This window comes from Barbus barbus (genome assembly GCF_936440315.1).
Source record: "Barbus barbus genome assembly, chromosome: 3".
Classification (NCBI taxonomy): Eukaryota; Metazoa; Chordata; class Actinopteri; order Cypriniformes; family Cyprinidae; genus Barbus; species Barbus barbus.
Window position 1 is genome coordinate 25671700 of NC_136731.1, and position 55418 is coordinate 25727117.

Sequence of the window (55418 nt, forward strand, 5' to 3'; positions counted from 1 at the left end):
GCTATGTTTGATATTATATTGCAACTACTGCTTTTTGTTCATTGTGAAATAGTGCTTTCATAAGACCTCTCCAATAACCTTAGTAACATTTGGACTACAATTGTAAAAAAAAAAAAACAACTTTGGCCGCCAGGCTTCTTCAGAGTGTGTCAGCTTATCTTATGAATTCTTAATTTTGGCATGTTGTATGCAAATAACTGGGCAATATTTAAATCATTTACTTTATTTTTTCCAACAAATTACATCATTTTGGCTTTTAAAGAAAACAAGTTTGGAATACAATTAAGTAAAATAGTAGGCCTATAAAATAGAAAAGGATCGAACAATCTTGTTGTATACAGTACAAGGTCTAAATTTATGGCTTCATTTACAAGCATAACATACATGGCATGATACATGACCACTAACATAGCTTATTACAACTCACAATCATTCACATAATGACAACAGGTTTAAAGTTTAAAGATAACTATCTAAATACAAGCAATAAATGTGATCTAATTACTTCTTATTTAGACCTGTCACTGAAGTGGAGAACAAGTTATCTCACAGATCCTCTTCACTTTCCTCAAGCAAGAGACATCTCCCCATTTTTCTCCTTTTAAGATAACACAGTCTTCACCATGCAAAGGATTTTCAACCTTCCAGTCATCTGGAGGAGACGCCCATCTAAAATAACCATTCAATTATCAGTTACATATGTGAGGTCAAGAACAGATTAATGGGGAACAACAACTGTGTTGGAAGAAGCTTAATTTGTTTGTTATTTGTCACTAATCAATACAAAGGTGGTAAAATGATACTTGCAAGAGGCTGTTGTTTAAGGGGTTGTTGTCCACCCAAAGCCACACACCCTCCGTCTGGCTGTCGGTCAGGCCAATCCAGTGGAAGTCATATACACCATTTACTCTTTTAGACAGAAATTCCTACAACACAGAAATAAGTGCGTTTGTCTTTGTCTTATATAATGAAACCCAGAAGCTATTAGTTTTAACATGTAGACTAGAGTGTCTCTTTAACTCATCGTCACACTGCTCCTAATCTGTACCTGTTCATCTTTATTGTTGATGATGACCAGATCTCCTCCCAGATCCTGGCAGCGTTGTCTGCTGCTGTTCCAGTCCATGATATCAGTGGAGAATACATAGAATCTGCCCTGTGCTCTGATCCACTTCTCTTGTAAATCTGCATAGACAGTTTAAGTTTAGCTTAATAAAGATGTACAGGAAGTGCCCTCAAAAAAAAAAAAAAAAAAAAAAACCTGAGTATGTGGTTAAGCTGAATATTGAAACCGGATAGGTGAGAAAAAATGTAATATTTACAAGTGCATAACTGTACTAATCTTGTGTACTTCTGCCTTATTTAATAAACGGTGTTACTAATCAAATTCTGAACTAAGAAATATAGAAATGACAAGTATACAATGAAACAGATATCAAAAACACTGTGTGTAACTGAACTAGTTGTGATGTCAGGTCAACTACATTTGTGATACTCCTGCCGCTCTGTCCATTTTTTACAATAGACAGTATGGAGATGCTTTTTCCTATTTATGAATTCATAATGACTTTACTGTACCTGAACAGTAGTTTGGTAGACTATTTTTAATGTTCATGGAATTTATTTTCATGTTTGGTTGAGCATCTAAAGGCAATCCTGTGGAAAGAGTCAAATTGGTAAGACTATCAAGTTAATGTGCCTGTACAGCTTTGTATGAGGAGAAATTATTTACCTGAATTTAAGCAGTTTCTTCTTGGTTCACAATACAGAATTGCATTTTTGGTGATATCTGTAAATCATTGTGGTGCAGTGAAAAAAAAAGACCTGAAAAGACCCCACTAAAAAAAATTGGGACATTTTCAAAACCTTATTTAAACTTGGAAATAAATGGAAAGATATGATGCAAAATTGTAGGTCTCTAATCAAATCAAATCAAATTAGTAAAACATAAAATACTCACACAGGTATGCCAACACCCCATTTGCCAACAGAGACAGGAAGAAGAGAACGGAGAATTTCCTCAGCATTGGTTCACAACAGTGCCCTGCATAAGCAAACATAAGCACTATTATACAAATAATATAATTAATAATATATATTTTATTCAGAACAGTTTTGGATTTCATATTACGTCCTATTTTTTCATCTGTTGTGTTTCTCATTGTCATCCACTTGTAACAAAATGTGCAAAGAGAATTTTAGTCGTGACGTATTGTCAAGTATGGTGACCCATACTCGAAATGGTGCTCTGCGTTTAACCCATCCAAGTGCACACACACAGCAGTGAGTAGTGAACACACACACACACACACACACACACACCGTGAACACACACCCGGAGCAGTGGGCAGCCATTTATGCTGCGGCGCCCGGGGAGCAGTTGGGGGTTCGGTGTCTTGCTCAAGGGCACCTCAATCGTGGTATTGAGGGTGGAGAGAGCGCTGGACATTCACTCCCCCCACCTACAATCCCTGCCGGCCCGAGACTCGAACCCACAACCTTTCGATAACGAGTCCGACTCTCTAACCATTAGGCCACGACTTCCCCAATGTGCATGTAAAACATTTTAGTCAGAACCTTAATGTGACTGCGTAACAAATAATTGACAAAGGAGAATTAGAGGTACTGATACGCGGTACAAATGCAGGAGAAAGGAAGGAATATCAAAACAAACATTAAACACTGACAACTTAAGTATTATATTAAGAAATTATAAATTATATTAAGTCAAAATTCTATAAAGTCAGTTAATAAGGGCAAGAAACACACTTACTCTCATCTTTATCCGCTGATGTCAGTTTGGGGTCTGATAAATAGTTAGAATAAACATTTTCAGACATCTTTTGTCTGAAGAGAGATTGTTATATCGCAGTGACAAGAGAGAACTGAAGCACTCTGGTCTCGTGTGACAAAATACTCATGAAGAAAGACAGGTTTCTGAGGGTTTCATTTAACCACATCGACCAAATAACGGTATTTGCAAACATTTCCAGTTTGCAGCTTATTAGTGGTGTTGGTTATGTATTAACAACTATGTTGTGATACTTAACATGCCTTTTAAGTTGGTCTTATTTTTCTAAGTTGTTGTTTTTTTGTTCGTATTTGGTAATGATTTATTGTTAATAGCTTAAGTTTATTTCTTAGGATAAAGCCCTTTAGATGAAAACTACAACAAAGTAAGATGAACACACATAAAATTACAACTAATAATAAGACAAAAAAGTTGATGTATTCAAAATATATACTATCTAGAAAAGAACATTTTAGCAATACCTTTCTTGCTGTGGAAGTTAGACTAAGGAGGATTTGCAGTGCACAGATATGTATAACAGCATGATATAAAGACAGGTTGTTAAAGTAAATGCTTTATGTAGTTAATTATCATTAAAAATATAAAAAGGGAAATCTGTAATTATTCACTTGACTTACTATGTGTTCATAAACGGTTCTGCAAAGACATTCATACATGTTAAAGTATCCAAATGCATTTTTAGCCTATTGAAGATGCCATATCTGAATAGCTGACGACTCTCATTCCGCTGCTAAATCTTTTATCTACAAAACGCATTAACACACAGAACAAAATACACAATATAGCAATGTATGAGTTACAGATTGTCATTAGAACTTCATAGTTCTTAACACTTTTTAAAACTACAATAATATGAAAAACTATGAGAAGTATGATATACATTCCCATATCAAATATGGCACAGTAGTACGGAAATGTGAAAACAAGTTAACAAGAAAGAATATCAAATGTATCAATGAGTGCACTGTGAAATAAAACAAAAAGACAACCATAACAAATAAGCATCTACTGTAGGTCTATTGAAGGCATGGGATCTCACAAATGCTCCTCTCCTCTCTTGAGCAAGAAATAATTTCTTGTGTATTTCCTTTAAGTACAGCACAGGTGTGTTGTTTGGAGTCCAGATTTGGCCCGTTTCCATCCTTGTTCCCAGCCCAGTAGAGATCAGATTCACCAATAACACATAGGGTCTGAGCAAGAAATTCCTGCGTCACATGATATATGATATATTACATTTATATGATATATTACATTTATTCTCTTCTATATTTATTCATAATATTCAATAAAAATCCTTATTATAAGATGATTTATGCATAGTTTTACCAATGAAAACGCGTATTATAAGACTATGTGATGTGACTATTTTACACTTGCCTCAATGTTATATTTGTGAACACACACTGTGGGTTTTCACACCTGGAACCACTTCTCTCACATTTCTTCCTCTTTTAAAACCATGCAGAACACAAAGTTATCTACCTTCTCCTCTGTGTTGCTGATAATGGCCAGATCTCCACCCAGACTCTTACAATACTCTCTGCTGGAGCTCCAGGTCTTGTTGTAACTGGAGAAAACGTAAAATCTGCCGTTGCCCTTATACCACTGCTCTGGCAAATCTACAGAGACAGTTTTCTATGTTTATCAAGAGGAAGCATACTTGTGTGTCTGCGTTTCAGGCTTGTGGTTTAGCTAGAAACACATGTAGAGGTTGGAAAAAAAGCTGAAACCCTGCTGAACTGCACCTTTACATGCATAAATGTGTTTCTACGGTATTTTGGAATGACTCATCGTTAAAAACACAAGAACAGACATACGGCAAGGCTGAGACAGAACATGTGCAGAAGCACATATTCATACTGATATTTTACCGATGAGAAAAAAGCAAATGTTTGGTTGGCCAAGGTGCTTAAAGGGATATTTACCCAAAATGAAAATTCTGTCATTAATTACTCACCCTCATGTCATTCCAAACCCGTAAGACCTTCGTTCATCTTTGGAACACAAATTAAGATACTTTACTGTAATAACATAAGTTACTGTCTTCCGCCATTTTGGAGAGTACCCCAGAACGTAATCAATGTACTGAACGTAAACAGCGCTGATTATGTTGTTTACGTATGTGATACTCTCCAAAATGGCAGAAGACGGTAACTCGGGGAGAAGAATTGTTGAATAAATTATGTTATTATTTTTTTCTTTGCGCACAAAAAGTATTCTCGTAGCTTGAACTCCTGATGTCACATGGACTATTTTATCCAAGTCCTTGCTACATTTCTGGACTTGGGAACTTTGCAGTTGCGTTGCTGTCTACAGAGGGTCAGAGAGCTCTCAGATTTCATAAAAAATATGAAAAGACATTAGGGTGAGTAATTAAAGACAGAATTTTCATTTTTGGGTGAACTATCCCTTTAAGGCGATTAGTTGCAAATAATAAACCAGTTCTTGTGTATGTTGAAAAACTAAACATAGTTTTACCTGGGCAGTAGTTAAATGAGCTCCAGTCCGCATCATCAGTGCAGCCTGGACTACCTTGTTCATGGTCTGAACAGGGGTGCGAGAAATTAAGAAAAACAGTTAATTAGCATATAAAATTTGAGCAGATAGAGATGAATGATTTACCTGAAGTTGAGCAGTTTGTTACTGGCTCACAATGCAACAGCATGTTGTATTTAGTGACACCTGCAAAATACAGTGAAATTAAACAAAAAGTGTAAAAGGTAGTGTAAATATACCACTGTATGCAGTTGGTTAGTGGTTCCTAGCTAAAACATCCAAGGATATACTCACACAAGTATGCCAGCACCCCATTAACCAGTAGAGACAGGATGAGAAGAACTACGAGAACCTTGGCACAAATAGGACTACATCGCTTGTCTTTGGCAGATTTCCTAACTACAAAATAAAATACACATTTTAAACTCTTTTTACTTTAATTCTTTAGAATAAAGTGTCACACGTCCTTTGCATCAGCAATGAATCGTTTAAAAAATATTTGTCCAAAAATAGCTAAAGTTAATAACTTGCATGTCTAAAAATAAAATTTTAAGCATATGTTTCAACAACATTGCCATGGTGGAAATGAATTTATCATGACAAAGAAGTCTTAAAATGACTTAATGAGAGGCCTAGCTATTAAACAAAACGATATATCTAACGTTATCTGTGATTGTGTAAATTAATGACTGCAGATTTACCGTCTGACACAAATCAGACAACTGTTGCTACCATTTGTGTGGGTGTAAGACGGTCAATTTTTTAACGTTGATAAAACGTTAGCCTATAAATACTTCATAGGCTATATATTGAAACCAATACACATTTAAGCAGCCCCTGTCTTTGCCTACTTTTATCTTTAACCTCATTTGTAGATCAAGAATGTGCTACGCTTGTAAACACTTTTAAAGCTTAATGTGTGATTATTCTCAAGGAGAAAAAGAATCAAGCACTTACTTCCAAATTAATCCTTTTTCATCCAGTTGATGTTGCCATAAATATGGTCAGACATGTCATGTTTGCCCATTACTGTCAATCAGAGAAGTGTGCAGCAGAAATGTGGTGAAGTGCTCTGATCTGTGGGTGTCAGTGAAGACACACTAAACAGACATGCTAATGCAAACCAAATGTCATTTCCTGTCAACATTATTATTATGATTCCCCAGATATAATGTTATATTGACAATTTTGGACTATTGTGTAGACATATTTAGTCAAAACTCAAAATAAAGTCCATTGATGCTGTGGTCACAAGAATTAAGTCTACTCTTATGTTAGTGTTTCTAAATAATGATAAAAATGTGGAAAAGAAAAATATAGCTTATCTAAAGCTAAATGAGCGACGAAGAAGTTGTAACAATGAAAGCTCTACATGCTATAACAGATCATAACTGTCTACATAACAGGTCTAAATATAGGTAAGTGTTTTGTTTGTCAAGTTAATTTGTCCTCACTGATAAATTCAGTCAAAACCTCAAGACACACCTTATTAAGATTCATCTGCTTACTTTAGTTCAAACAATCCCTTGTGAAAAAGAAGTGTACTTAATTGCAGTAAAAGTGTACTTTGTGTGTACTTCAGTTATTAAAAGTATACTTTTTTAAAAATGCACTTGCAGATAATATAATCTAAATTAAAGGCCACTTAAGTGTACTTAAAGAGAGTACACTTTAACGACAATAGGTCTTAACATACTTAAGTGCACTTTAAAATAATGTCTAATTAAGTATTACTTAAACATGCATTTTACATAATTATGATTTTATTGTGTTTTAAATAAGTATACTCATTTTTATATATTTATCAATATACTAAAGCACATGTAAAATAATTGATTTTAATTTCAACTTAAGTGTTCTTCAAAATTACATTGTTAATGTATTTTAAATGTATTTAGTCTATGTGCATTAATGCACTTGAAATGTATTTTTCTTCTAAACTTAAATACATATTCTTATACAGTATACGCCAATAAAACTTGTTGAAATTTTCATCACCAGCTCTTGCGCTATGAACTCTATGAAGTTTAATTTTCTACATATTTAACAAACAGTGTCATTTATGAGAGTACTGTATTTGTTTGTAATATTGCTGTACTTTACATCTGTGTACAGAATGCTTTCAATATCATTTACATTTACAGCAAAATAAGAGTACAAGCCGTTTTAGCTTAGAATTAAAAAGACATACTAAAATAAAAATATATATATTTATTTATGAATCATGCTGAAAAACAGCCTAATTGAAAAATATCGTTATCTGATGCTAAGCTGAGCTCTAACATGACATCTTTTTTTTTTTTTTTTAACAGTTAAAGGTGACAGTATTTTAAATTGTTCTCTGATATCTACACAGAAGGTATGTGGCTTAGGTAAGGGCAAAAAAACTCCAGAAACGATTTTACATGTCCATTTACAACCCTAGGATTTCTCAATGAAACGGTCTGTTATTGACTTATTTGGCAGGGTCATGAATAATAATGATCTCTGCTCTGATTGGCTGTTTCACAGTACTGCTCAATGTTGAGCTCTGCTCTGATTGGCTGTTTCACAGTACTGCTCAATGTTGAGCTCTGCTCTGATTGGCTGTTTCACAGTACTGCTCAATGTTGAGCTCTGCTCTGATTGGCTGTTTCACAGTACTGCTCAATGTTGAGCTCTGCTCTGATTGGCTGTTTCACAGTACTGCTCAATGTTGAGCTCTGCTCTGATTGGTGCAGCTCATTTCAGTAACTTGCAGCAAGAAGGAAACACAGGGAGGAAAATATATATTTAAAATATATATTTAAATACTTTCGCAGTTATATCGTTGGGTAATTATACTGTACTAGAACAAGGGCGGGTTTATGCAAATGTTGGGGGCGTAGTGATCCTGTTTTTCAGTGGTCTTTTTTAATCACGAGATATATATAAGGAGGAGGAAACTATGGTGTTTGAGGCTCACTGTATGTCATTTCCATGTACAGAACTGTTATTATTCAACTATGCCAAGGTATAAACAGTTTTTCATTCTATGGCACCTTTAAAAGGAATCACTAAATAAAAAATAAAAAAAATGTAAGATTGGGTTAATATAATTATTAACAAAAGCAAATTTTAGCATACAAATACTGCACCAACTCAGTTCCTGAATTTAAATTGAGCCATCAAAGATGCAGAATTGCAAATCGAATTTGAATAGTTTACTTTGAATAAAGTAAAATTAAGTGAAATCCTTTTTTTAGGAAGAACATTTTTAAAGTAGAAAATCAATAGTTGTTTTCAGGTGAGTTTAGCCCCTAAAATCACACAAATAATGCACACAAGTGTTTTTGATACTTTTTGATTTCCTGTACTTGTAATTGACACGCTACTGTTGAAGTTAAAAAATGTTCTGATCTTTCATGGTAAACATTGATAAAAAATGTTGTTCCATTTTGGAAAAAATACACTTTATTTTAATTAAAATAATAAAAAAAAATTCCAGTTATTTTAAAGGAACACTCCACTTTTTTTGGAAATAGGCTCATTTTATAACTCCCCAAGTTAAACAGTTGAGTTTTACCGTGTTTGAATCCATTCAGCCGATCTCCGGGTCTGGGAGGAGCCTCTCACTGCAGCCCACAAGGTCCAGGGGGCGTGGTTGGATCCAGATCCAACTCCTCCCACCTTACATTTACCTAAACCTACCCATCTCCACGCCCTGATCCCTAAACCCACCCCATCTCCACCCCTAAACCTACCAATATGATTTCACACTTGGATGTGGGCGGGGTTGGATGTCCACCGCAAGATGCAGTGAGCCCTACTTGGGGTCTGGTGGTAGTCCCCAGCTACATCATAGGCTACCTATGGTACGGCAGTAAAGTTCTTAGTAAAGTGATTATTACGCCGGAATGAGAGTATAGTTCCTAGCCATATCTGCCCAGAAAATCGCAACTTTTCATTTTCCGTCGGTCTTAGTACACAATGTAAAAGCAGAAGAGTCAAGCTTTAAATAGGAAAATTATCGAAACTCTTTGGTCATTTTTGAGCGAGATGCTAATGGTCTAATCCGATTCAATGATCTATGCTATGCTAAGCTAAAAGTACAAAAAACGGTAAAAACTCAACTGTTTAACTCTTGGGGAGTTGTAAAATGAGCCTATTTCCAAAAAAAGTGGAGTGTTCCTTTAAGGATGATTTGGCATCCAAACATGAGTGAGTGATTCTGTGTATTACTGTGATCAAAGCTGAGTTGCCTTCAGTGTCACACGATCCTTCAAAAATCATTTAATACACTGGTGTGCTGCTGAAGAAACATTTCTGATTATCAACAGTTGTGCTGCTTCATATATATTTTTTTCAGTATTCTTTGATGAATAGAAAGTTCAAATGAAAAGTGGTTATTTAAAACAGAAATCTTAACTCTAACTTTAAATTAACACATCCTTGATTAATAAAAACTCACTGACTGCGAACTTCTAAACAGTAGCTTACACTACCATTCAAGGTCTGGAGTCTATTTAACAATAAATCCTGAAAAAAGTTTACACAAAAATATATAATCAGCAGATGTGTTTTCAACATTGATAATAATCAGAAACGCAGCAAATCAGCATATTAGAATGATATTTGAACAAAGTTCTTATGGGTTTGGAACATGAGGGTGACAGAATTTTCAGTTTTGGGTGAACTATCGCTTTAAGAATAATGTGAATTCTTCACTCCAGTGATTCTCAGGGGGAAGCTCGAAAAAAAAAAAAAATCTAATATGTTTGGCTAACCTTAGACAATTCCTAATAGCAGATGTAAATGGCCAGTTTTTTTAACTGTCTGGACACGTGATCAATCATACCTCAGATATTTCATTTTTAATGTATGTGTATTAAAGTAAGAAAACAGAATATTGAGTAATTTGTTTCTGGCCCACATCCCATTAAATGATTTGTGCCATTGCTGTAATCTGTAAAATTAGTAATACAATCAAAATAATGCATAGTGTAAAATACCATGCCTGTGGTATGTGTGTATATGAAACTTGAGGATATTCACACAGGTATAACAAGACTATTATACAGCAGTGACAGGAAGAGGAGAACAGAAAGAAGAACCTGGACACTGATACAATCACTCCTCCTCCTGCTGCTGGATCGGTTATCTACAACATACACATTAAACATGGACAGAGAGACATGTGGAACACAAATCAGCACAACATACGAGCTTTTAGGAAGTAAATACGGTGTATAATTTTCATATTGGTATGAATAATCTTCTGCTTCAGATTAATTTACTAATTAACTGCAGAGGATCCATTGATGAGCAAGTAATGTAAGGCTAAATTTTTGTAAATCTGTTCTGAAGAAACAAACTCATCTACTTTTTGGATGGCTTGACGGCAAATTCTCAGAAAATTTCTCCTTTAAAATAATAATTAATAATTTGTTTTTATTTGTCACATACACAATTATACAGAGTATAACCAGCAGTTAAATGTGTGCTCTGCATTTAACCCATCCAAGTGTACACTCAGTAGTGAACATACACCCGGAGCAGTGGGCAGCCAACGCTGCGGCGCCCGGGGAGCAGTTGGGGGTTCGGTGCCTTGCTCAAGGGTCTCACCGCAGTCGTGGTATTGAGGGTGAAGAGAGTGTTGGTTATTCACTCCCCCCCACCTACAATCCCTGCCGGACCTGAGACTCGAACCCACGACCTTCGGGTTACAAGTCCAACTCTCTATCCATTAGGCCACGACTGCTTCTGTCAAACATAAGATGACAGAAGCCTAAAAATAACAATATCCTGAACAACACTGTACAAAGGACTTTTCATCCTTGAGCCTATGTTTTATACACACAACGTAACAGAGTGAAATTTTAGTCATATAGAAAAGAAAAAAAATCAAGAATCACTTACATCCATGTGTAGCCTCCAGCCTCTCTCTGGACAGCGGAGCAGTATTACTGTAAATATGATCATCAGAATTAAAGCAAAGATGGCAGGTGTTAGTGCTTTGATTTCAGATGCTGCACGGTCAATCACACACACACAAACTATGTGTTAATATGCATCACTTCCTGTTTGAAGCCAGACAGCAGATGACAGTGGGACTGTTTACAGCTTTTGTCAGAGGTTAGATGCAAATCGGTCAGGAAATTAACAATAGTTTAATATCAGCTATAAACATTTATGCACATCTAATTTCTCAAATGTGTCAATGTGATTCAGCTGAGACCTTACTAAGCTTTCAAGTATCAGCATTTCCTGCTCCAAATCTGAATTTGTAGGACAGAGTGCAAAACCCTTCAACAGTTACATACATAAGCTTCACCTGCAGAGAGATAGAGAGACTTTTTTCAAAACATTAGAAGCAGTTACACACTTTTAGGGCAGTTTCTACTGATTCGTCTGGTTCTAGGGTCTACAATAAACACATATACAAGACAAATGTTTCACGTTGCTGTAGTCATGGGCATTAAAAGAACATGTTGACCTCATTGAGGTTTGACTGACCTTGGTGGTGGATAAGCTTAAAATTTCCTACACCAAGAACTAAGAACGCATGCAGAGGAAATAGCAACATTAAAGAAAATTATTTGCATTTCTACCCTCTGTGAAAACCCAGCTAAAGTCATTTTTTGTGATATACCGATTTCTACATAAAATTCAAACATTCTGTGAAAATGTAACCTTTATATAGTTAAGATTGATTAAGGCTATGTCAAAGATTGAAATCATAGTGAAATTAATGGTTGAAATCAAACTTTGATGCTTATCTCATAATTCGATTTTGAGACTTTAGCCTGGATTTCACAGAGGGGGTCACAATACCATGTGTGAAACAACGCAAGACAAAACCAAAACCCAACCGTTCACAGCAGCTGCTACTTTTTATTTAGCACAAAAAAATTTTAATACATGTTGACGTCTTCACTCCATCATAAAAACCTAAAGACCCGTTTTCAGTTGCTTCCATTGTACTTTCCACAACCTGTTTCCTCCAATTACCCATACTAAGTTCAAGAAAACCACAACTTTAGATAGATACTCCGTTACTCATAAAACTGTACTGATTTGGTACGTCAATCAGCTTCCATTTGTTGGACCACGTGATAAATAAGAGTTACAATACAATCAGGATCTTCTCTAATCCTTATAGAGCTGTACAACTTTATGAGCAGGCAAAATCTACCGTCCACGACACAATTCATCACATTTCATTCTTAACTCCATGTTTCAGCTCCCCCACCCACCCCAATCAAAACAGTTTCCTCAAAAACACCATCGTTATTGCTAACTTATGATGATCCCCCTCCCTAATCTGCCAGGTATACATTAAAGTTCCCTCCATTGTCAACTTGTGGACCTTATATGGTATTTCTCGTTTCCTTGTTCCTGGAAAATATATGGTGCTTCTCTGTTGGCAATACAGTGAAAGGGGATCGCAGGCAGTTAGAGACAAATAAGCAATAAACTGATTAGAGGACAGATTAAAAGCAATGACAAAGCAAAACCAGGACAAAAACATCTTTCCGTGTACCACACCTGTCAGTTGGTCAACGTTTGTCAAAAGAAAGTAGAGACATGGCAACAAACAGTTTAAGATGTCCGATGGAGTGAATGACCACAGGAAAATCATTGACAGCAGCCCTTGTCATGTCCACTTGGGATTTTTATTATTTCATTGGCTGTTTTTTTTCTCTTGGAATTTCCATGTGTCTTTAGATTGTTGTCTGTTCTTTTCTAAAACACTGAGGAATAAACATTTTCATCCATGTTTTTGCAAAAAAGCACCTCTCATTGGCTAGAGAGAGTAAAATCATGTTATACTGAACGAGTTGAATCTACCGATGCGAATAACGCAACACTTATGCATCAGGGTTCATCATGAGCTTTTCTGGTGTTACCTATGAGCGTGTGTGTGTGTGTGTGTGTGTGTGTGTGTATGCACTGTTGTTAACAATCATAACAGATTAAGGTTCCTCATCTCTGATGATGGTAATTACAATGGCTTAAGGTCCATGCGCAGAGAGAGAATAAGAAGAAGAGTGAGGGAAAGAGAGAAAGAGAGAGAGAAATGAGAGAGAAAAGAGAAGAAAATATATCTTCTCTCAGTCTGGCAGCAGTAGTGCAGGTCCAAAAGGTCAAAGTTCAAACTTAAAAATGGTCGGTGAATCCTCCTTCCTGAAGCAGGAAGTCCATTGGTAGCATCTGTCAGGTGGTCAGTGCGTGATGCCATAAATTCGCCTTGCTGTCATGCGAGAGACAGATTATGGATGGTGAAATGGGTCACTGTAGAACCAAACCCACCTAAAAAATACATAAATAAATAATTATGGCAGCTCAGTAAGCTGTACATTAATGCTAAATAAAAAAAAATAAATGGAAAAAAATAATCAATGGAAAACCATACAAAGTGACACCTAAGTGCTTTGGGAGCCAGATGGGGAAGCACTATGGCCACCTAGTGAATTAACTTAGCAATGTCAATGCTAACTTGGTGTACAAGTCAATGAACTTAAAGGGATAGTTCACCCAAAAATGAAAATTCTGTCATCATTTACTTACCCTCAAGTAGTTCCAAACCTGTATGAATATTTTGAAGAAAGTTTGTAACCAGGCTGTTTTAAGGCACCATAGACTTCCATAGTAGGAAAAAAAAAAAACACTATGGAAGTCAATAGTGCCCCAGAACTGCTCTGTTTCCCACATTCTTCAAAATATCTTCCTTTGTGTTCAGCAGAACAAAGACATTCATACAGGTTTGGAACTACTTGAGGGTGAGTAAATGACAGTATTTTCATTTTTGGGTGAATTATCCCATTAACTTGACTCTGATTGACTAAAAAAAGACTGTCATGTCATGTCTATCACGTCTGAGAACCTGTACCTTTTCTGACCCCATGCTGGGACATTTCCAATTGTAGAGGTAATACTGCAGGTTTCCATCTCCAATGCCAAACTTGAGCTTCTCCAAAAATGTCTTATTCTCCATTAGGTCCAGTGCATTAAAGACATCAAATCCTTTCTGAAGGGGCAATGACACACTCAATGACACACAGTTACACACTTCAAACTGATGTTAGTCAGATGGTAGTCTAAATAAACGCAGGATTGCCTATGGTGCTTCACTGCTAGAACAACATTAATTCATTTATGAATAACTTTTCCAAATTAGGAAAACTGTAGCTCACTTCTCAAATTAAGGCTAATTACTAAAAATGGATCATGAAAATCAACAACGAACTTAGGGGTGGGCGATATACTGGTTGACACGATTAACCAGCAGAATTGTGTCAACCGGTAGAGATTACACGCTCACGTGATGTTGCTGTGAAAAAAAACTAAATTGTTTGCACGTGTTTTGAAGCACTGTGGTTTAAAAACAAGTGATTTTAAGCGGCTGAAATACAATCAGCAGCAACAGAGAAGTCATTCTCTGCCTTGAATGGTTAAATACAAACCCTTGTATGTGTCAGAATGTCCATCTTTGTCATATCCTTGTAAACGCAGTAATTTAGGTCTTAAGTGAAAGCAAACAGCTGAGAAAAAAAAAAAGACATGTAACAAGTATATTGGATCTGGGCAGCTCTTAAAATGACAGCAGTCTAATATTCCTGCTGTCTGTAAATCGTGTTAATCAAACAACAAAAGAGAGAAAATCTCTCACTGCTCTTGACTAAATCACTTTTGTAACTTTAATGAGAACAAATATTTATTTTATTTACACACAAGAATATGCAGTGTTTTTATTCATTTGATTACATTGTACTACATACATGTAGCATTTCTTATTTGTTACTGTAGTTTTTTGGTCCTATTGCTTGTAATTAGTTCCTTATTCTTATTTAATCGCTGACCGTTTACTTCAGTGAGCTTGAGTTTACTTTTTTAATTTAGGTTTTTTTTGTGATATTGATACTGGTAACATGAATTCTGAAATTTCTTATTCTGGAGCACCCCCTGCTGGTCTCACTAACACCTCTTCCAGCAGCAACCTAGCTTTCTCAGGAGGTGTCCCATCCAGGTACTAAGCAGGCTCAACCCAGTTAGCTTCAGTGAGCAACCAGTCTTGGGTTACAGGGTGATATGACTGCCGGCTATAGTGTGATATATATCGTTACCATGAAATAAAATTACTCGTATCGTGATATAAGATTTTGGTCATATCGCCCACCCCTAAACAAACGTATCAATTAATTGCACCTGCCCTGCACACAGGGAAAAAGATTTAGGTTTAGATTTAATGTTTAAATGTAATGTTTAGATTTTAACCCTTTTTTTGCACAATGTATATCACAGCCTTCATAGAAAATCACTGGCACATTGGTGGCACATTGTTTGGAAGACAACATTGGGCAGGATTTTATTTGATGACTTTTGGGAAATAAATGCAAATTTGTGAGTTTTAATTCGATTCATTGAACACAATTGATTATGAGGATAATCATTAGTTGCAGCCCCAACTCACGCGTGCACACACACACACACACTTTCACTGACTGACCGACTTGGCGAGGATGAGAGTGTCTCCCATCAGGTCCAGCAGAGTGGTGGTGGTGTGTACATTATAGAAGGAATACGCAGCCTTCAGACTGCGATGCACAGGATGGTTCATGATGGTGGACGGCAGAGTGTAGAAACTCAGCATGTCAGTCACCTTCCCGTCTGAATTCTACAATGATATAAAGGACAAGGTGTTCACTACAAATATATTTTGCAGATAACCTGATTGTCCACTCTTCATTAAAGCTTTCATGTTTGATATCACTAGGATGATACATGCAGTAGGGTTCAGTGAGTGCAATACCTCCACTACAAATGTGTCAATGATGTTCTCCTGAGGAAGCAGCCAATGTTGGACCTCCTCAGGGCTCATGACGGGAACCAGGTTAAACTGGCTCAGGTATTCCTTCAGCAGGCGGTGAACTGCTGGCACATCCTTTACAGTCATCGGCCTCAGGCCTGGAGTCTTAGGAGCCTACAGGAGAGAAGCATGAAATAAGAAAATAAGGAAAAAAGAAAACTACCCAGATATTACGCAGGGAAGCAGGCTGGCGCACACCTCTGGCAGTCGGTAGAGCTTCATGGTGCGTTGCATAGTCATGTTTCGACTCAGGTGAGAGAACTTCACCTCAATCAGCTTTCGTGGGTTCAAGGACCGGTGCCAGTATCTACCATAGATATAAGCAAGGCAATTAGTGTGAAACAGTGCCACGTGAGTCATTTGACAATTGTTACTTCTCTACACATCAGGCTGGATTAATAGGAGATATTAGTCATTACAGAACAAAGCTCAATAACAGTTTTATTGAGATTTGAATTTTTATGGGAACTTCGTCATATATGCTTCCTCTCAAAAGTTCAGGCTTGGTACAGGGGTTTTTTTGGTTTTCAAAAGAAGCCTTTTATGTTCACCAATAAAACAGTCAATTTGTCAAATTATTACTACAGTCTTAAAAGTAACTGGTATAGACATTCTTTTATTCCCACTACTGTAAGGCTTTTAAATTTGTAGGATGTTGTGTCTGCTGTTTGTTTTGTTTGTGCGTTTTGTATGATGTGTCAACAAACTTGATGCTGCACCAAAAATTGCCCTCTGGGCTTATAATAAACTTCGAACTTGAACTAGTGTCACATGATCCTTCAGAAATCAATGTGCTGTTATATTGAACAGACAGTTCAATATAACAGCACAAATCTAACATTACAAATGTCTTTACGGTTACTTTTAAATCACTTTAATGCATCCTTGCTGACCAAAAGTATTATTTCACTCCAAATTCACTAAAATCTATATTGTACACTTTTAGTAAAAAAAAAAAAAAGTGGCAGAATAAGGCATCTTTATGCACAAAGGTCATTTTGTGTCAGAAAGAGCGTGAAAATTGGACTAAATCTCCAATGACAACTTGTAGTGTTATCATCAAGGCTGAGAAAAGAACAACTCTTAAAAGAACAACAGGTAAATGCTGTTATCGCTGTCTTCCATGTTCATGGAGTAAATATTTTTACATGGATTTGCCATGCCGGGTAGCCGGTGTTTAGTATGTGTTTGGCCAATCAGCACATACTTCCATCACTGATCATACTTACAATCTAATGTTACCTTTCACTCTGCACAGATGCACCTGTACATATTAAAAGAGGTCAGATGTGCGTCTTACCTGCAGGTGCCCACTGGTTTGGGCAGCACCACACCTGCGGTGTACACAGCCTGAAAGATGCCCTCCAGGTTGACCCGTCTGGTGATCTCCCTGATGAGTACCGGAGCCACTCGTTTCGAGCGAAGTTTCTTATGCACACACAGGAAGTTGATCTCCACCATCTTCTTCTCTCTGGGAGGATGGAAGAACAGAGATGGGTCAACAAAGGAACTGAGTGATCAACGTAAGTACTCTCTGTGTAGACTAAATTAAATGCCTTGGATACACCACTGCATTCATGTGCAGGGCTCGCAAAATCGCTAGCCCGACATCCCGGGGCTATTGTGTTTTCCAGTCGGGCTACCAAAATGTATCACTGCCCTGCCCGACGGGCTACCTTAAATACAGGGCTCCAACGCAGTGTTCCCTCTAAGCTGAGCGCGACCGCACTCTTCTTCCACCGTGGCCGCGCAGAAGAAATAATGTGCCTCACGCACACAAAAATGATTTGGGAAGCCATTTGATTGAATGCCGCCAGTAAAAGGGAAAGAATAGCAATGCTCGGGCAAACCGCTATAGAGCTAATGTCACGACAGAGTTAGAGCCGGTGAATGCGGTTTACAGGTTTCATAGAAAGAGAACGATATGTCGCTGTAGAAACTCAATACTTCAATGGTTGCGGTGCGCTCAACACGAGAGACAACGCAAACGCAATGACATGTGAAATAAAACGTCCTCATGTATTAAAGAAGAGTGGCTTGATTAAGTGCTGGAAATAACGGAGGATGGGCAAAGAACGGTAACAAAACTCTGAAACATGTACAGTCACACACAAGAGTAAGCAGAGGGTAATGACTGCTTCACGACCAGTTTGAAAGTTCAGTGCTACTGCCACTAGAGGTGGCTGAGGTGTTTCTGGACTTCTGGATTCTGATTTATTGCATTTAACCAACATGTAGAAACACTTATGAATGCTTACATTTCATAGATGCGGATGTTGGCTGGAATGGCACTGATGAATCCAACTAGCTTCTGATTAGAATTCACTCTCACTCCACAATGCCACTGAGGCAACCAGCCTGGAGGACGCAGAGCCCTGGGAAAAAAACAGGAGCACAGCTAAACTGAGAGGTTAGGACACATATCAGTTCACTTTTAGACTAAAACAAATACACATATAAACAGATAGATCTTCAAAAACAAACACCATTTTACTCAAATTTGGGAAGACTTTTCAAGTCAAACTTTCTTACCAGAGCAGAAAATCAGGGGAGTAATCAAAACGAAACATGTTGTCATCATCCTCCACATAGTTCTCATTCAGGAGAGTGTACAGCTCTTTCAGCTTCAGAGAGAGGAAACAGAAAACAGCTTTAAAACAGACTTATTTACAGCTGCATGTTTGTATGTATTGAGGGGGAGATTTAGTGGTTCGTGTGCCGTACCACTGCAGGGTTTCCCAGGTCGAGGGTGTCCCAGGTGAAGCCCTGCGGGAGGCTGTAGGGCTCCTCTCTTATGCTGTCTTTATCTGGCTCAATGCAGCCATGTGACGTCACAGTCTCTCCTACAAACAAACAACAGAACCAGACTTCTGTCATCAGTCCACACTCTGCCACAAGTCTCAAGAAAACAGATGTTGTACTGCTGAAAATTTGCATTACTAAAAACAAATAAGAGATGTCAGATCAAGGAATAGTAATAAAAAAGTATATATAATATTGAAAGTAAATATTGAAGTAAAAAAAAAAATGCTGCAAGTATAATGGAACAAATGATCACTACCAAGTTTAGGAACCGGCTGAGTGTCCCAGAACTGATAACTGCGACGTGTGGCCTCCTCCATGGTTTTAGCCGGACCCTGTCCCACCGAAAACAGCTCAATGGCCTTCTGGATCTCCTGTAACTTATCTGCAGGAAGGGAGTTTACCTAAGGAAGAGATAAAGACAAGTGAAAATGGGTTTAAAAAAAAAACAAAATTAAACAGAAAAGTGCTTTGGCAGTGCCATGGTGCCATATTATCAGACAGTAATTAATACTTTAAAGAATACCATGGTATTCATAGTATTTCCTGCACTAAAATATAGATATATTAAAATATTTTGACTACACAAGTGGGCCACGAATTTGGGACAGCCCTATACTTACAGAAAAACTATACTTAAGAAGTCATGTACCAATATTACAGTTCAGGATGATACTGTTATACGCTGAAATACAAGAAGGCAAAGGTAATCTAGATGTAAACAATCTTGTGTCAAACACACAAAGCCATAAAAACATACTCACTTTGGCCAGCGGATCCTGTGCTGCATCTTTGCCTCCAGACTTGTCTTTGTTCTTTTTCTTCTGTTTCTTTTTCTTCTTCTTGGCACCTGTGTCGCCCTTCTCCCTGCGGGTCACATGAACTCAGTTGACATGGGCAGATATAATGAGAGGTTATGTCCACTCGTCAGCGCTAACACACAACATGTCAATGGAAACATCACTGTGCCTGATGCAATCAGCAGCATCACGACCCCTCACTAGTGTACACTGTACAACACATCTTATATGCTTCATTTTGTTTTTACATTTCTAGTAAATGAACAGGACTTTTCACAAAACAAAGAGTAAAAATAAAAAGATATTTTGATAGCTATTTAGAAGAACCACCTCTTAAACTCAGCTCAAATAGATTTTTGTATAGAGACATACATATATATGTATATATATATAGGCTACACACGGGTAATGACATTGTGAATGAAAAAGATGAAGCAGAATCTGAGCTTAAAAGGAAACAATTAAAAAAACCACACTAAACCTAACATACAGAAACATAACAATGTCCCTCCATCCCAGCATGCAATTCAACTCATGCTTGAACTACTCAGACACAAGAGCTGTGTGGTCGAACTGAAACGGGATGACATACAGAGAGACGCGCAGCTAATCCTATTAATGTCCACGAAGGGAGAGAGGTGACAGAGCTGAGCTACATTCGTTAATGGGGGACAGATGGACTGTCACGTGACCTGCAGAAAAAGCATGTTTTGTGTGTGCGAGGGGAGGTGGGATATATGACAAAGACTGGAGGATCAACAAGCACCCCTGTGACTATTGCTTTGACAGCCGTCCATCCCTGTTGGATGGGCTGAAGCCACCAGGGCTCCCCCTCTTTCTCTCTATATTGCTTCAATAAATATAAGATGAGATGGAGGATGTCCTCTTAACATAATGGACAATTGCATAATAGATTTGAATGATGCATGTTTAATTTGATTAAGACTAAACTACTATCCTAGCCTGGTCTGGCTAGTCAGTTGGCTGGTTTTGGAGGCCTTTTGGGGAGATGGTAAGGTTGAGAGATCTTTAAACCAGTTATGACCAGCTGAAAAGAGGTTGTTAGGTTGGTTTCATGTTTGTTTGTTTTTTCTTCTTCTTGCAAGGATAACACGCTGATATCGCATTCATATCAATAGCAATAGAGTCATAGTTTTATACAATTTAATTGTACATAACCTTTTGTTTTAACGCAAGGAGGGACAACGACAGCATTAGCTGAAATTTAGGTTGAAAGTAATATTGTATTTTAACTTTTTTTTTATTTTTTTTAATAAAGAGAGGGGATTTTGGACATCTCTTTTTATCACTCCATAAATCATAAAATATTGTTAACAACCTGAAAAAAACCCTAATTTTTATGAATAAAATATAATATAGGCTAATTGAAGCGATTGATATATGAACAAACAGCTGAGTAATTTAAAATGTTTAAAGTACAGATAAGAATAAAATCAGATGTAAGCATTAAAGAAGTGGGGATTTCTGGCTCAGTGTAAAAACAGCCTTTAAAGACATATGTGACCCTGGAGCACAAAACCAGTCTTAAGCCGCTGGGGTATATTTATAGCAATAGCCAAAAATACATTGTATGGGTCAAAATTATTGATTTTTCTTGTATGTGAAAAATCATTAGGATATTAAGTAAAGATCATGCTCCGTGAAGATATTTGGTAAATTTCTTACTGTAAATATATCAAAACTTAATTTTTGATTAGTAATATGCATTGCTAAGAACTTTATTTGGACAACTATAAAGGCAATTTTCTCAATATTTTGTTTTTTTTGCACCCTCAGATTCCAGATTTTCAAATAGTTGTATCTCGGCCAAATATTGTCCTATCCTAACAAACCACACATCAATGGAAAGCTTACTTATTCAACTTTAATGTATACATCTCAATTTAATAAAATTAACCCTTATGACTGGTTTTGTGGTCCAGGCTCACATATTGTAACTGAAATCTACAGATGCAGATAGATAAAGTGTAATAAAATAAACATTTACTAGTATATTTTGGATGTTTTCTTTACACTAGGCAACAAGGCGTGTTAAGGGATCAAGACGGTCCAAAATTTCATAATTGACCAGTTTATTAAAATAAATAATGCTTTTTAATGTAGTGTCTTAAGATTCTGTATTGCTTTCTGCTGCACTGTGATTGACCTCATGAGATTAATAAACTATAAATCTACCAAACATGCCACATGACTGTTACATACGAATAATTAAAACAAAAATATAATGAGATATTAACTGACACTTATCATAAAGCCAGAAAAACGACAATTATTACACGCGAGGTGAATCATGAGAAATAGGCGGTGTATATTCATGCTACCTGATATTGGGCACACTGCCATTACTACAAAATGATAATAAACGTAATATTTCACTCTCTGTTGCCTAATTTATTCTAGACAGTGCCTGTATATGACCTTGAGGGACATGTAGCTGGATGAGAAGCAGGTTAATGAGTCTCTTTCAGGAAACCAGGGACAGCATAAGGAAACTAGTGAAACACAGGAGCTCTTTGGTAATGAAAGTGAAACACAGGCAGCACCAGTGAACACGAGAGCAGGGGGATTAAAACATTAGCTATTACCAGCACTCAAGGTATAGTCAAAATATCGGTTAACCACAGGAAATCCATATTACTAACAACCTAACCTAGTTGTCATGAAGGCCTGCATACCAGGTTTGAAAGCGATGGTTATTTATTAATACTGGCCAGTGTATGAGTTGTTGAACAGAACATGGAATAGCGACTTTAAACGTAATAGCTTATTCGTTTTTTACCAAACCAAGAATTATAGTGAGGCTGTTAAACCTCTCACACAAATGCTAATGATCATATAGAACTGTCCATATGGAGCCGTCCTTTTGTTTGATTGACGGCGTCTGAGCCAATCGTTTTCGAGATCCGCCTGTCAATCAAGGCAGTGGACCAATAGCGTAAAACCAGGGGGCGGGCTGATGTGCTGTAAGCGTGCCACAGGCTTGCTGAACAAGGGCCCTGTCTTATCGGGCCTTGAGGACGAGTATTATATATCTACGAGCTAACAATAAAATGCATGCACGCTCACCCGTCATCAGAGTGGTGCTCTTCATTTTCACAATTGCTGCAGTGTCCGTGATCCACTTCTACTTCAGTGTCTTTCTCCGGCAGCGGTGCTGTCTCATTCTCATCCGCCATCTTTAACCAGGAAGTGAGGCTCTCACACCCCGCAAGACTATTGGTGGACTGCCGCAAAGCCCGACGGTCTCTGTAGTTCTGTCATTTTATGCAGGACAGTCTTATCACATTTTTTGTGAGGTTTATGCAATTATTTATTTAGGACAGTGAATATGCATAACTGTAAATGCACCAGAGGTAATAGTTAAAGGCTATTTTTTTTTAATCTGTAGTCCCTCTGGACAGAATGTCAGCCAGAGTCACCCAAAAAACAAAACTGAAATGGGAAAAATGGATAAAATGTAGCCTACGATAAAGTAGCACACATGCACATACAGGCAAACAGAAGTAATTAAAACACACAATAATTAAGTACAATTAGTTTAAGTTTATCAAATGTAGGCATGCTTTCAAAGGCACTACATCTTTCCACATATCAATAAAAACAATAAATGAGCACAACTGGACAGATTCACATATTTTCACTTTTTCAAAAATAGGCCAGACAAGCAAAAAACCTAATTAGCATCTGTGCTTAAATATGTGAAGATTTGCAATTGATGTCCAATCTTGATAATGTAAAACTAAATACTAGTTAATATTAATTTAATTCATTAATTACTGCTTATGTATTTCAATGCAACTTATAAAAAGAATGAATTATGCACATATACACAAACAGTACTGTATAAACAGGTAAGAGATTAAAATCAAGACATGTTCTGTTTCCTACTGCGAAAAAAAATCTACAATTAAAACATGTCTTTACAGAAGCAGCTGACATTATCTATATAATTAGCTATATAATATTACACCAAATTAATTATCATAGCCTAGTACAAAACACAGACCTTTATGAGTTCTCAATAACCATCATGATTCAACAAACTTGGATATGAAACGGAGTATCTAGTGGCAAGTGCTATTGTAACCTGCGTCTTCATTAAAGCAGCACTGATGAAGCTGTGTAATTTGACCAAATTTGAACATCCTACAACACTGAACATTTTCAGTGCTTGCTTTTAGCTTCGAAGATTAAATCTTCTGTTTCATACATTGTTAAACATAGATTTCATCATTAGTGGTAGCTGTTTAAAATATTTAATATTTATTATTTTTATTACATTAATTGTATTATTATTATTTTTCAGAAGTATCTTACTACTCTGATTACTTCATTACTGTTGGTGTTTGAATCACTTAAAACACACTTGCATAAAATAGTCATTACTCTTATTAAACCATCCATATACTTGCTATGCTTTCAGTATTCTTTCAAAAAAAAAAAAAAAACGCTTTCTTCACCTTGCTGTCAGTATTCAGCATATCAAAACCACCAACATAACTGCAATATTCAAACTATAAAAACATTAAAGACAGCTAATTTCTATCTACATGCACATATAATTCTTGTCCAGCATGTAAAGACTGGTTTAAGTTCACTTAAAATATCACATTTTCATAAAATGTGCTACATTTTCGGATTTCAAGGCTCACAGACTCAATAGAAATCAGTCTCAATGGAAACAGACTCTATAAACAACACTGACTTGTAACTTCGAACAATACTGACTTCATAACATATTTAGCTTCCACGATAACACTTCTATGACAGAGTCCCAGCACCTCGAGAGCCCGGCTCAGGGGCTTTTCCTTCAGTAAGGCACTTCCAGGAATAAACATTTCCAGGAATCACGACAGAAGCCTCAGGCCTTGCCTATCCGCTCAGAAACGGTTTTAATAGGAACTCCTTGCCGAACCACCTTGACATGGATGAAGAGGGTGGCAGGAGACAGATTGGAGCCGTCAGCTTTTAGCAGGTGAACATGACGATAACCTGGAGGACAACACAAACACTTGAATAAATACACGTGAACAATCTAGTTAAAACAAGTGTTGGAAGTTTCTGTCTCAGTGTTTTTCAATAAAACTTTATGAAAATCAGGATTAATTTAAATCATGTCCTTTAACTTCAGATACAGGCATTTGTTAACCATTATGTGCTCTGAACCACGGACCGAGAAGCAGATTTCCATCTCATTGATCTCTCAGAAAACTATTTTTCTTCAGAATGGTGCAAAATCCCACTGCACACAGTACTTGTACACAGTGTATAACTTGTACTTGTATAACAACATTCCAAAAAACTACTGGAGCTGTTTTGAAGGCAAAGGTTTATGTGACTCTTCATTATGTCTTTGATAAATAATTCTGTTACAGTAGATATTTCAAGCACGGTGTTCAAGCACTTTATGTAATAGTTTATTTAACATTGATTTATATTATTTATACTACCATTGAAAAGTTTGGGGTTGGTAAGTTTTTCTGAAATGTTTTTGAAAGAAGTCTCTTATGCTTATCAAGGCTGCATTTAAGTAATTGTGATATTCTGAAATACTCTCTAATATACCCTCTAATATATTTTAAAATGTAATTTATTCCTGTGATGGCACAGCTGACTTACTCCAATCTTCAGTGTCACGTGATCCTTCAGAAATTCTGATATGCTGCTCAAGAAACATTTCTTACTATTATAAATGCTGTAAACACTGTCATACACTTTTAACGATTCTTTAATGTATAGAAAGAGCAGCATTTATTTGAAATAGCAATCTTTTTTAACATTATAAATGCTTTCACTGTCACTTGATGTATTCATCAAAGATGCATCAAACATGCATACTGACCTCAAACTTTTTAATGCCAGTTACAGTTGTAAAATTTAAAATTCATACAGTACTTCCACCACAAATCATGTTTAATGTAGTATATGTTTTATAAAAACATCATAATGTGTGATCTGAACACACACACACACACACACACACACCTGTACGTAGGCTGGTGAATGGGAGAGTGAACTGGCCAATGAAATCATTTTTGGATTTGTAGTCGTGATCTTCCACCATAAAACGCACTAAGGCCAGTTCAGGCACCTGCATCTGAAAGCTCACAGTACAGTCCCAACGAGGGTTGAAACCTGCAGGGGGAGACAAACACACACACACACACACACACACTCACTCAATATTCTGTCCTGACAGGAACACCTCTCATTTTACTGCTAGAATATGTTTATCACACACAAAATAAATGCTCAAAACAACAAAATAAAAACAAATGAAACACTGCAATCAATATAATACCAACCAATAAAACATCACTAATGTTTCTATCACACACACACACACACAATTTTAATGGATTGATATTGATTAAACGATCATACAACATAACATAACTATGGATAACTGAATATCTCAGTGGCCTCACCATTGTTGTCAATGCGCTGGGTTTTTGCACGAGCCTTATCGATGGAAACTCCATGGATCTCCACCCAGACCTGTGGGTCCACAATGGAGTTGGGATTGTCTATGTTTATTTTAGGAAGTTGCTGGGCCGAAATCACCTGCGGGAGAAACAAAACAGCCCACAAGTACAGTAAAAGAGATTTATCACAATATTTACAGAGCACATGGGATCCTGAGCAATATTTCCTGTTAGTCCATCATGCCAAGCTAAAAGAGAAGAGAAGATGTTACTAACCCGTATGGTAAGCTGTGTGGGTATATGTCCTGGTCTTCCACCCGTGTTTTCAGGGTCAAAGTTGGACTTTGGGTGACACAGGAAGTCAGGTTTGAGCACATATCCGCAGCGGCCGTTGGGCAGAAAGCGGCCCTGGTTCAGGTCCATCTGCTCTCCCGGTGTCTGGAAGTTCAGAGCCACTGGAGAACAGAGAGAATGAAGTGTTTAAGCTTTGGCTGCTGTACTTGCAGACACACAGGAATGTCAGAGCGCTCAGTTGCTCACCCATCTGGCAGCCTCCGTTCCACATGTCCTGGGGGTCGTAGTTGGACGACTGTAACCTCTGGCCTGATGGGTAAACCCTGCTCAGCTGCCGACTGTTGTGTCGAACAAACAGCTTCCCTACAGGACAAAAATATGCACATAAAACAATTGAACAGATACTCACACAAGGAAAAACACATATTAATAAATATACATTAAAACTAAGTTTCAACAATATTTTTCAAAGTACATTAGTATATTAGTAGTTTTTTTTAACAAGCAGCAGATCAACATAACAAAATGCTACATTATTACTATTTATAAAAAAATTCTGAAGGACCATGTGACACTGTAATGATGCTGAAAAGTCAGCTTTGCATCTCAGGAATAAATTACATTTTAGAATAGATTAAAATAGCCAACAGTTCTTTTAAATTGTAATAATATTTCACAATAGTGCTGTTTTCACTGTACTTTTAATCCAAAAATCAGTAAATTCAGTCATTATAAGCATTGGAGACTTTTTTTCAAAAACGTTTTAAAAATCTTACCGACCCTGACCTTTAAAATATTGTTTTGATTTACTAAATACATTGTATAATCTGATAGTTTCCTCCTATAGTTTCAGTGTACCTAATGTACCTCAATGTACCCAAAGGACAGTGTGACTGATCTTTGACTTTTTTATTTTTTGTTTGTCACTGTTATTATAATTTGTGTGGTAAATGCTGAGCTCTAATTATGAAATGACGTGAGTTTGATGTAAATTTGTCATGCCGCTGCCTGTCAGTGTTGCTTTGGAAGTGATCTGATGATCAGCTTATTTATTATGAACCATCTGGCAGCGCCCCAAGCAGCAAGAGGTCTAGATAAGCAAACATTAAAACAATACAGTTCACAGTAATATGTGAAATATATTCCTAGAGTAGTGTATTGCTGGGAAGTCACGTGCCACATCTATCGTCACAGACATCATGGGAATAACATGAATGTGAAACAACTATCTATCTATCTATCTATCTATCTATCTATCTATCTATCTATCTATCTATCTATCTATCTATCTATCTATCTAGCACTTGTCACATTTGCAGTTGTTCTGTTGATTTGGTATATGTGAAATGAAGTGAAAATGTGGCACATGATTTGTCTGTTCATCTCACCTGAGTCTTTGATGAGTTTGAGCGCCTCATTCTCAGAGAAAGAGGACATCATGCTAGGAGGACTATGGCTGGCTGTCTCAAAACCACTGAAGGGCACACTCTGACAGTACACCACCAGATCTGACAGCTCTGGACTCAGTTTAGTGCTCACAGACTGGGGAGAGAATGTATTCGTGTCAAATTATGTGTTCACACACAAGCAGATTTTTTCAGTGAACATTAAGGCATCGCATGTATTATAAACACACACATACCATATAGAGTATATACTGTACTGTAGCTAATGCATTTACCTGAGCTATAATCATACTTATATGCAGACAATCTTCAAATAATTTACAAATCAATTCCTTGGCCCAAAAAGCAATTCATATCTGAACTCACCCTCACAGGATCCTTTTTAGATTCCTTTTTGTTCCCGCCCCCTCCAGCAGTAGACTCTTCATCTGAGCTATATGAGAAGCTAGTCCAGCTGTCAATCTTCCCCAGCAGACCACCTAACTTCTTCCCCTTCAGTAAGATCCGCCCCATCAACTCCTACAGTGAACCAGGAACATGTGAGTAATAGTTCACCAATACCAGGAACACGTTCTTCCGATTTGGAAAATGGTAGCTTTAAAACATCGTGACAGTAAACAATAATTTATTTCAGAGACTGGAACAGCCCTTCAATAAGATGGAAAAATTGTGGCATGACAGAAACTGCTGAGAGTGAAAGAGAGAAAGGATATTCGTCATAAATATGTATAGTAAATAGAGTCAAGTGTGCTTGAGGCAGTATAAAAGTGTACACTACAGTACATGAGTGCTGATTAAATTCATTCTTAGTACTACATGATTACACATTTCCTATTTATTTCAGACAGCAAGGGTCAGATGTTTTTACTGATAATCCTCAGAACATAAACAGGAAGTTTCCAGAAGCAAGAAAGGAAGGGTTAGTAACCAAGATCTTAGGTTTAATTTCCAGAGAATGTATGGAGGTAAGTTTGGAAAAAGTTGTAACGGCCAAAACTATGTATTTGCATGCATCACATTATTGTGCGGTGTGCCCTTTAAGAGACTGATCACTTCATTTATAACGTGCACTATATGGTGATGACGTAGAAGGACTACGTGACTGAAATGAGAACCACCACGGATGATAATTCCGCTCTACCGTCTTGTTATTATTTTGTCTTTACTTTTGTTTGTAACGCCAAGAAAGAGTTAATCTCTCATGTATGAGAGGAGAGCGTTTAAGAGTACCAACCATTAAAATGTGTGGGACACCAAGTTTCCGTTTTCCGTCTCTTTCATTTCATGGATTTTAAGAGTTATCCGGGTCAGAGCGTTACAAAGTGTCTGCCGAATTACACACATTACCATTCAAAAGTACGGGGTCAGTAATACTACTAAAATATTATTTTTATTCAGAAAATATGCGTTAAATGTATCAAAAGTGACAGTAAAGACTTTTACATTGTTGCAAAAAAAGGTATTTCAAATAAATGCTTTTCTTTTGAACTTGCTATTCATCGAAGAATCTTGGAAAAAAAATATCATGGTTACCACAAAATATTAAGCAACCCAACCGTTTTCAACATTCGGTTTTTATCTTAAGGACCAAATCAGCATAATAGAATGAATTATTAAAAATTCAGCGTTGCCACCACAGGAATAAATTACATTTGAATTTTTCACATTATTACTGTTTTTACTGTATTTTTCATCAAATAATTGCACCTAGTGAGCACAAGATAACGACCCCGATCTTGAACAGCAGTGTACATTTTGAGTGTAGTTACGTAAGTGTGAGTGACGGCACTCTATAGCTATCTAAAACGTGAAGTGAGAGTAATTATTGTATTATGTATTATCACTGTATTATGATTAACACTGAGAAATTCAGCATGCTCACTGGACAGTACAGTACATAATACATACCGCTTATATAAAAAAGTAGCATGTGAAAGTACACAAATGCTTGAACTACTAAATGCTTGAAACAGTAGTTTGCGCTGAGATCACATAACATGGAATGTTTAATTTAGCGTACTGAAAAATAAACTTTTTTTAAACCAGTTACGCCTAAAAATCTCTTAACATCTGGACATTTTATTAATCATCAAGTCAAGCAAGAGCAAAACGAAAAGGGGTGTGTGTGACCTCAGGTGAGGGTAGGTCTTTGAGGGGCAGGTCATTGAGCGGCTTTCTCAGGAGCTTCTTTCCCAGAATAGAGTGAAGGTGCTGCGCCATGACCGCCTGCTGCTCCACTGAGCAGTGATTCTCCAGGGACAAGATCAGAGGATACGGAGATGTCTACGGCGAGAGAGAGACATGGTTATTCAAGAGAATCAATTATTTAAGTGTCAACTATCAAACATGCAAACCCAAAGATTTTCATCATAGGCTGTTATGATTCATGTGTCTGCACCTTGAAGGCGTACTGAGCGATGGTCTCAATGACTTCTTTAAAGAGCACTTTGGAGGTGAGTGTGTGTCCGTGGAAGATCACAGGCTCTCCTTTATCACCATCCCAGCAGTCCAGTTCAACACAGCGACAGCCCTGATGCAGAGCTCTAAACACACACAAAACTCACAAGTTTAACCACAAACAAAGAGTATGAATACTAAATAACATCCAAGTATGTGAATTAGCGTTGTGTGTTGTATCTCATAACACAGTTGTTATGTTTTGTACAGCTGCCGATGGTGATCAAATAATTCATGAGATAAAGGCCTGGATGGAAAATGAGCCTTACAGATTTCCGCAGAACGGATAACCTGTCATACATAAACTTCTACATACTGTATTCCTAGTTCATTGTGTGTGCACTTAAACATATTACCGGCTCATAGCTCTATTGTACAAAATTTAATCCCATTCCACGGAATTCTACAGTTGATAAGGATGTTTTTTCTAATTAATCTAACCCTATAAATTACCTTAATTTTTGGTTTACAAGAAATATATAAAATATAATAAATACAAAATAAAATCGTTGGTTTATCCTAATGTAGACACATTTATTTAAGCAACAATTAAGCAATTCATATTTTCTACTTCAAGTTATTTTGAATGCTACCACACAAATATATTTTTAGGTTTCCTTGAAAATATTTTCTTTACCTTGCAAAATAATGATAGGCCATTCTTTTTCATAAGTCCTGAAAAAAGTGCTGCACTGTAGGATATCATTTAAATAGTTACATTACCATTCAGAGGTTTGGGAACACATTAAATAAAAAAAATGCAATGAAGAAATACAATAGACTTTCAAAGATATTCAAATAAATGATGTTCTTTTGAACCTTGAACTTTGAATTTCACAATATTACTGTTTTTACTCTGTGTTTGGTGAAATAACTACAGTCATACGGCCAGATTTACAAACAGCCAGCGCAAACTGTTTTTTGGTGTTAAAATAGTACTGTCAGGAATTACGAAAGACGCGCAGCAAAGAATTAGTGCTGAAAAGGCGTGGACAGTTATTTTTGCTCCTGACCTTATTGAATATGCATTTGTAGGAGTTTCCCTTTCAGACACAAAATTTATGGGAGGGGAGTATAAAAATGAATCATGCAACGTGGTTTGCACTAGTCAAATTACTTGTATTTGCGCCATTATTTAACGCCCAAAAATGCATGTTAAAGCAGGAGGCAATTTGCGCTGCTCTTGGTAGATTGCGCCTGGTCATGATGGAAATGAGATGTTGCGTCTGTGTTCTTTAATGTGTGCATTGTCAGTAAAACACACGCAGAATTTTCCCTTCCATTGGCGCTTTTATGGAATTGTGCTCTGAAACTAATTTACACTGTTTAGAAAACCTAGCCCATAACGAGCAAGAGAGACTTCTTTCAATAACATTTTAAAAACTTACCAAAGGTCAGTTTAAAAGTGTTTCCTTTTACTGTGACCTTAGGCATAATTCTTTCTCGCAGTGCAATAGTTACAGAACACAAATGGTTCCTAATTAAGCTAAGCTTAGTGAAGGCGCTAATGCAGACACAAGTAATAACTGGGATTTTACAGAGCAAAGTATAAGTGTGTTTTTTGGTCTACTAGCAGTACCTTTGTGGTGCTGAAGTCATATTATAAGGTGCAGTTGAGTGGGTGTTGTACCTGATATAGGGCTCGGTGCTGCTGGCGCTGGTCACCTGGTCTTTGGTGAGGTAGGTATTATGAGAAGATGAGATGTAGTAGTGTGCAAGCGGTAGCCTCATGTCCTGATACACGTGAGCATGATCCGGGTTAAACACATCATTCTCTTTCGATAGCATGTACATGGTGAAACCATTCTGGGTCATGAACAGATTCTTCCGGGCTGAGGGTCATAAAGAAAATATATTGGTTAAAAGTTAACATGATTAAACACAACCTTCAGTAGAGCTGGATAAGGAAATGCTTATAGTAATACAGACTTTTTATCCTATTTTTGAATCACTAATATATGTACTCTCAATTCTAGTAAGAGCTGAAAGGAATAACCAAGGTTTGTCAGTTATTTGACACAATAACCAGTGACACTCTACTGAGCTATGCACTCACACTAGTTTGTGGAAGTGGACGGGTGTGGTTTTTCAGTTTACTGTTGGACCTGCACTCCAGTTTTCAACAGATTGGATATTTTACATGATTAGATCACACAATGACAAACTAAAATCAGTTTTGAGTTGGTCTTTGTGCTATTTTTACTGACAGTATATAAACAGTAGAGTGCAGACAGGAAATGATGGGAGAACAACAAGGGAAATGTGAGCTTGATCTGAATTGACAGTGCCCGCATGAGCGCCATGGGTCGACTGCTAGACAGCAGCTCTGACAAATAGCTCCTTTTGCTGTGACTCTAAAAGTTGTTATTAGTTTCTCAAATTACAATACAGGGCTCAGATTTGTACTTGCACTGCCCCATAAAAATTTAAAGGCCAAAATTATTCTCAGTAGTGAAAATTTCGACTTTTATTTAGTTTTATTGTTTTTTTATATATTTTTTTAAAGAAATTAATAATTTTATTTAGCAAGGTTACATTAAAATATAAAAAGTGACAGTAAAGACAGGAAGCATCATGTAACACTGAAGACTGGAGTAACGGCTGCTGAAAATAACATTTTAAAATAGATTAAACAAGAAAACAGTTATTATATTGTAACAATATTCCTGTTTTACTGTATTTTGGATCAAATAAATGCAGCCTTGATGAGCATCGGTGTAGACTTCTATTAAAACATTAAAAAAATCTTACTGACCTCTGTGGAAGGATAATTTTTTATGTATATCATAATACATAAGTAAGTATACATAAGTATACTATATACATAAGATTACATTTCTGATTCAGCATGGCAAGAGAAGTAAAAATAATGTTTAAGAAGAAAAAGTGGAATGCAAGTAAGTTGCATTCTGGGAAGTCTTGTTAATGCAAGTAAGAATATAAATATTGTGCATACTGTTGTCTACTCTCCTGGATGTATACACTGAAGAACTAAAGTATGGAGTATAAAGTATATATGAAGTTACATATAAAGTTTTAAAGAGTTTTTTATACACCCCAAACTTTTAAAGAGTATATATATATATATATATATATATATATATATACGTGTGTGTGTGTGTGTGTGTGTGTGTATACAGTATCTCTATGTATGGTGCTGATGGCTGAATACCCCAGTCGTTGAGCTCATAGGTGTGGATGAGAGTCTTTGCATGGGCCAGTGATGCGTCTTCGCCCTGGTCCCCGAGAAAATCCCTCAGCTCCAAGGTGGTGAGCACACACCCGTTACCAGTATAATGCCTGAACACCGCGTCCAGCTCCGGCCTGCGCATCAGCTCACGACAGAACTCCTCTATCTCCACGTGATCCAGCCGGCCATCACACGAGCGATCACACTTCTACAGACAAGAGGAGGAATAAAAGAGAGAGAGATTGCTTGAGGCTTCATTTAAATTAAACTCTTTTAGTTTATATGACAGCTGTTGCCACTTGCACATTGATCTCTCACACGAACCTTAAAGAGTGTGCGTGCATACTGTTCGTTCAGGTCTATGTTGATCAGCTGTAGCAGATGTTTCACCTCGTCGTAGCTCATCTTCCCATCCTGGTTCTGATCCGCACGTCTCAGATAGCCTCGAATCCAAGTGTGCACAGTCAAGGAAAACGTCTTAGGTTACGTATGTAATTCCAGTTCCTCGAAGGAACGAGACGCTGTGTCAGGAGATGCTTTGGGGAACGCCTACAGCGTAACCGGCTCTGAATACCAATGAAATCTGTCCAACGGATGGGAGGGACATCACGGGCGAGGTGACGTTATGACCAGCTGGTATAAAAGCACGTGCGGTGCAACCGGCGTCAGCTTCTAGAATGAAGCAAGCGCTGGCAGGGATGCCGGAAGTGTGGCCTTGCAACGCAGCGTCTCGTTCCTTCGAGGAACTGGGGTTACATACGTAACCTAAAGCCAAGTTGACACTACAGGACTTTACACGTCGGCAGATCGTTGTGCCGTTCAGACTACATGACTTGATTGTCTGTCTTTTAGTCATTGTGGTGTTCACACTACGTGACTCTATGTAAATTATCCGCAACCAGGGGTTACACACTACACGAGCTGACAACAACTCTGTCACCTAACTACTCGATTCGGTCCCTAAACCACGTTTTGTCATGAAAACACGCGAGAATTGACCGTTCGCAAAGAGCTTGATTGAGAGGTGATCGGACCAATCAGAACATGCCTGACAGCTGGCCAGTCTTCACAGAAATACGTTAAAACGGGGTGAAAAAGATCAAATCAAATCAAATCAAATCACTTTTATTGTCACATCACCACAGCACGTGTGCCTTCGTGAGTGAAATTCTTGAGAGCGTGCTCCAGACACTGCAGAAACAATTTACATATAGACAATTTACATATAGACATTACCATACATACGTACAGACTTATACAGATGACAATGTGTAATATACACATACATATACTCAGTACACATAGTGTACTATTAGACAGACATACAGTTACCGATACACATTATACACAGTATGTAGTACACATTCTACGTTATATACACACAGTAATATGCGAAGATGCAGCAGATTATATATAACCGGATGTGCAAATGTCATGGATGTGCATTGGATGGTATCCAGTGCTGGCAAAAAGATTGTTGTATTTGTGCAGTAGTGTACTGGTAGTCCAGTTTGAACTGTATGGAATTAAAGTGCAGTGCGTGGTATATTGTAAAGTGGGAGTGTGCTGTAGGGTGTATTAGTTTTTACTGTTCATTAGCCTGATAGCCTGAGGAAAAAAGCTATCCCTCAGTCGGCTAGTGCGGGATCGGATGCTGCGGAGACGTCTTCCTGAGGGCAGCAGAGAGAGCAGTCTGTGGGACGGGTGGCTGGAGTCATTGATGATCCTCCGGGCTTTCTTTATACACCGCCTGGTGTAGATGTCCTGGAGGGAGGGAAGCTCACCTCCAACAATGTGACGGGCAGTTCGCACGACCCTTTGCAGAGCTTTGCGGTTGCCAGCAGTGCTGTTTCCAAACCAGGCGGTGATGCAGCCTGTCAGGATGCTCTCCACAGTGCAGGTGTAGAATGATCTGAGGATGCTGGGGCTCATTCCAAACTTCCTCAGCCGTCTCAGGAAGAAGAGGCGTTGGTGTGTCTTCTTCAGCACTGCATCTGTATGAGCGGACCATGTGAGATCCTCAGTGATGTGAACACCGAGGAATTTGAAGCTGTTTACTCGCTCCACAGGTGTCATGTCGATGGTGATGGGTGTGTGTTCTCTGCTCTGTCTCCTGAAATCCACCACCAGCTCCTTGGTCTTGTCGATGTTGAGTGAGAGGTGGTTCTCTTGACACCATTTAGTCAGGGTTCTCACCTCCTCTCTGTAGGCCGTCTCATCGTTGTCAGTGATCAGGCCTATCACCGTTGTGTCGTCAGCAAATTTGACGATGACGTTGGAGCTGTGTGTTGCTGTACAGTCGTGTGTGTACAGGGAGTACAGGAGTGGGCTGAGGACGCAGCCCTGAGGAGCACCAGTGTTGAGGGTCAGCGGGGATGAAGTGTTGTTGCCCATTCTGACCACCTGACATCTGCCTGTCGGGAAGTCCAGGATCCAGCTGCACAGAGATCCGTTTAGTCCCAGAGTCTGGAGCTTCTCAACCAGTGTGGCAGGCACTATGGTATTGAATGCTGAGCTGTAGTCCACAAACAGCATTCTCACATTGGTGTTCTTATTTTCCAGGTGGGAGAGAGCAGTGTGCAGGGTGAAGGCAATAGCGTCGTCTGTGGAACGGTTTCTGCGATATGCAAATTGTAGGGGATCCAGTGAGTCAGGCAGCACAGAGCAGATGTAGTCTCTGATGAGTTTCTCAAAGCATTTGCTGAAGATGGGTGTCAGAGCAATGGGCCTCCAGATCGACTGAATTGAAAGTTTTTCAATATAACTAAATATAAATATATGCGGAGGGTTAAGCTGTGCTGTTGTTGGCTGCCATGGTAACGGTAATAAACTGAGGTATTTAAAAGTGCTTGTTTTGCTTACCAGAAAATCTGCTCATGCACTGTATGCATAGCTTGCAGCGCTAAAGTTAAATGCTGAGTGTTAAATAATAAAATAATATGTTAAAAAGTGTGCTCTTATCATTCTGTGGACAAAATCCTGTGAACTGTATATGCACATGCACGCTCATCTGTTTACAATGCAGGTTAACCGCGAGCTCCATGTCATCTTCCACTCATTAAACTATGACAGGTCCTTTACTGCAAAAAGACGGTCACTGCGACACTGGCAAAGTGATGAAACTATGGCGCTATGTGCTTTTTAAAACCATTTTCATTGGTTTCACGTTATATTGTGGGCTCTGAAAATATGTAAATGCGCATGCCCAGTAGCTGCAGCTGTATCCCTTCTAACCTTAACCCCAAATCAGACAGGAGTAGATTAACTTCGGTGGATTTACAATGGTGTGTTCCGCGGTTGAAATTAAACACCTTCTGATGTTTATTCATGTTCATTTCGTGCATTAAGTAAATATGAAAAGATGATCGGTTCACGTGTATGAGGCAATACAGTGATCTGTCACGACACAAAAAGGTATTTATTGTTCGAATTTCTTTAAAAATGACTCCATTTAAAAGCCAGAGTCCTGAGCCCTTGTTTCATATCAGCAGTAACCTGCTCTGTCTTCTCTGTCGGTGTGTGGTCAGTTTCCTCTCTGCTCTGCGATGTGTTTTTCACTGCATGAAAACAGGAGTGTAGTGTGAGTGTTTGTCAGTCATGGCAACAGTGACTATTGGTGGTTAATAAAAAATATAGCAGCCAAAAGCCTGTGAAAGATGCGTATGTGCAAAAATATAAGCATTTTCTTTCAGCGAAGTTGCTGTTGTTTTTCTTCCGGTGACCTCAACCCATGTCTTGCTCTCTCATTGGCTGTAGCTCGTCACCACACCTGACACCACGTGATGTCGAGTCGGTCCAGATATTTGGCATGCTAGATATTTGTTTGGCGTCGGCGAGGCGTCAGCGAGTGTCTTTGATGCATCGTTGTGTAGTTCACACACAAAGATCGCGGAGCGCCGATCACCCGCAGATTTTCCCCCGATTATAGCCCGACCTGTCGGCGAGCTCGTTAACTTGCAAATCAGGCTTAAATCGGGCTTAAAATCCTGTAGTGTGAACTAGCCTTAAGACGTTCCTCTTCAGGAACTCAAGCTGCGTCAGGAGACGCTTTGGGGAACGAGATACCCACGGTACCAGACTTCCAAATCCCTGCCCTGTGTGTATCCATATGGAGCACAGCTAGGGGAAGATAACGGAAGAACCTGGAGTGGCTCGCATGTCCGGGCCATAAAATCTGACAAAGGTCAGAGGTGTGGACCAACCCGCAGCGTTGCAGATGTTTTGGATAGGTACACCAGCGAGAAAGGCCTTGGAGGCCGCCACACTCCTAGTGGAATGAGCCCTGACTCCCATGGGAGAGGGGAGATCAGAGGACTCATAGGCCAAATGAATGGCATCCACAATCCACCGACTGAGGGTCTGATTGGATGCAGGAAAACCTCTCTTAGGGGAACCAAAGCAAATAAGCAGATCCACAAGGAAATAAGCAGATCCACTTCCTCCACAAGGCAGCTCTGTGGACGTATGCGTCCAGTGCTCGCACTGGACACATACAATTTAGCCTCAGTTGTTCAGGCTCCCAAAAGGGAGGAGGACTAAAGGCCTGCAGCACGACAGGCTGTGGTGTGACAGAAGGAACCTTGGGGACATAGAATAGAAAGGCTAATAGAAGGGTATAGAAAGGCTTTGGCCATGCCAGGCGCAAAGTCCAAATGGGTAGGGGCCACAGAAAGGGCCCGCAAGTCCCCAACTCTCTTCAGAGAAGTGATCGCCAGAAGAAACACGGTCTTCAGGGTGAGATGGCGATCTGAGATCTCCTCAATAGGCTCGAAGGGAGGCCTACAGAGAGCGTTCAACACCACAGCCAAGTCCCGGGGGGGACGCGGGACCGTACCAGAGGCCTTAGCCTCAGTGCACCACGGAGGAAACGTGTAACTAGGGGTTGTCTGCCCACTGTCAGTCCACCAAGAGCAGTGTGGTAAGCAGAGATTGCCACCACATAGACCTTCAAGGTGGAGTAGGCTAACCCTGCGGAGAGTCGAGCCTGCAGGAACTCCAGCACTGTGCCAACTGGGCAGTTAACTGGGTCGAGCTGGCGATCTCCGCACCATGAAGTGAAGAGACTCCACTTCAGGGCGTACAGTTTCCTCATAGAGGGAGCTCTGGATTTGAGAATGGTCTCAACAACCTCGGTTGGGAGACCGGCAGCTATGAGCTCTACTCCCTCAGGGGCCACACCCACAGCTTCCACAACTCCGGGCGGGGGTGCACAATGGTGCCTCCTGCCTGTGAGAGGAAATCCCTCCTGACTGGAATCTCCCATGGAGAGCCGTCGAGGAGGGAAATCAGGTCCGAGAACCATACTCGGCCCGGCTAGAACGGGGCTACTAATAGCAGCCGAAGTCCGTCCCGGCGCACTCTCTCCAGAACTCCGGGGAGCAGAGCGATCGGGGGAAAGGCGTACAGACGAAGCCTCGGCCACATCTGTACCATGGCGTAGAGAGTACCAGAGGGGACATTGCACTGACTCTTGAGTGGCGAAGAGGTCCACCTGAGCCTGGCCAAACACTCCCCAGATCTGCTTCATCACCTCGGTGTGAAGCATCCATTCCCCGGATAACAGCCCCTGCCTCGACAGGGTGTCTGCTCCCATATTTAGATGCCCAGGGATGTAAACCGCTCTCAGTGAGAGGAGTTTGCTCTGGACCCACGCAAGGATCTGGTGTGCCAACCTGTACAGGCGGCGTGACCGCAGACCTCCTTGGTGGTTGATATAAGAGACCACCGATGTGTTGTCGGTGCGAACTAACACATGGTGACCTCTCAGGTCTGGGAGAAAGTGTTTCAGAGCCTGAAACACGGCCAGCATCTCGAGCCTGTTGATGTGCCAGGCGAGATGATGACCTCTCCACCGACCGTGGGCAGGGCGGCCACTCATGACCGCTCCCCAACTGGTGAGGGATGCGTCTGTCGCTAGCGTTACTTCCTCGGGGAGAACCCCTTGGTCTTGAGCCAACACTGTAGGGGTCTCATGTACAGCAGGCCAATAGGTAACATGTTGGACGCAGCCTCCATCAGACCCAGCAGTCTCTGAAACTGCTTGATAGTGAGTGACTGGCCTTCTCTCACTCTCCTGACTTCCGTGAGGATTGACTCGATCCGAGCAGGAGACATACGTGCCTGCATCGTGGTCGAATCCCACACTACACCAAGATAAGTGGTTCTCTGTACTTGAGAAAGAACACTCTTCTTGGCGTTTAGTCTTAACCCCAACACTTTCATGTGGGCGAGAACAACATCTCGATGTTGAGCCGCCCTCCGCTCTGAATGAGCGAGAATCAACCAATCGTCGATATAATTGAGTATGCGGACGCCCCGTAGCCGCAGCGGGGTTAACGCGGCGTCCACACACTTCGTGAAAGTGTGTGGTGAGAGTGCTAGGCCGAAGGGAAGTACCCGATATTGGTAAGCTTTGCCCCCGAAAGCAAACCTCAGGAACTTCCTGTGAGAGGGAAGGATGGAGACGTGGAAGTATGCGTCTTTTAGATTGATCGCGACAAACCAGTCCTCGGACCTGATTTGGGACGCGACCTGCCTGAGCGTGAGCATCTTGAACTTCAGTCAGTGGTTCAGACACCGCAAATCCAAAATGGGACACAACCCTCCATCCTTTTTTGGAACTATGAAGTACCGGCTGTAGAACCCGGACTCTCTCTCGTGAGGAAGAACCGCCTCGATGGCCTCCTTCCTTAAGAGAGTATGTACCTCCTGTTCCATTACCAGAGCCTGCTCGGGGCCCACAAATGTGGAAATCACCCCGTTGAACTGAGGCGGACGAGAACCGAACTGGATTCTGTAGCCTCTTTCTACAGTGCTCAGGACCCATCCAGACACACTTGGCAGTAGTTTCCACGCTGTGAAATAGTCTACTAAGGGAACCAGTCTCTCGAGATTGGCCTCTGGTGTAATTTATTTTTATTTTTATTTAATTCTTTATTTGACAGGGACAATAGACAGTCCGAAAACTGCCCCAGAATTAGCTACAGAGCTAAATTTCATCTGCTGTCCCTGGGCAGGAGAATATAAAACAAATTATGTGACAAAACAAAATCAGTATAATACCATTTACAGTAAAATCCCTCCAAAATTTAACATAAAAAATATGATTTCTCACATAGAAACTACAAGCCAAATTTCTACAAAATATCCCCTATAAATAATGCAAAGCATCATCCTACAAACAAATCTAAACATTTTACATTTTTCAATTTCATTAACAACACGGAAATACTCAATGCTCACACACCTGACTCGTTTTTAACCATGATTTCAAATGTAACTTAAATTGTGCTAAAGTAGAACACTGTCTTATAGTAATTGGTAAATTATTCCAGTTATTAACAGCCCTTACAGAGAAAGCTGAACGACCAAAATCAGTAGCTCTAAAATTCACTGCACAATCACCTCTAGACGAAACTCTAGTTTGTCTTATATTTTCAGTACAAGAAAAAACTAATTCCTTTAAGGGTGAGGGTGCAAGATTGTTAACAATTTTGTACATTAGACAACAATTATAAAACGCAATAAAATTGTCAAAAGTAAAAAAATTATACTTCTCAATAATCAAACAATGATGAAACCTGCAAGGTTTCCTATCGAATACTTTTAGAGCACGTTTATACAAAATATATAAAGGTCTAAGAGCAGATTTTCCTGCTTGCGACCATGAAGTAATACAATAAGAGAAATGAGAAAAGATCAAAGAATTCAAGAAAACTCTTGAGGCTTCTATTGAAAGTTGACTCCGTATAAATTAAAAATTTATAAGTTGAGGTGACACTGCACAAACTATTTTTCAAACATGCTTTTCAAATGTCAAATGAGAATCTAAAATAACTCCAAGATACTTAAAATCTGGTACAATTTGTAATTTTTCACCATTAACTAATATAGCTGGTTGGACCTCCTTCTTCTTTTTAATTTTAAAATACATACATGCACTTTTACGAACATTTAATGTTAAGCAGCACTGAGTAAACCAATCTAAAATTTTTGCCATTGCAATAGATAATTTTTGTGCCACCTTTTCTTTAGTTTTGTCGTGTACATAAATCACAGTGTCATCTGCGTACATTTGAATATGCACATCAGGACAAACATCTGGAAGATCATTCAGATACAAACTAAAGAGTAATGGCCCTAGGGTTGACCCCTGAGGAACCCCTGTGGGACAATCTCGTAAAGAAGATATGTATTAATCCGGGTACACTGTTTCCTTGATGTAAGATAAGACTCAATCCATTTTATTGTATCTTCAGAAAAATTAAAATGTGATAATTTAGATAATAAAATATTGTGATTTAGTGTATCGAATGCCTTTTGTAAATCAAGGAACACAGCACCAACAACCCCACCCTTATCTAATTTTGACCGAATTTGCTCAATAAAATAACACAGCAGTTTCTGTCGAATGCTGTTTACGAATCCCAAATTGCATTGGACACAATAAATTATGTATATCTACGAAATTCACAATTTGATCAGTTACTACTTTTTCTACTATTTTAGACACTACTGATAGAATGGAAATCGACCTATAATTTACCACATTAGTTGGATCACCTGTCTTAAAAACTGGGGTAACTAACCCCGTTTTCCAACAACTTGGGAATGTAGTTTGTGTAACTGATAAATTCACGAAATGAGTAATTGGTGCTAAAAAGATATCACTATTATTTTTTTTTTAAATTACAGTCTAAACCATCTATATCTTTGGCATTAGAATTTTTTAAATCTTTTATAATATTCTGAATTATACTCTCTGTAACTGTTGTTACATTTCCAAAAAATGTGCAGTGAATGTGTGTCTACTTGCAGTTAGGAAATTACTAGCATTTTTCCTCTGCAAGTATGGCTTTAAGGATATTGGTCCAGCTTGTCTTTCTGGCTCATGTTGGAGACGCGGTCTTTGAGCGTGCGGAGGCCCCGAACCCAGCGCTCCGCTTCGTCCTGTGTGGAGCAGCACAGATCCAGGCTTTTCCTTCCTCCACGGAAGACCACAGTGAAGCAGTGGGTCTCTGGAACTAGATCTGCCATTCGTCGCAAACACTCCGACTGACAGCCCTCCCGCACACACTCCACCTCCGCCACACAGACTGACAGAAAGAACCCACACACACAAACGGGTGATTGGACCATCGCTACTAAAAATAATTGACATAATCTGTTACTTAAATGTGAATTGTGTAATCTATGCACAATTTGTGGCAACACAGAACTGCAAAAAAAGAAATAGTTTCAAACATCATTCTGGCCACTCAAACAAACATAATTTCAACATGAAACTTCTGCTTTAAACAAACCCTAATATTAAAGTGTCTCCATTATATATGTCAACTTATGAGCAAATGTCCAACATTTGGCAACCTCTGAAACACTGAAGCTATCAACCTGAATTAAACAATACAAAACTAAGACACACAAAAAAGAAAACATTAAAAGAAAACAAGCTAAAAACCGAAAAGAAAAAATGTGTACACAAAAACAAATTAAAAGAACATCTTGATAATTACTATATATTGTTCAAAAGACATCAAAAGATTTAAATGAATCTAAACTAACTGAATGAACACAAAACTAAAACATTAAAACTAAAACCTAAAATAAAATAAAAACTAAACTAAAAGCAACTTAAAGCACTAAATTAAACTAGCATAATTAAAAATATATATATATAAATAAAATTAAACAAAAATAAATAAACTAAAAGCAAATTTTAGCTGTATCATACCAAAGAACACTTCAAAGGAACTAAACTAAGCTAAGATAAACCACCTGAATAAACAAAAACAATATACTGTATATTTATCTTTTAAATTAAAAATAAAACAAAACTAAATTAAACAAAACTAAAACTAAACAAACTAAAAGCAAGTCGGTAACACTTTATAATAACGTCCAGTTATAAGTAATTTATAAGTGATTAGTTAATGATTAACTAATCGTTTACAAAACATTCATAAGCAATTAATAAGTGATATGCTAACAATTTGTGCATGTTTTGTTAATTCATTTAAAAGTCATTTACCAGTAATTAGCTAATGATGAACTAATCATTTACAAAACATGACTATGCATTCATAGATGATTAATAATTGATATGTTAATATTTTTATCTATGTTTTGTAGAATAAGTTTTGAATCATTTACAAGTGATTAGATGATGATGAACTAATCATTTACAAAACATAACTATACATTCACAAATGATTAAGTAATATGCTAACGATTTATAAATCTGTCATAAGTTATCTTTATAAATAGCATCATGAAATAATTAAACACATCCTTAACGGTTAATAGTTACTAGTTAATATATTATTAATCACTTATAAATCATTGAAATGTCAACATTGTACTATTATCTCAATAAACATTATAAATCATTTACAAAGCTTTCTGCATCCCCTAATCTAAAGTGTAAACTAATCATCAGTTATAAATGTTTTACAAACCTTCCAGGTTACAGGTTGTTTGTGAATATATATATATATATATATATATATATATATATATATTTACGCACACACGACTGGAAACCATAAAGTTTGTAAAACATTTACAATTACAACTAGTAACTATTAACCGTTAAGGATGTGTTTAATTATTTCATGATGCTATTTATAAAGATAACTTATGACAGATTTATAAATTGTTAGCATATTACTTAATCATTTGTGAATGTATAGTTATGTTTTGTAAATGATTAGTTCATCATTAGCTAATTACTTGTAAATGACTTTTAAATGAATTAACAAAACATACACAAATTGTTAGCATATCACTTATTAATTGCTTATGAATGTTTTGTAAACGATTAGTTAATCATTAACTAATCACTTATAAATGACTTATAACTGGACGTTATTATAAAGTGTTACCAGCAAGTCTTATCTGTGTCATTTAAAATAAGACTTCAAACCAGTTAAACTAAACTAAATAATAATTTAAACAAAATTAAAATGAACCAATCTAAATGCTTTCAATTGTGATGATAAACACGTAAATGAATGATAAACAAGCAACAAGGACACTTACAGGGAAAAAAAAACTATTTAAAGTCCATGTAAGAAGGAGGTCAAATGTGTCATCACAGTGACTATGTTTACATGGACATCAGTAATCTAATTATTTACCTTAATCTGAATAAAACAATATTATGATTAAGGTGTTTACATGAGTTGCTTTTTGAATAATCCTTTCATGTTCCTGTTTTACATGTTATAGTACTTTTTTATTAATTGTATATATTGAACAATTAACATTCAAAAGCATAACAAAATGTTACAAACATGGTGTTCACTTTTCCTGGAAGAAAAAAAAGGAAAAAAATTTAATAAAATAATAATAATAAAAAAACAACAACAAGGAGGGTATACATCAATAATCACAATAGAATAGAGGAGTTCAGTTCTTTGAGTGCGTTCATAGTTCTGATTGCTTTCCGATTTGAAAGACCTTGAAGAGTTTCAAAATAAATCCTCAAATCAACTTTGAAGTGGGAGATACTGGGCTTCCTTTCTGACCATTTACATTTGTGTATATAAAACTTACCTAATAATATTAGAATTTTTTGCATGAAAATGTGACTCTTTATCAAAATAAAATATAACATCTATTTTTCTTATATTAATTTTAGATCCACTCAACCAGGTAAATAAATATTCAACATCAATCCATAAAAATTGAACATGTCTCTACTGTTATGGTCTGGTGGTTGTAGCAATAAATCCGCACAACGAAGGAGTAAACAAAAGGAGTCTTCTTTATTTAACAGCATCAACATACTTATGACATTGGTTAACTTAAGATCGGACAAAACCATGTGGAGAACTCAGGACCTTTAAAGGGATTGGGACAAAGGCACAAACGAGATAATTAATCAAACACAGGTGATGGGGATGATAGATAATTAACTAGTGACTGGGAAAACCAAATATGGGCAAAACAGGGAACTAAACAGAAACCAAACCGTGACATCTACATCCGTTCCACAAAAAACACAACATTCAGAGAGATCAGGGGCCTGTACCATGAAGCCGGATTAGCTGGCTAGCCAGGTAAATTTCAGTTTAGTTTGCACCAATCCTGGGTTTTAGATACCATGAAGGTGGCTTGGCTTTTAGCTGAGTTCATTGCCATAGTAACTTACACTCCACGGCTAACCTGCTCTGGGGCAGGTTATGTTCTGAGTTAGAGATTGCAAACTGAAATTGGACCAATCAGATGTGAGCAAAGTGACACATGTATGACACAAAAAAAAGTCACTCCCCCAGTTTCTCTTTCTACAAATTAAAGGTCACTATGAAGTACCGTAAAAAAGATACAACAAAATTGTCTGGCTTCACTGATAATTACAATTTACGTATGATTTATATAATTATTATAAGATTTATATTATTATTACTCCATTACACACAAGCACCTTTAGTTTAACAATTATTATAAAGCATTCATTTTAAATAAATATTAATATATACAGATCATATGTAATATAAATAAGTGGTAGAATCAATAGATAATGCTTTAAAATGTGACCTTACATGTTTGAGTCTCTATCACTATATATTATCAACTATATAAACTAACTTCACAAGTTTAACTTGTGACTGCACTTATAGAGCAAGATAATTTCCTTTATTTGTCCTCTTTCATGGACAAGTACTTCAGTGGAAATGCGTTTAAATTCCTCATATTCTTTAATCTCTTAACCTTTAACAAAATAGTTCTGAATCTCGCTGGCTCTCGCGAGAAGTAAATCACACTTGCGCTGTGGTGTGATTGGCTGTTCGCCGCTGATGTCACACATTCATGTGCACGCGCTCCATTAACTCAGGATTAAGCCTGAGTTGACAGAGAAAGTTGATGATCAGCTTCATGGTACCGACAAAGCCAGATTGGAGTGGTTTGGATTTGTCAACTCAAAACTTATCCTATAACTCTGAATTTGTTCATCTACCATCATGGTACAGGCCCCAGCTCTGTATATCTTGAGAAACTGGTTAGTTGGATAAATTATATGTATAATTTAAAAAGTAAACTTCATTAACTTTATTTGTGACACAGAATTCGTTATTATACGTTCAAATCAATTTCCAGTTGATATTCTCAAAATGATTATTTCAGAAGTACTTACATTGAAATGTTGCAGGGCAATATATCAAACATCTAAAAAATGTATTATTACATTTTCTATCTTTGATATCAATACCGTTTAATAAGATCTCTTTTTTAAATGTTGATTGTTTAGATTCACTGAGGCCCTTTAAAAGCCTCACAAATCCTGCTGGAATTGCATCAATTACAATACAATATTCACGCAGAGGTATTGGAATACCAAATTTCTATAAAAATTCAGTATATGTAAGTAAATATCCTTCATCATTTATCAACTGTGAGACCATTAGAATATAATTTTTAACCCAATTAGTATAGCAAATTGATTTGTTCTTATATTTAACATATTTATTATTCCAAATTATATGTCTATTGGGAGAAAAATTATGCTTGTATATAAGAATCCAATATAAAAGAGCCTGTCTATGAAAATTTGATAACTTAATGGGGAGTTTGTTGACCTCAAAGTCAGACACACTTCAAAAGAAACTCTATGCCTCCAACTTTTTCAAAAATAAGATTTGGAATTATATACCATATCTCATCTTTAACATGTTATAGTACATAGATTGATTAATGGCACACGTCATTACGTCACCACGCGACGCCATCCAACGTCCAAACCAAAATTTCACGCATTTATTTTTTCACGCAAAATTTCACGTCTACATATAGTTTGTCTTCGTGATGATGCCATATACAGTTTTGGGTGTTTCATTGTTAATCTTATGAAAGCTTCAAGTGCAGTTAATTATTTGTACGTGCATACAGATGACGGCGGTGTTGAAGCTCTTTTATTTGCCATCAAATGGTTGACCACTGCCATGTGTGTATCCTGTCGCAAAATGCGGCGAAAAGTCCTACATGATGGTAATAGTTTGATTAAGGTGTTTATATGTCTGTATTGCACTTCAATAATGCGACTAAAATTGGAATACTCCACATGTCATAATTCGATTTGTGTTTACTTCGATTATGACTTTAACCGGATTAAGGTAATCAGAAATCTCTGTTTACATGGTAGACTCTTAATCAGAGTATTGACTTAATCGTATTAAAATTGGAGTATTGATGTCCATGTAAACGTAGTCAGTCTGTGATGACAGACGTGTGTGAGAATTAATTTGGCTCTTGTAATTTATGACCTGTGCAACAAAGTGCCAAAAATTTTCACAATGTACTCCTAAAACACACACACGCACACCCATATAAACCCACTTGATTGCCAAGCAGAGGCTTTGGACAGCCAACCGTTTAACCAATTACGGTTAATTATGGTTACAATTAATTTTATTGCTATAGACATGCAGAGACTGCAGGGCAACACAAACACATGCTCTTTTAAATGGCAAAGACTCTCTGCCCACTTCCAAACACTGACAAACATGCATTCATAATTCTTGTGTATATGGAGAAGAAGCGTGTTAATTTTAACAGTGTGCATGTGCAGAGACATGTGCAGTGAATGGGCGTTTCTTACGCCACTGGCATTCCTCACTAATGCCCGCTGTATAGAGTCACAGGAGCATGAACTCTCCAGAGATCCAGCCCTGCATGAGGAGCTCCTTCTGCCAGCAAAATGACACCTGCACAGACTCATCTCCTACACAGACCGGCATCATTTAGTGCAGGCTATTTGACCTCATGCCATAACCATGTGTCTTCTAACTTTATCTACCTTAATAAATAGCCAAAATAACAAAGGGATGAAGTGGTGCATTATGTAAACGTCACACGCACAAACACTTATGACTATGTTTATTCCCTCAAGTGTGTGGCAGTCCGTGAGCTGTGAGGGGCATGCTGGGATTGGACAGGAGCAGCTGAGCCTGCATTCCTGAAGCCAGTGTGACGCAACACAAGACAGAAACAGAGAGAGGCCATCTCATCAACTGCAGCTGAGTCGAATCTTTTTCGTTTGAATAAAGATTTACTACCACGTGAACACACATACTAGTAAATGTATATGACTTTCAAATCACTTATCTAACAATATTCCCCTAAATATTGTCCCAGCTAGTCTAACAGAGAGTGTACCGAACAAACAGTTTCATATGTTTCGTTTTCTTTGCGCACAAAAAGTATTCTCGTAGTCTCATAAAATTACGGTTGAACCACTGATGTAACATGGACTATTTTAATGATGTCCTTACTACCTTTCTGGGCCTTAAAAGTGTCCGTTTTTTTGCTGTCTATGGAGGGTCAGAAGCTATTGGATTTAATCAAAAATGTCTTAATTTGTGTTCAATGAAGATGAACAAATGTCTTATGGTTTTGGAACAACATGAGGGTGAGTAATTACTGACAGAACTATCCCTTTAACAGTCAACACGACCACCCTCTCTTTCAACATGAAAATAGAAAAGTTCATTAGACAAAACCTTGTGAAGAATGCTATCTTTACTGAACTTTATCCCAACTATACCAAACTGCATTTTGTTTCTGTGTGATTCATATGAAACAAAAAAATGATCCATTGTAGAGATGTAGGGAGGTAAACTCAAAATGTAGAAACAAAAAATCTTGTTAAAAAGCCCTCAGCTGAGAGCACTTACTGAACTGACCCTTGCTCATCTTGCCACATAATTTATAAACTCACAATTTTTGGATGTAGTTCAGTCACAGATGATATACTCACAGGTCTGCTGTCTTTTGCCTTTGCGGGAGGTTTTGTTGGACTCACACCACACCGTCACACAGTCCTCCAGAAGCTTCAGGCTCCTGTCCTTCCGCCAACGCTGAGATCGAACCTTCATCATCTTTGACCCCTGCAGCATCAGCCGCACATCTTCATCGTCCAGCACACCTATGACACACACATGCATCATTTTAAAATATGAGCACCTCCTGTTCTTTCTAAATGTTTTCCAGTCTGTCCAACACACCTGCTGCATCCTGTAAATCTGAAGCGTCAAGTCTCTAAGAGGTACACATGCTATAATTCACTCATAATGTGCCGTCCCAAGGTTGTTCTCACATTCACAAAGTTATATGTGCCAGAGACTAACACTTCCCGGCACTGAGTCATAAACAGTTTTAATATTTCATCCAAAGCACGGACCAAAATCAACCCATTACTCAGGCATCTTCCAAAATAAATATATAAGTGCACACGAGGCATGAGAGCACTGGAAGGTCAGAAGCTACAGTCACAAACATGAGGGATGATGTCATCCCACAGTGATGTAAGACACCAATATCTGTGTGGCCACGTCAGCAGCAATGACTGCACGTATAACAGGATACCGAATAACAACAATAGGAAAATAATTTCTTCTATGTTTTTGTCATTTTTTCATTCTTAATCATCAACATATGTTTGTTTCCCAGATTAAAGTGGCTTGCTCAAGCTTGAAAAAAGACTATTCACTGAGAGCAAAGATTGCAAAATTGCCAGTAGCGCACACTGAGCCCTTTATAGACTTTTCACAGCTAAGTTAAGCCTGGCTGTGCAGTGCGGTGCTGTTTTACAATAGGCTGAGGTGAAAAAGAAAAAAAAACAGGATGAGGGAGGAATGAATTGCGCTTGTTGAAAGTGTTGCTTTCTTAGAAACACTATTTTGTTTTAGCGCAAATTCATGCAAATCAGGTCAAATCTTGCTAACTTCAGTTAGCAACCTAACAGATTATCCTGCTAACTTAGTATAGTATAGTGTAAAGCTCCTTTGATTAGCTTGAACAAGATATGGATTACTACCATCATGACCAATAGGAAATGCACACAAATGTACGCTAACAAATGTATGCTATATATTTGGAATATTTTAATAATAAAATATGTTTATTTTGCTCACTAAGGCTGCATTAATTTGATGAAGAATATTAAAATGTTAATACATGAAATATTACAATTTATAATAACTATTTAAAATAACTAAATATTTTCAAATGCAATTTATTTATGATGAAATAATTATGAATTGCTGCTCATAAAACAATGTTGAAAAAAGTTCTGCTGCTTAATATTTTTGTGGAATTGTTTTTAGCATTCTTTGATGGATAGAAATTTTAAACTTAATTTGAATTTTAAAAATAAATATTTTATAACATTACTTTTAATCTGTTTGATGTGTCCTTGCTGAATAGAAATATTATTATTATTTTTTAAATAAAAACCTTACTGACCCTAGACTTTCGAATGGTAGTGTACCTGTCTTTTTAATTTAGGCTAAATATTTGCTTAAACCATAATAATTCAGCAAATAGCACTAAGTTATATGAATAAGCCACAATCTGCAGCCATGATTTAATTTAAATAAAGTTCAGCGCTGCTTTAGTGCATTTAGCACTTGATTTAACTGGATTGCAGGCAAAAAAGAAAAAAACAAAAAAGAAGTTTTGCATTGAAATACCGTATGGAAATGTGGTCTAACCATTTAGTGAATTCACCCCAATTCTCTGCTAGGGCTTTAATTCGACTCAAAAGGACCTGAAAAAAAGATAGAGGTCATGCTCACAGTGAAACAGCTGCTCTGCATTCTTTCACAGCATGGAGATTTTCTCCAGTCAGCACTACTTCAAAACCTCTTCTCTTCATCAGCTCTCTGAAATATCATAAAACATTGCTTTCTTTTTATTCATTTATTTTTAATACTTTTCATGTGACTTCAGAATAAAATAACTACATTATAGAGAAAAAGTGGAGTGACAATAATGGGCCTAGAATTAAATAATACAAAAAAGTTGGCAATCAACAAAAGAGAAATGAGAAGAGAGAGGCAGCAAAAACTCCCTCAACTCTTCCTGCTGAACAGCCAAGAGTGTTTGCAGCAAAGAGACCCTCACCACAGCAACCAGAATGTAAAGACCCTGATAAAGTGTCTCTGACAAGCGTGTGTAAGTGAAAGAGAGCATAGACGTCAGGGGGAAAAGCGGACAGAGGGAGGGAGAGAGAGTTTTTGGTATTTTGCCAGAGTACAGAGACAAAGCTACTGGAAACATGGCAATGAAATGCTACCACAAACTAAACTAAACTAAATCATGTACAATGAAGAAGACTGAGAAATATATGATTTGAGGTAAAAAGAAGCACTCAGTATTTTTCCTTCATTCTCAAAACTACAAATTACTGGTACTTTGATAAATATGCCCACCCACATAAGAAGACTCCAATGCAAGTCTTCAGTAATGCTGTTATTGTTAATTAAAACTATTTACAAATGTTAATTCACTTAAGCTCAACTGAAATATAAATATTAGATGAAAAAACTTAAACTGAGACAAAATAAGACAAAACATTTGACATGGAATTGGTTGCCTCGTGGTGGCCGTCATGTGGAAATCACATGACCAGCTGAATTTCACTCACTTCTCAACATAATTAAAACATTGCTGAGTGCTCCTCTAAGGGAACCTGAAATTACTGAAACCATGCAAGCTGAAAAAATGGCTCATGGCTGTGATGTCATAAATATGAATCTTCAAGAAACAAAAAGCCTCTGAAAGCTTCTTTCTTAAGAATTTCGAGCATTTTGTTCTGTGAAAATGTCTGGTATAAACTTTTAAGCGCTGCGCAAACTAGATGTAACAGTAGCCTGCAACACCTAACCGTAGTCACTTACTTTGAAATCATAATGAAACAGTACTGAAAACAGGACATTTCATTTTACGGTAAAGTAAGAGGTTCATTTTACGGTAAAGTAAGAGGGAGAATAACTGGTCATGCAAAATGAAAATTACCACTCCTAGAGTTACCAACAGTTCACCTGAGGTGCATATTGCCCATAGTGAGCATATCTATATTTAGAATAAATGTGGGCACCATTGCACGGATGACTTGTTCTCTCTCATTACTTTGTCATTTAGCAGAAGCACAAGAACAGTAAACCAACTAGAGCAACCTGCAAGCAATTTAGCTTAGCAAAAAAACAACAACTCTAGATTATTCCCACTGGAGTGCTGTATTTTGAAGTACTGACAAAGTAACATTAAATCACACCAATGAAGAGCACCAACTTGCACAGCCTCTTCATACAAGCCACCTAACATCATTTTACAAGAGCAATAAATGTGAGTAATACACTTATAGCACATCTATTGACGGCAGTAGCCATGGCAGAGATAAACCAGCAGCACTACAGTAGTCATGGAACAAGACTTGATAAAAATAATTAATTCTGCATAGGTTGTCATGGAAAATAATACACATGAGCACAACATTAATAGAGATAATTAAACTGAAGCAGGGTTATCGCCCACTTGCAATAGTTTAAGCTAAACTTTCTCATGCAACTGCAGTCACAGTGCTTATGGGAAGAAGCCAGGGAATGTAGACAAGTCCTCAGAGGATCTTGCACTCAATAGAGCAACAACATTCAACTCATTCATGATCAAATGCAGAAGAAACCCAGCTAAAACAGGCAGAGGTGAGATAAACATATAAAGAAAGACCAATATAAGCGCTGCAATAACAGACTGGTACTGCGAAACAATGACATCTTGGAAATCAGCCATTGTTCTTGAAGAATGCTGTATATTATTTGTTGTGTATATACAGGCATAATGACGTCCATTTAACATATTTTCAAATACTTGTATCTTTCCACCTTCTTACATGCGGTTCATTTCAAAAGCCTAAAGTTATTTTGGTTTGATTTGAGAACTAGGCTGATATTAACATGACGTGTTGGTTTCAGATATCAGCTTGCTCCATGCTAAGATATCACACCATTGCAAAATAAATAAAAGAAATGTTGATGTTAAAAGGAAAACATGTAGAATGGTTTTTACGTGGACAGCACAAGCAAGGGTCATAGGTGTAGGTGGTGGTGATCTCAGATGGAGTCATGCTGCTGAAGGGCGGAGATGAGAGGTAAACATGAGTGGGAAAATAATAATGGTGCGAGAACAGTCCATGGTTATGAGTTTGGCAGTGTGGTTATATGCGGGTTATGCTAATCACGAAAAAATAATATGTCAACCCATCCCAGACATTGTAGCAGCATCCAGCTTAGGGGGCTGTTCACACAGAATTTGTTCTTGTGTCCAAAACATCTTGAAAAGGTTGTTGAAAAGGAAAGCAGGGAACAGGAAAACAACTTTAAAGAATACATTTTAACTTGCCTTAACTTTATCTTGATCAAAGGGCCACTGGAGGCAAAAAAAAAATAAAAAAAAAATCACACAATTCTGCATCTAAATCACTTCCAAAACAACAACAACAGCAACTTCTCCCTGCTCTGTTTCAGCTCACATATCAGAGTAATACAAACAGTGAAATGTCACATCACTGTCAAGCACTCTTGGACCAACCAATTAAACCAGCTCTAACTGTTGTATATCTAATTATAATTATTCAAACATTACAAAGCCAGGTCCAAATGCTAAAATAATGTGCATTAGCATATTCTTCACCAAAAGCAGGTCAAAAATGACACCTAAACAATAAAGGGTTAATAAAACACAGAGGAACTCAAGGGGTTATTATACTAGATATCTCAAAACATCCATATGTTACGCAAAATTAGCATTTGTCAAAGATTAAAGGTCTTTATTGATTTAGTGTGGATGACTGAATCTGCTCATTTGACTCATTTGAACTTCTAGGGTTGAAAACAAGTTAGTGGCTGAGATTAAGTTTACTTTCTGTGAAAGTAAAGAAAGCATGCATACTTAAAGTAACATTCAGGGTATATATTAGACATTTCTGTCCTTATATGTAGCCTATTGATCTCACCAAGCCTCCGTAGCGGATCGTGGGTTTTCGACTCGAGTGCTTTGGGTTCAGTCTGAACTGTCTCTGCTTTCTTCTTCCTCCCCAGCATGCTGAATATCCCTTCGGCTCCAGGCAGAACTTCTTATAACCGTCTTGAGGTAAATGTCAATAATCAATAGACACAAAGTCTCCAGAAGAGAGCGTTTAAATGTCTGGGTCAGCGCGTGTGAATCGCAGCGCTGCTGTCTGTCGCCTGAAAGCGCAGCGCGTAACTGGGGTCATTCACTCACACTCGCGACGCGTTTACTGTGCCACAGCCTCTGCTTCACGGCAAACTATCTGAATTGAGAAGTCAGTGGTGTAATTAGTTTGTTACTTTTATTTTTAGCCTATATATTTGAACTCGTCTGCCTAGCTGATGAACAGGTGTGACAAAAATAGCCTTTGGATATAAACTTGTTTCAAACCAAAGAAAGGAAGCTGTCTGAATGCAGACCATGAACTTTCCCTGGACTCCACCTATTGGGTTTATTCATAGTAGCAAATGTTTTAAAACATGATTTGTGCTGCTGTGCGTGGGATTTCTCTCACATATCACTGTAAATGCTGCCATCTGCTGATGTACTAATGAAATGACGTGGAATAAATAAATGAATTTAAATTATATCAAATCAAACAATAAAATAAAATAAAAAATATTACATTTAAATATGTGACCCTGGAACACAAAGCCAGTCTTAAGTCGCTGGGGTATATTTGTAGCAATAGCCAACAATACACTACATAGGTCAACATTTTCGATTTTTCTTTTATGCCAAAAATCATTGGATATTAAGTTAAGATCGTGCTCCATGAAGATATTTAGTAAATTTCTTACCGTAAATATATCAAAACTTCACTTTTGATTAGTAATATGCATTACTAAGAACTTCATTTGGACAACTTTAAAGGCGATTTTCTCAATATTTCCAGATTTTCAAATAGTTGTATCTCGGCCAAATATTGTCCTAATCCTAACAATTTTCAGAAACACAGAACAAGATGTAATACATCCCTTAAGTGTGAACGCATACCAAGAGAATGTGCTTGACTTTAACATTATACTTGACACAGCAGA

The 55418-nt window shown here is 37.7% G+C and overlaps 4 protein-coding genes across 5 annotated transcripts; all 4 read right to left on the minus strand.

Moving 5' to 3' along the window:
- Nucleotides 1-209: 209 nt before the first annotated feature.
- Nucleotides 210-2931, minus strand: LOC306853763 (CD209 antigen-like protein C). Its single transcript, XM_079391410.1, has 7 exons — nucleotides 2774-2931; nucleotides 1961-2044; nucleotides 1733-1789; nucleotides 1579-1656; nucleotides 1049-1185; nucleotides 808-926; nucleotides 210-669 (listed from the first exon to the last, which is right to left on the minus strand). Exons 1-7 carry the CDS (start codon nucleotides 2838-2840, stop codon nucleotides 522-524), a joined length of 690 nt encoding a protein of 229 aa, XP_079247536.1. The 5' UTR covers nucleotides 2841-2931; the 3' UTR covers nucleotides 210-521.
- A 190-nt stretch (nucleotides 2932-3121) lies between these two features.
- LOC306853798 (killer cell lectin-like receptor subfamily F member 2) lies at nucleotides 3122-6387 on the minus strand. 2 transcript variants are annotated; one of them, XM_079391451.1, is made up of 6 exons: nucleotides 6266-6387; nucleotides 5603-5707; nucleotides 5435-5494; nucleotides 5291-5356; nucleotides 4295-4431; nucleotides 3122-4017 (listed from the first exon to the last, which is right to left on the minus strand). In XM_079391451.1, the coding sequence occupies exons 3-6, from the start codon at nucleotides 5475-5477 to the stop codon at nucleotides 3829-3831; spliced, it is 435 nt and encodes a 144-aa protein (XP_079247577.1). In that variant the 5' UTR covers nucleotides 5478-5494; nucleotides 5603-5707; nucleotides 6266-6387; the 3' UTR covers nucleotides 3122-3828. The 2 variants fall into 2 exon arrangements, with proteins under 2 accessions (XP_079247577.1, XP_079247578.1); XM_079391452.1 differs by having other exon boundaries at nucleotides 3348-4002.
- Nucleotides 6388-12135: 5748 nt separating this feature from the next.
- Nucleotides 12136-22951, minus strand: nmt1a (N-myristoyltransferase 1a). Its single transcript, XM_079391287.1, has 12 exons — nucleotides 22826-22951; nucleotides 19703-19805; nucleotides 19198-19342; nucleotides 18861-18979; nucleotides 18669-18760; nucleotides 18395-18511; nucleotides 17437-17607; nucleotides 16335-16443; nucleotides 16080-16250; nucleotides 15777-15944; nucleotides 14160-14297; nucleotides 12136-13579 (listed from the first exon to the last, which is right to left on the minus strand). The coding sequence occupies exons 1-12, from the start codon at nucleotides 22933-22935 to the stop codon at nucleotides 13559-13561; spliced, it is 1464 nt and encodes a 487-aa protein (XP_079247413.1). The 5' UTR covers nucleotides 22936-22951; the 3' UTR covers nucleotides 12136-13558.
- Nucleotides 22952-24472: 1521 nt separating this feature from the next.
- Nucleotides 24473-54575, minus strand: plcd3a (phospholipase C, delta 3a). Its single transcript, XM_079391474.1, has 15 exons — nucleotides 54323-54575; nucleotides 49286-49453; nucleotides 42398-42626; nucleotides 33856-33985; nucleotides 33514-33739; nucleotides 31972-32173; nucleotides 30283-30427; nucleotides 30015-30167; nucleotides 28251-28403; nucleotides 27867-28020; nucleotides 26725-26841; nucleotides 26461-26639; nucleotides 26188-26323; nucleotides 25745-25894; nucleotides 24473-24751 (listed from the first exon to the last, which is right to left on the minus strand). The coding sequence occupies exons 1-15, from the start codon at nucleotides 54408-54410 to the stop codon at nucleotides 24621-24623; spliced, it is 2361 nt and encodes a 786-aa protein (XP_079247600.1). The 5' UTR covers nucleotides 54411-54575; the 3' UTR covers nucleotides 24473-24620.
- Nucleotides 54576-55418: the final 843 nt, after the last annotated feature.

Excerpts from the sequence above, each read along its gene's own strand:
- LOC306853763 (XM_079391410.1), bottom strand. The coding sequence starts at position 2,840 with ATGTCTGAAAATGTTTATTCTAACTATTTATCAGACCCCAAACTGACA. Across the intron at positions 2,045-2,773 it reads ATCAGCGGATAAAGATGAGA|GGCACTGTTGTGAACCAATG; the intron begins GTAAGTGTGTTT and ends TTGCTTATGCAG. Across the intron at positions 927-1,048 it reads TCAACAATAAAGATGAACAG|GAATTTCTGTCTAAAAGAGT; the intron begins GTACAGATTAGG and ends TCTGTGTTGTAG.
- LOC306853798 (XM_079391451.1), bottom strand. The coding sequence starts at position 5,477 with ATGCTGTTGCATTGTGAGCCAGTAACAAACTGCTCAACTTCAG. Across the intron at positions 4,432-5,290 it reads CTCATTTAACTACTGCCCAG|ATTTGCCAGAGCAGTGGTAT; the intron begins GTAAAACTATGT and ends CTGTCTCTGTAG. Across the intron at positions 4,018-4,294 it reads TCAGCAACACAGAGGAGAAG|GAATTTCTTGCTCAGACCCT; the intron begins GTAGATAACTTT and ends CATGTGACGCAG.
- nmt1a (XM_079391287.1), bottom strand. The coding sequence starts at position 22,935 with ATGGCGGATGAGAATGAGACAGCACCGCTGCCGGAGAAAGACACTGAA. Across the intron at positions 15,945-16,079 it reads TTGACACATTTGTAGTGGAG|AATTCAGACGGGAAGGTGAC; the intron begins GTATTGCACTCA and ends ATATCATTGTAG. Across the intron at positions 13,580-14,159 it reads CCAGCATGGGGTCAGAAAAG|GTGGGTTTGGTTCTACAGTG; the intron begins GTACAGGTTCTC and ends TGTATTTTTTAG.
- plcd3a (XM_079391474.1), bottom strand. The coding sequence starts at position 54,410 with ATGCTGGGGAGGAAGAAGAAAGCAGAGACAGTTCAGACTGAACCCAAA. Across the intron at positions 32,174-33,513 it reads CTATGAGCTCAACGACTGGG|CCCGGAAGAATCTGTTCATG; the intron begins GTATTCAGCCAT and ends TATGACCCTCAG. Across the intron at positions 26,324-26,460 it reads CCACACAGCTTACCATACGG|GTGATTTCGGCCCAGCAACT; the intron begins GTTAGTAACATC and ends TTTCTCCCGCAG.